Source organism: Dermacentor andersoni, chromosome 6, assembly GCF_023375885.2.
Source record: "Dermacentor andersoni chromosome 6, qqDerAnde1_hic_scaffold, whole genome shotgun sequence".
Taxonomy (NCBI): Eukaryota; Metazoa; Arthropoda; class Arachnida; order Ixodida; family Ixodidae; genus Dermacentor; species Dermacentor andersoni.
In genome coordinates, this window is record NC_092819.1 from 149,056,589 (window position 1) to 149,128,677 (window position 72,089).

Below are 72,089 nucleotides of genomic sequence, written 5' to 3' on the forward strand. Positions count from 1 at the left end.
ATAAACTAAAACAACTTTGCGCGCTCGTCGTCGCAACATAAAAGCAGCGGTACAAGCGCCTGCATGAAATCGCTCGACTTAAGCGATGTTATGGGTGACAAAAAAAGTAATTAAAACAAACGAAACTGAAATTATGGCTTCCAAGATTCAGCGGCGTGTGGCGACCATCTTCGAGGCTAGTGCGTTTCGCCGATTCCGCTAGGTGTGCTGAGAGTCAAAGTCGGCTAAAGTCGGCTGCAGGCGCCGGCTGGAGTGTCCACTCTTGTCGTTCACTATGTTACTCTATGGGTGAGGCGACGTGAAGCGTGCCGCCGAAAGCCCATCTCGTTCCTCTACCACAAACTGCTCCGCGAAGAGGGTCAACAGTATCTCCGCAGAACGCATTTTCCCGTTGCCCAATACATTAAATATGCCATCAGGCAACGCCAACGAATAAAAAGTGTTTGCTCGGTTAGACAAAGGCGGCGAGGTTTGGTTGTTATAAAGATAAGATGCCGCAAGAATGAAAACGCGAAAGCGAAACAGTGTGGCGGCACTTGTGCAGGAGGCATGCAGGCGTGATGAAGCTGCCTAACTGCACGAACTGAAGCGATAGTTTTGGCTTCATACCGGTGCTGTTTCCGGTGCCGTTTCCAATCACCAACGATAAAGCGAAGTTTTGCCGTGTTGCGTAGGTCCGAGGGACTGGATTAGATATGCGTGATGTTTTTACCATACGGGCTGTACTGCTGATTCTGAAAGACTGCGTAGCGTTGCAAATGGCATTCATTCCACAAAAGTTGTAGGCTTGCTTTTTATGAACGCCGTGAGCCTCCGGGTACACACGTAACGCCAACACAAGAGCGCCAATGTAATACAGGATTTAATATTTTAATGCCATAGCCTTGAGGGCCTCACGTCGCAGAAAATCAGGTGTGGGCGTCCGCGTGAGCGACAATTCCCGTATATATTTACGTGTATGTACGTGTCACGGCTTGCTATAGGATATGCGGCATATACGGGTTATATGGCACAGCATTCCATCACTAAAGTTGCTCATACCTTGTCTCACATGCTTGACAAAGTTATTCCTCGGAAGTATGAGAATGACAGCCCAAAACAAATGTCACGAAACAAAAGACTGACAGCGCACGCCTTCTGTGTAAAACCTTCTGAGACTGAAATGTGCGAAGCAGTAAAATAAACCTTGAAATGATTCAATATTTTTGAGGGGGTTGAGGCGGCTGTGCACTACCTATGGGATCGGTCCACTCAAAAGGCCGCGTTTCTATCGGAAAGTTCGCCTTCGAGCACAACGTTCGCCACCGGCATTTCCGGATAAATATTGCGATTGCATAATGTGGAGTTGCCGAGAAGCGTGCGAAGCAGCCAGGGACCTTTAGATGCTATCGTGTTCCACTCTTATGAGGAAGCTTTGGCTCGGGTGCTCCTTTCTCAATTCATGTAAAAGGAAAATTTGTTTTTATGCACTATACCAAGCTTGACGAGGTTTGTTGCACATTAAAGAAAAACTTAAAATGTAGTTACTGCTGGTTTCAAATTTTCGATTCAGGTCGTCAATTTTTTATACTAAGAATTGGGAAAAATCGTAAATTTTCTCAAAACAAAACTACCAAGTTTAGAACTACGTAACTCAGCAATGAAGAATGACATCACAATTCTGTGAATTTCATTTATAGTTCATCTAAAGCGAATGAAATTGATATGTTGCACATGGATCTCAAAAAATTTAGTGATGTGTATATACAGCTTTTGCAGAAACCTTGTACAGAACGTAACAAGTTCACGCAACATATAAATTTACATATCCAATTTGTCCGCTTTGAATGATCTAATGCACGTCGTTTACAGAGCCCCGATATAGCTTCTCGACGGAGAGCTAATAATTTGTAAACTTCGTGCTTCTATTTTATTGGGACTTTTGAATTTTTGAAAATTCTTTCAACAAAATTTAGGCCCTAAATCGAAATTCCACTTGAAACAGTGACAGGAACTTAACTTTTTCACTCAAATGCAACAAATGTCATTAAAATTGGTCCAGCGGTTATCTCAGAAAGGCGTTTTCGCGTTTTACATGTATTTGAATAGGCCGCGTCGGAGTTTGGCCCGAAATAAAGCTTCCTCTTAAGGCAAAGTTTAAGCGTGCTCCAAATTTTACTATGCGCTTTTTTTTTTATGTTCGCGCCCGTGCTCGTACAACTCATGAATCTCAGTGAGCAGTCGCAAATGTGCAAATTTGAGATTTTCACTACTACCGCATCCAAGGACTTCTTCGAACTTCCTTGATTTTTTCGGTATACTTCTCGTTTTAAATACTTGCTGCACTCCGTTTTCGATCGCTCCATCTAGTGACTTGTGACTGATAAAGTACAGATGTTTATTCCCTGTGTTCTTAAAAAAACTACAATATGGCTCAAAATCGTGGCCGGAGGCCGTATTATTCATGTCTTGGCTGAGTGTATTAAGCTATGAATTAACATCTATTTATGCATCTGGGTTCGTTCGCAGGCGGAATACTTACAAAATGCAGAAGCTGGATGCGCACTTTCCAAGTTTGTGAATTCTGCCTTCCGCTCGCTGTATGTTTGTGAAAACCACGTAGTATTATCAACATTAAGTTATAAAACGGCTCTAAAATATTAAAGGCTGCTTTTAGATACAGGAGCAAGTTTGCTCCATAGAACAAAAGCGTCTGACCACATGCCGGGGTGGAGGCAATAATGCAATAGCCCAGAGCATATTTAAATCCAACAATGGACACTATTTTTTTTTTATTCCAATCTGCCAAGCATTTTTTTTGTCCTCCGTCGTTTCTAAAGTTGTTAAACCGCAAACGAAAGTCTGAAAATTGAAGACCACCTTCAATGCGTACATAAGGGAAGTCGTGGAATATTTACCAGAAAACACAACAGGCTCCCTAACTAGATATTGTAGTTCTATAAAAGTCGCAGTTTCACCCGAAAGGCGAAGCATTGATTACTGTAGTATATTATTAGAAGTAAACGAAGTAATGGTAGTAGCTTTATTGGTCGCATAAACTTGTAAAGATTCACTGACTAAATTAACAAGCATGGTATCATGCACACACAAGCGAATATGAACGCATCTCACTCAATGACCGCGGACACTCGCTGTCAGAACGCTGGCGTGAGGAAGCGAGGCAGCAGTAGCGAGCGAATAGACCTTCGTGCTCTCTCTCGCTTCAGTGCGAGCTAAGCGACGAGAACACAGCGCCCCCACGAGGCTATCGGCCCTCTGTGCGCTCAGTCCCCATCGTAGACCGCCTTCAACGTACGGCCCGTGCGGCCGCGCCATACGAAGCCGGCCCCGGAGCCCTCCCTAGTCTGCAGTGACTGCGACGCAATCGAAACGCTACATCACCTGTTCTGTGAATGCCCAGCTTCCTATCTCGCAAAAGCGACTCTCACAACGTCTACCGCGAGCAAAACCTCCCTTGCTCGGCGGTCGAACGCATTCTGCGCACCTCGGGTTGCAAGTCCACTCAGAGGGTGTTCCTCAGTGCTCTGCTGGCCTACGCTGACGACGCCGGCCTTGCAGATCGCCTCTAACCTGATGTCCTTTACGCATCCACTGCGCTCTTGCTGCTGCTGCTGCTCTTTCTCACCTTTAGATAACACATTACAACCCACATTACGCGGTTGAGGTGTCGTCCGCTAAGAGACAGTTACTGCTCTGTTTATCATACAATCTACCACACTCTCTCCCCCCCACCAAAAAAAATGAAGCTAGAATCTCCCTTGGCACGGCCACAACGTTTTTGCTCTCGGATTTATGAGGAACATCACGGCGACGACGATTCCGAAAATGCGCATGGAGTGTCCATATAGTTGCTCTCGCATAACATACTTGCCTGTGACAGCGCTCACGATTACTCCCAGCAGAATTGTAGCGAGCATAGCAAAGAAGCTGGTCCAAAGATAGGACACACGGAACAGGATAAAGGAGTCGTTTGGCCTGCAAAGAAATAGGAAAAGTTAGTTTCTCCTACGCGTAGAATAAGCCTAAATATACAGAATATCCTAATCAGCGTCCCATTGTATTTGTAATTTCTTTTACATCGAATCAATTTTGTTCTATTTGCGCAAAAATTTAGGCCAGCGAGGACTCGAAGTAAAATCAATGGATCCACCTGGCAAGCATCTTACCCGCCAGCACGCTTTCCCTTTCCCCACCTTTCCCTTATGACTTATCTCTCTCTCTCTGTTCACGTAGGAGGCCACAACTCAAGATTGCTTTGCGGTGTGTTTTGCCAAAAATATACATTAATGCACAAAAATGGCCGCAGTATAATTTAGCAAAAATAGACAGAGGCAAGAATAATTTTATGCAGATCCAACGCACATCTTTAAATTTATGTCAATCGAAGCTTTCGCGAAGTGTTTAATGAAATGCCATAAATTCACCCAATTGTGACAAATCTTTTGATTTGCTCGCCCATCGTGGACATGTGTCGTGGTATGGAAACTGTAATTACCGTACAAAACGAAGACGAGGTGTCTGCGGGCCAGGACGCTATTTCTCTAGCTCAACTGTTTTCTCCTCATCTCTGCACACAACTTTGGAGAGCCACCATTGTATGTGGTGTGGATGCAAGTTGACGTCTCCGTGCCTCTGCCAGGGATGGCGACTTCAGCGGCGGCTGCGTCTAGGAAGCGGGCCGGCATCCAGAGCGACTCCAACGGCGATGACACCAGTGTCTGCTCACTCAGCAGTGAGGACTTCTCCGATGACGCCTTCCAGCTTGTGCGGAGCCGCAAGGCGAACGAAGACACACCACCAGAGCATCCCTATCTTCGAGCACTCCAACGGTAGGACCAACTCGGAATGCCGCAGTCAGTGCAATTCTATTTGTACCAGAAGTCGCTACCGACAACCTTAGGCGACTCAACAGACAGTCTGTCCCGGTGTAACTTGAAGCGGTGGCGCCAAATCAGATCACAGACGTTAGACTCAACCCACATGCAAATGTGTTGTCTATTGACGTGACACATCAGATAGCACTGAACACGTTAAGTAAACTTACAGAACTTTGTGGCACAAAGCTCCGCTCATATATCCCCCTGGGTTAGTGTCATCTACGACGTGGACGTCTCCATATCTAGCGCGAACTTTCCGATTCTAGTGAAACCTGCTGTTGATGGTGTCGCCATAATCCATGTGTCTCACCTCGGTGCATCCCGCTGTGTGAAAATATCTTCAAAGGCGAGACTCTCCCTTCAAACGTCAAGCTTGGCCACTTTAGGCACCATGTGCGACCATTTATCCCAAGTCCACTCCAATGCCGCAACTGTTTGAGGCTGGGACCCGTGAGCGCCGCGTGCGAGAACACGAGAGTTTGATCACGCTGTAGAGATCCCCACGCTGCGAACTCCTGTGCAGCCAAAGTTCTCAAATGCACCAATTGTCTTGGGTCCCATGATGCTTCCTCGTAGGACTGCCCCAAAATGAAGAAGGAAGAGCCGGTCTTGAAACAGATGGCAAGAGACCGTTCGTTTCATCGGCAAGCTATTGCGGCTGTTTAAAAGCAACGCTCCCCCCGACAGTGAAACTTCAAAGAACACCAATGCCTCTGTGAAGGGTACGCCCCATCTGGCAACACGTCCTCTTACTGCCCTTAGGCCTGGCGGAATGCAATCTTAATCTGACAACAAGGTCATGGCGACGAAAAATACAACTTGGTCCACACCACTAAAGCCACAGTAAAAACCCGAGCCACAGCGGAAGTCACAACCGAAGCCATAGCCTATGCCACAGCCGGAGCCCAAGCCACGCCAAGTAACACTGCGCACCGCTGTAGAGTACACAACGCGGGATCCTGACAAACTGCCCGGAGAAGACCGGCAAGTGGTTGTGATGCGCCGGTCTCTGATGAATATTCATCGAATGCTCTTGAATAACCTGCACACTCCGTCAGCGCGAAGTGCAATGCAAACGCAGGATGCTCTCAATTCAGCGCTTGCAAGCCTCGAGTAAGCATCATGGCTCACCCGCAGCATTCTATGCGCACTGAAGTCAGAAATGTCGGGGTTTTAACGATATACTGCCACATGCTGCAACGTACTGCTGATGACCACACGCTCCTTGGCCAGTAAGCATCGTGGCTCGCCCGCAGCATTCTATTCGCACTAAAGTCAAAACGACCGGAGTTGAACGATAGACTGCCACATACTGCAACGTACTGCTGATGACCACAGGCTCCTTGGCCAGTAAGCATCATGGCTCGCCCGCAGCATTCTATTCGCACTAAAGTCAAAACGACCGGAGTCGAACATATATATTGCCACATACTGCAACGCACTGCTGACGACACCTGGCTCCTTGGTCTCCCCAGGTGACTTCAACGCGTATCTCCAGCTATGAGGAAGCACCAAGACTAGCTTCAGAGAACAGAATTACGGCAGCCCAATGTATCAATGGGCACTTGCTTGAACTTGACTTATTTCAAGGCGCTTTGCTGCGTGCACACATAGTGTTCACTTTCTCCCGATTTCCTCTTTCTGTTGCCCCTTTTCCCTTCCCCCAGTGTTGGGCAGCAAACCGGACGCTCGTCTGGTTAACCTCCCTGCCTTTCCTCTGTTTGCTATCTCTCTCTCTATGTATATAATTATCAATGTACGGCGATCATACGAATCAGCTGATTATAGTGACGTACGATATGTACCACCCACGTTTTGACCAATCTCTCTTTCTATGTGCCATAGTATGGATATCATAATCATTATCAAAACGCAACAAAGAGCGAGTTGGTGGCACAACATGTACCGGCCGCTTCTTGGGCAATCTGTCGTAATTAGCATATGCCCTAGTATGGAAGTCATCACCATAATCAACACGCGCACACGCTGCTTGGTCAATGCCCCGCCCCGTCTTCATATATGCCATAGTATGGAAATCACCACCATAATCAACACATGCTGATCATCTCAAAGAGCTAGTTTGCATTTTCTGGATATGCATCGGCCATGTTCCCGGTCAATCCACCGTTGTGGATATGTACCGTAGCATGGAAATCTTCATCATAATCAACATGTGGTGACCATCTCAAGGAGCTAGTTGGTGTTGGTGAGAGAGTATCATTCATGCATACGTGCAGAACCGATTGTATCTTTACAGTCACATTTAATTCACATAACTTCACAATTGAAAGACCTTTATGAGCAAAGAGATTTCCAACCGCACTGGTACCGACTGTTGATGAAGTGTATCCTGTTGCTTCCCATTTAGGGAATTGTTTAATGGAATAATTGCATGCACGGTGAAGTGTTAGTTTTGTGATAGTACATGCAGCTGGGGCTGTTTTCGAGACTATGTGAATAACTTACGCACATCAGTCTTATTTTGTAACAAATACCATGTTACAAAGAAAAGGAAAGCCTCTGTGACCTTATGGTTTCAGCTTTCGACTGCTTCGCTAGCGGGCCTAGGTTCGAATCCCGCCGTCAGACGCGCTTGCTTTTTTTTTGTGAGATTGAATCCACTCGGTGAGAACCCAATAATGCGACCGACCGACTCACCGAATGACGAATGCCAAACCATGGGATGGTAGGCAAATAAAGCTTCGCTGTAAAAACTGACTCAAAATAAAGAGCACCACTGCTGATTGGCCCTGCGGGATTGTGCAGTTGGGAGTCGCTAACTACGTGCTGTTCCATTGCGCAACTTTCGTGCTTGGTCATTTGTACGAGGCTTTGGGCAACGCGCCGGCTCTGAGAGCGGCGGCATTCGCGCGTTTATTTCGGAGGCAGCTACAAGCAGTACTTTATCGGACCCAAACAACTTCGAGCGCATCGCGAAGACGTTCGTATGAAGATGACATTCACTGTTACGAGAGTCCACCGTTGTCGCTCTAAAGAAACCTCAAAGGCGTACGAATTGCTGAAGCCAGCTGAATTTTTCCGCCAATGAAATAAAGCTTCTTCGGCTCTCCCCGCTGTAGTTCCTGCGGACTGCTCATGGTCAAGAGTTCACGTGGATTGAGCTCTAAGTATTATATTATTTAATGAAAACGAATTAATCCAAAAATAAACTTACTCTGCGGGTGGAGTAGGGAAAGTAGCGTTTAATGAGGAAGAAATGCCACTGTCGTTGTGGAAGCAGTAGTCCAGGGACGTCTCCATTCTGGGAAGCTCCCTTCCACTCCGTAGTACGCTTGCGATGTGTGACAGTTCGTACGCAACCGTAGCAACTGTCGCCACTCCGGCGCCCTACGCACACGTACAATTTAACGTTTTCTTTCTGATATTAAATGAACGCAATTGTTTTCAAAGTTCATTTGGCTACAGTAAGTTCGACGTCGCTTTCGAGCGGATTTCAACGAGCTCAGAATATGCAGCGGGCAGCTCGGCTTTATGAGGAACGTGCAGTTGTAACTATCAATCGGGCACATTGAAATCTGTTATTTTATTCTACCGTGATCGAGGATACGTATTTAATATTTACTTTCGCACGAAACGTGAGACATAACCACGCGAATTTTTCAAGGTAGACATTAGTGGAGGTATTGAACAGATGAGAAAGCTCATAATCGTCAGAGGTGATACTGCTTCAGCCGCCACAACTCTGGAGACACAAGTTGGCGCCGCAAATTAAAAAAAAAACTAAACAGTTTAAATCGCCTATTCACGTAAAAACACTCTTTTCTGCCAGCTAGAACCCTGTTTCACAGGTGTGCGACTGTGTATGCTGCAAAACACTTGTTTATCGTAGCTGTTTAAAAATAGCTACGATAAACAAAGTCGTTCCTTTGTATAGTAAAAAAGTAAAATTAGAACGCCTGAACACAAGCTGTCAAAGTTTTTCGCCCGAAAAAAGGCGAAACGTCACTGCAGCACAACAACCGTGAAATGGTATTTTAGACACCCGAACTGCAGCAACAAGGGTACGTAAGCTAAAGATGTGCAAACGCCGGGGTTTCCTGCCTCTATTGCTTCAGGGGTTACAAATGGGCCGAATGTCGCTAGTATATATATTTTTCAGAATACAGCTTGAAACTCAAGAGATACCTGACCTTACATATGCGCTTGAAACATACTGAAGCCCCTACATTGTTATCTTTCTCTGGTGACCGCTTTTCACCGGCTATCAAATGTTCAAGGTTATCGCCCAGCTCAAGACCCGCCTTTCCGCATCTGAAGCTTCCGGAATGTTATCGCTGGTTCTATCCGTTGTCTGTTATCACCGAACCGCGTGTAATCTGACTGTATGCGCAACGCGCATTATGTAATACTTTCTGGAAGACACGGGAGCACCGGCGATTAAGCTGAAATTTCGACAAGTCATGCATAAAAGCCGACACACTTGACCCGCAGCTGAGATTACGACGATAGCCGACTGTGCTCGCCGCTGTCGTTGTACTTCGAGTGTCACTTGCGCTTGTGGGCACAGGTTCTCCCGATAAAGAGTTAGTTTCGTCACTCACAGTTTTGCTGCTCTGTTCTTCACCGTCACTACAGCGCGACAATATGTATGCTTGACGTATAGTTCTGCGGAAACCCGCAAGGTGGGGAGATGTAATTAATAAAGGGAAAATCAGACATCCACCCGTTCGTAGCAATTGCTACAGAGGAAACCCATACGGATTCCTCGAAATAAAAGCCTCGCAGTTTAAGAAAAATTCGACCTGGTCCGGGACTCGAACCCAGGACCACTGCCTTTCCGGCGCAGCCGCTCTACCATCTGAGCTAGCCAGGCGGCTAGCAGATGGCGGGTGGATGTCTGATCTTCCCTTTATTAATATGTATGCTTGTGTTTGTGAAATGCCAGGGGGTGACATTACAGACGTATAAAGTGCCGGTTAACTTCCAAGAGCCTCCAAATAACGTATGACTTTCTCTCTCTTTTGTTTAGGGGGGGGGGGTTATTGTATCTGATGCTACAAATAGAATGTCCAAGAATTTTTAATACGAGTTTATCAGATGGCAGTGGATGCCCTGCCCGAATTATGAATAGTTTCAAGATCGCGGAAGTTACACCGTTGAATCTGCATGCCAAAGCGCTACAAACGAACGAACATGATCCATACGTTTCTGGTCTCGTAACACCTGATCGCATCATACGTACGCTCTAAAGGTGGCGCTATAGTGTATTTCCTACGACTTATTCGTCAATGTCCTGCGTAGTAATAAAATGGGCACACTGAGCTCAGCTGTTTCACTATTTCTGTTCATTTTTGATTTCACTGCAAGTACTGCTCAAAATGTTATTCATCACCCTAAGCAAAATGAACGGAATGGATATTTGCGCAGATCATGCTTCTAGTGCACGTACCTTTGCATGAACGAACGGGAATAAGACTCCCAATAGGCATAGACCGACAAAAGGTGCAGTCATGCCATTGTACACCATAAGAAAGGACTGTAAAAAAAAACAAGGAAAATAATTTCGTGATTTGCAGAACGGTTATCACCCTCTCCTCCGAGAAAAGGAGAAAGTGTGTAAAAGTGTAACTAATGATGCATAGGAATGCCGTCAAAGCGCATCGAGAAATCTGGCAGCGCTAAATAAGGAAGCGGCGAAAAATGGGAACCCGTAGTCCGAAGGTTATCTCACGCAATCAGAATGTGTCAAACTAAGACGTGGCGCCGTGAAATGCCTCACTGCACGCCATGCTCACAGCTCTGGACACACCTGATGTTTCTAACTTTAGCTTTTTTTAATCGGTTAATCCTTGTTAACAGAGGAGTTGGCCCTAACACGAAAGTGAAACGTGTATTCTAAGGAGAAGTGGCAGCTTTCTCGCGCATTCGTAAAGTTCATAAGTATGCACATTCTTATCTTATTCCCAGTTTCGCTTCGATGGCAAAGTAGTGACAGCGGTAGCAAGCACGCGAGACATGCACTGTAGCGCAGCGCAAGCAGAACCCAAGAGGCTTTTAGTCGCCGTAAGCACAACCGATGTGAAGTGATTTTTTTTTTTTTTTTTTTTTAGAAAAGGAAACGGAAGATATGAGTGCAGTGCCGTAACTGTCTCTCACAGGAGGACACCTCGACAGCACTGCACGGGGAAGGGGAATGGGGAGAAAAAGGTGAAGGAGAGAAAGACAGGAGGAACGTGGCAAGGGCAAAAAAAAAAAGAAAATTCGAGTGCGGGGCTCAGAGCCGCGCTCTCAAGTGCGTCGCATTGCAGTATTCTAGCAGTGCCGAAAGAGCGTGCTTCACGATAGACGAGTGGGCTACAGGGAATAGCAGCGCGGTCGCCGTATCGCAAGTCAGTCCCAGTCGTCGATAGACTGTACACAAGTCCGTGCGCTCCACACCGAAGACAGGGCAGTGAAGTAGCGAGTGGTCGAGCGTCTCCAAATCGCCGCAGTTGCTGCACGCGGGGCGGCCAGTTCCCTGCAGCCTGTGCGTTCTAGCAGCCGTCTTGTAGCAGCCGACGCGCAGGCGAAGCAGGTGAGCGCGTATGTGGCGAAACTGCGGTGTTCTTAAAGCTCTGGCGGCATTGCGCGCACGTTCACAACGCACGTTCGGCGAGCGGCATCTCTGGGCGGGCGACAAAAAAGCGCGTGACCGGTGGGACCACCATTTTCCTTTCCTCTCCTCATCAACCGCTCCCAGCGATACCCCTCATTCCGCGAGAAATCCCTCCCTCCCCCCTCTGTGTCGTCGTACCGTCCACCGAAACAAAACGGCACGGTGCCGCCATTTCCTAAACATGCCAGGTAATTTGCGTGATGTTGACTGCGGGAGGCTCGTGAAGCTCACCGATTTTCCGTGGAGCTCGCCACAAAACACTTTCGCGTAAAAATTCTATCAGCGGAACCGCAGAACATGGTCGGTTGAACGGGTGTTTAACTCTTACGTTGCGTTGAAGTGTAGGCGCGAGCCTACTGTTGACTCATGCATACACTGTCAGGCCAGTAATAATTCTTGATCAGCACTCATGAAGGTTTGCTGAGCATCTCCTGCACCGGTTTTGTCGAGCAGACCTTTTTACTCTATGCTGTCATAAGTACACAATCACCGTGTATTGAATACGAGCTACGAACTTAATTTCAGCAGCAAAAACATAAAAACAGACGAGAACTTGCCGCATGTATACAGGAAGCCACACTTTCGCCCGACCTGGCGAAGCATAGATTGCAGTACCAAATTATTAGACAGCGATACAAAGCAAGGTTAGTCATTTTATCAGCTTCCTAAGCTTCTGTAATCATTTGCTCATTAACTAGATTAACAAGCACGTTGTCACGCGCGCACGCGCAAACAGGAACACATCTCAATCGATGACAGTGGACTGTCGCTGTCAGAACGCTGGCGTGTTGAAATTGCTGGCCCTAGCAGCGGTGATTGATTGCTGGCCCTAGCAGCGGTGAGCGTCTCCCCTTCCTGCCGCCTGTCGGTTGAGCGAACTAGGCGTGCGAGAACACAACTCACACGAAGCCATCAGCTATCTACGGTCGGCTAGCCGTCGAACCAAGCGCAGATTGCCCCCAAGACAGGACGCGCACAACCACCGTTGCCTGCCGCAGCTGGAGTAGCAGAGGGGATGGGCACTAACCTACCCCTTTTCCCCCTTCCGAGTGCGCACATCTCCCCGCTTCCATGCTTGCACGCATGAGAACACGGCGCACACCCGCCCCGGCTTCGTTCCTTGCGCGCGCAAGAAGACGACCGCTCATGAAGTGGCCATCTTGGCTCACCCTCGCAAGCTTTCGCTCGCACCTACACCACACAGCGCGTCGCCGCGATGATTCGCACTTGCACTTCATACGGAACATTACGACGACGCCTATGGCGAAGACGACTGCAGAAATTTTCCTAGAGTGTCCATGTAATTGCCCATAAAAGGAAAGGGCCAGCCGACGTGGAGCGCGGCATATATACAGAGCATATATAAGGACAGATAAGGTTTTATTGCGATAGCAACTATATGGACACTCCAACCACATTCCTGCCGTCGCCGACAGCGTGGGCGTCGACGTCGCCGTGAGGTTCTGTATAAAGTACATTGCCACTCGCCCTACGCTGTATGTGTGAGTGAAAGCGTGCGAGGGGAGCCGACAACCGCAGCTCAATCTCGCCCTTGCGAAAGGGACGAAGGCGAGGAGGAAGCGTGACTTCTCTCGCGGTGCGTTCTTCTCTCACCCTATGTTGCGAGGCGCTGGGGGGAGTGGAGGGAGAGGCTGCTGCTGCTGCTGCTGCTGCTGCTGCTGCTGCCGCCGCCGCCGCCGCCGCCGCCGCCGCTCCTGCTGCTGCTGCTGCTGCTGCGGCGGCGGCGGCGGCGTTTCTTCACGCCAGCGTTTTGACAGCCAGTGTCCGCATTCATCGAGTGTGAAGTGTTTGCTTTGTGCGGTGTCACCATGTTTATTAATTTAGTTAGCAAGCGAAAGTTTACATGTTGATACGACAGATTAAGGTACTATCCTTATTTCGTACGGCTGTCTGCTAATTTGCTATCGCAATCGATGTTTCGACTTTCGGGCGAAACAGCGTCTTTTCTAAAAACATCTTACCTTGTAAATCTGAACTGATGGTACATCACTGGAATTTCTCTGAAAGCAGGCAATGTTTAAAGAGAAGACATCGTTAGAAAAAAAAAAGATTAAATAAGACTTTGTTCTAAAGAAATTTGAAGCGATAAAGAAGCAAAGTTTGAAATCCTGTTAGACGTCTATTTTTTTTTTTTTTTTTTTTTTGCTGGTATCCAGAAAACATATAGTATAGACAGGATCTGACTCCCTCTTTTAATCAGTGAGCCACATGTTCCTCATCGTTAACTAATTATGACGAAAGACTTGAACAGGCGCTCAGCTTTTCTTAAAGGCTCATGGCGACATCCGTTGACGCTTCTTTTTCTCCGTGTTTTGTTTGAGCCACATGTACCTTAGTTTAATCACCACGTACGGGGTCAACACGCCTGTGAGCCCAATGAACGCTATCTATTCAGCCCTATATTTATTGAAGGCACCAGGACACGATGGCATCACGTACTCTGCGCTTGCAAACCTTGGTCAAGAGGCCAGAGATGCCCTTCTTGGCCTATACAACGCATCTTGGCGTGACGGCCAGGTCCCTACAACGTGGAAATCCAGTCGGCTTGTTCCACTCCTCAAGGCTGGCAAATCTCCGTTGGAATTGTCATCTTACCGTCCAATAGCACTGGCCAGCTGTGTCGGCAAGGTAATGGAGCGAATGATCCTTACACGGTTAGAATGGTACTTGGAATATTACAACGTCTATCCAGAGGTAATGGCTGGTTTTCGACGTGGCCGCTCGTCAATAGACAGCGTTATCGACCTGGTAACATACGTACAACACCAGAAACATCTGAAACGAATCACTGCGGCCCTATTCCTTGATGTTAAAGGTGCCTACGACAATGTAGATCATCATGCAATTCAGGACGCCTTAGAAGCTGTAGGGATTGGTGGACGCACCTTTCGCTGGATATGCAACTATTTGAATGGAAGATCTTTCTTTATTTTGACTGAAGACGGACCAACGCCACCTAGGTATACCAGTCGTGGCGTACCGCAAGGCGGAGTTCTCAGCCCTACCCTTTTCAACCTGGTGCTCGTTGGTCTCGCTGATTCGTTGCCGCAAACCGTTCAGCTCTCCGTATATGCAGACGACATTTGCATATGGGCTTCAGGCGTGACACGTGTACAAGTCCGCGCACGACTTCAGAAAGCCTCAACGGCTGTGGCAACATACCTAAGAAGACAAGGCCTGGAGCTTTCCGCTGAGAAATGTGCAGTCGTTGCTTTTACTCGCAAATCGATGGTCCCGTATTCTTTGCGGATAAATGACAAAATTATACGATATAGACGAACGCACCGATTTCTTGGCGTCATCATTGATAGAGACTTGTCTTGGAGCCCTCACATCTCGTACATGACGAAGCGTTTGGCCGCCATTGTGGACCTTCTTGCGTTTCTCGGCGGGAAGTCCTGGGGCGCAACAGTACCGTCAATGTTGCAACTATATAAAGCACTGTTTTTGGGCTTCCTGCGGTACAGCTTACCTGTACTAGGAAATACTTGCACTACGAATATTCGCAAACTCGAGAGCGTGCAAGCCCAAGCACTCAGGACTTGTCTCGGTCTTCCTAAAACTACGTCATCGATTGCGACAGTAGCCATAGCCAGAGACGCTCCTTTGACAGTCTACATTGATACAGATGTCCTGAGAGCGCACATCCGACACCTGACTCGGATTCCCTCACACCATCTTGCTTGCTTGCCAGAAAAAAGGCCACTTTCAACTTTTTCCAAAACTATTCTAAGACATCAGTCGTACTTGCCATCTGAATTTACGCCCGCTACACGATTGTCAGATCCATTGTGGTGTCTGCACCGGCCTCAAGTGCAACTGACAATTCCAGGAATCAGAAAGAAAGCTGGAGCGCCATTGCAAGCTTTAAAACAAGCAACTTTGGAGCACATTCACCACGTGCACAGATTCCGGCAACATGTATACACAGATGGTTCAGTAAAACTCAACAGCTCTGCTGCTGCAGTCATCATCCCGGCACAATCTGAGGAAATCAAATTAAGAACTTCACGTGTGACCACATCGACGGGTGCAGAACTCACGGCGCTCCGTGCTGCACTTGATTTCATTAAGCAGCAGCCACCGCAACAATGGACAGTCTTTAGTGACTCCAAGGCAGCCCTTCAGTGCATACGAAGCCCAATGCGCCATGGACCCAATGAACAACTGGCCTCAGAAATTCGACACATATATCATCAAAGCTATGACAAGGGACATAACATAATCTTTCAGTGGCTTCCAGGACATTGTAACATCAGCGGGAATGACCACGCCGACGAAGCCGCCCGATCTGCACATCAAAGTGGTCAACGAGTATTCATTCCGCTTTCGCGAACAGACGCTGCGGCTGAGCTGCGATTGATGTCCCATGAGTGTACTTTGCCCTTGTGGGACTCAAATGTTTTCACCATGTGTCGGTTGCGTTCGTTGTCTCCGGACATACGGATGCACCTCCCACCTGGATTACCACGACGTGAACAAACCATGCTCTACCGTCTGTGGCTAGGCGTTGCCTTTACCAACTCATATGCTTTCCTCATAGGAATGGTCAACAGCCCCACGTGCGACACATGTAACATCGACGAGACGCTCGCACACATTATATGTGTCTGCCCGCGATACAGTGCTGAGAGACAAGTGATGTGCAGAGTACTGGACCAGTTGGACAATCGCCCACTTTCAGAACTAAAAGCTTTAGGCCAATGCTCCCAAAGAACATCCGCGTTGAAGGCCTTACTCGCGCTATTAAGGTTCTTGCGGTCTACGGGGCTTCACGACAGACTCTAAGAATGCCGCCCCCTACCGCTCTGTAGTGTACGCGCTTTGTTCGTGCTTGTCTCCCTTTCTTTCTATCTCCCCCTTCCACTCTGTTTCTCTTTTTATCCCCCTTAACCCTTCCCCCTGCGTAGGGTAGCCAACCGGAACTACCTCTGGTTAACCTCCCTGCCTTTCTCTGCATTATTCTCTCTCTCTCTCTCTTAAAGGCAAATATTAAGTCCAGCTAAAATGATAGTTTAGTGCTGGAGAATCTCTAAGGCGTAAATATTATCCCGAACAGAGCCTTATAATCGGGAAATTGAGGTAAATACAGAACATGATTGGAGACTTCCCCGGCCCATTCAAATACTTGCCCGATGACGAAGGCACACCTCAGTGAAGTACTGTCGATAGTACTCAACCACTCACTGCAAAAAAAAAATTCCTGTATTGTATTATGAGACGAAATAGAATGCTACTTCTCCGCTTCTATTTCATTTTTAGAAGAAAAGGACTCATTGAAATAACCCTTGACAAGAACCCTCGAAATTACCCTCGAAAGGTATCGTTTTCGTTCGACTCCTCGCCGCCCACGCTTTCGCATTTCAGTAATTATCGCGTACTGCTGCGCTAGTTTTGCTGGCTCGCGAAACTCGCGCAAACTGCAAGTAGCAGAGAATTCAACTTCCCTGTGATGTCGCGGGATGCGCGAGCAGTCTAGAACACTGGACCAAAAAGCAGCATCAGCGGCGAATTCACCTATTCACTCTTGGCTCGGTACTGCCGTCCGACGGGCGCCGTTTTACTCAACGACGGCAGCAAAGGGTGGCGATGGCGTATGCTATGTCACCACTCCCCTAGTTGGGTGACGGGAGATTTGAATCACGACAAAGGTATTCGGACCCTTCAGATGCAAGTTTCTCGTAAACTAAGTCTTTTGTTGGCACGAAACAAGCGTTGCGAGATTTCTGTAATCGTATTTAAACAGTCCACGTCGACTTAGTATTTGCCTTTCGTGTCCCTTTAAGCACAATTCCACAGCTTAAGTATGCAAGAGTGACATCCTTTCCTCACCTCTGTCATAGAGCCCATGTGCGCACAGAGTATACTGTACACTGTCATTGAAATCCCCAATGCCAGCGCTGAAAATGCAAAAGAACGTTACACTCCCGTTCGGTTGCAGCATTGGCTCCTCTGGACAGGAGTCTCCATTTTTCTCGCTTGTGCACCTACTCTGGGCGCTCTTGCGGCAGCGAGAATAAGTGTCCATAGGTGTACACACCAATCTAGCAGCTGCAAGAAGACTACCCAGTCCTTCATAAGACTCCTCTTAAAACTAAAACGTGCGATTACCAAAGCCGGCTTTATAAAGGCACCGTTTCTTACGGACGCACTTATTGTATAAAGAGGCAAAATGTACCATTAAGTGATTCCATATATATATAGGGAATCACTTAATGGGCCCTTTTGCCGCTTTACACAATAATATACAATATATATATATATATATATACATATACATATATATATATCATATATCATACTATATCATACTATCTTGTAAAGTACTGTGTCACTGACTTGAAAATCAAATAGCGGGAACAGTAACCTTGTTCTTATTGTAGTAGGCAAGCGAGTTCTTAAGCGCAGTTTTCCTTGATTTTTCACCAGTTTCACCTCGTTGCTTCAAATGGCCGGATGAGATGAATTCCGTACATCAGGTAGGAAATTGCTTAGCTAACGACTTCGTGAGCAGTTCTGGTGTATCCATTGATGACATCTGAGAGCAGCGTAGTCCAAGGCTTCAGTGATTCATCATTGATGTTGCACTCAAGTCTGGTGACTATGATTTAATTTGTGCGCTCATTCATACCGTTCCATTGTGGATGATGAGATGATACCAAGTACCTAAATTTTCTTGCTGTGAACCCTCTTCTACTATCTGAATGGAACTTCTGTAGTTTCCCGGCAGCAAAAAAAGTTATTTTTAAGCACAAAATGTGGGTGTTGCTGTTTTCACTTTTGTGAGCAAACGCCCATGCATAGAGAGGGCATGGTCAATAACCACGTGGAGGAATATTTATGTGGACCGTATCCAAAAAATATCAACCAACACTATCCATTGCAAGGAGTTCAAAGGCTCTTCATGTGGAGAGAGTGAAACAAGTCATCTGTGTTTTTTTGGTATTCTTTCATTTCTGGCATGAGTAACAATGTCAAGTGTTGCTGGAAACGTTGGTTATTAGGCCAATAATGTCACGGAGACAGGAGCGATAATGTCTTCTTCATGCCGACATGCCCTAAATGTTGAAGAGCGTTCTTAGGAATGGTTGGGTGCAATCTATTTTTCCCTAATCATTTATTTTTGACGATGACTATGTCGTTTTCTAGCGAGTACTTTCATTTGGAGCTCTGGTTGTTTTGTTCCTCAAGTTCGGCGGGTAGCCCTAGAGAGTGCATCAGCTTCAACGTCGCTTATGCTCTTCTGGTGTTTGAGGTTCGCCTTGTGCATTGACAGCTTGAACAACCACCTCCAGACACGACTTTGAGAATTATTTCATTCTTCAGCCACTGGAACGCAGAATGACCCGCTGCGACAGTGAACGGCTTCCCATGAAGATAACAATGCCGTTTGTTGATTGCATCCACGATCGCAACATACTCTTATTCTGTGACTACATAAGTAACCTCATGGTTTAGTAGCTTACGGGAATAATAGACAACGGGACCTTCACTGTCTTTGTCACCTGACTACTTCAGCATGACGCCAATCCCTTCACCATATGCATGGCGTTAAACGGAGTAATCACTTTTATATATAAGGAAATTTTTTTAAAGGGAACCTTTCTGAATTTTTAAAAAATGCCTGCGACACATACCATAATTCTTATCCGAGAACTGGATTATTCGATGAGGCAGTCATTACTACCACAAGAAATCGAAACCCATATTTAACTAAGAAACGAAAGCTGAATCATTCAATTCTGATTATTTACTTTATGGCACATATTGCAAATTACGAATTGTAGCCATTGAGTTTACAAGACATATCCACTTGAAATGAATTTCCAGAATGACCCCCATTTCCAGATATTATATGACAAGTGTCTGACGAAACAGATGGCTTTTTCAGTTACCTTTGCGCTTCAATGCCTAAAGAAGCGTTTTGTTAAAAAACAAAATGGGTTAACAAAAGCGCATTCTCACGACAACATTGATGGCGAGTATCTACAAGCTGCTGTCATTCTGGAAATTCCTTCCAAGTGTATATGCTTTGCAATCTCACCGGCTGCGATTCGTAAATTGCCATATGTACCGTAATGTAAATAATCAGGAAGTCAAGTAGTGTATGTTTTTGAATAAGTGAAATCTGTGTTGCGATTTCTCGTGCGAGTAATGTCCGTAATAATTGTAAGTAATAATTCAGCTCAAGGGCTAGAGTTATCTTATTTGCAACAGGCAATTTATAAAAATTCCGTAAGGCTTACAAAATGATCCTCCCATGTAATGTACGGTCTTGAAGCGTCATATATGAGAAGCATTCGTTTTTCAGTTATGTGCTTCTTGAGTTTAAGAAAGGTTCGTTTCTTATGCTTCTGTGCACGTCCATGTAGTGTCCTTGCGGAGCACTTTTGTAAGAGAACGAGCGATTTCACTCGCATAAGGAGTGTACTGGCGGTAAGTGTTTATGGTACCGAGAAAGATATCGAGGTCTTTCTGTTGTTTGCGTGTTGGGAAAGCGAGTATGGCAACAACGTTGTTTTCCTCAGGTGTCACAGTTCGTTGTAAAATTTGTGTCTCCAATACTCGATGCCGGACTTTGCAAAGTGGCGCTGTTCGCGTTTCAGTTTGATATTCTCGGCATTTAAAACATTCAGCAGTCCGTCGAGGTGTGGCAGATGCTCGTAAAACATCGATGAGTATAATGCAACGTCGTCAAAGTATTTGACTTCATTAGTAGGCTGATGCTTAGCTATTATTTACTTCATAGCTCTTTCAAATGTAGCAGAAGCGTTCTTTAACCCGACTGTCAACACCAGTAGTTCATAATAGACGTTAGTAGGGATTAGTGCGGTTTTCTTAATGCCATCAGGACGCATTCGGACATGTCAGCATCCCAACCTTACATCCAACTGACCAAAAATCTTTGTATTTCCCAAGTGGTCATGAGCATCAACACTACATGGAATAAGTTGGTAATCAGGCACCGTTGCGGATTTCAGCTTGCGGATGGTCAATACATAAACGAGTACGTCCTTCACCTTTGTTTTTCGCTAGAATAACAAGGTGGCGTAAAGGGGACAACAAAGGGCCCACGACGCCTTGTTTATCAAGGGCGTCAAATTGTTTGCCGATTTCTAATTTTTCAAGTTGCGAACATCGGTATGCATGGCGCTCGATAGATTGCAATAGCATTGGTAAGTGCGATCATTTGTTGTTCAAAAGACATGCATTCAACATCCGCTCGGATTTCAAGAAGATATCTTCATATTTACGTACAACACATTCGAAGCAATGACGAGCCACTCTGTAAACCGGTGTTCACGCTCTTTCCAACAAAGTCGTCGACACTGGTTCCTCGCTCTCTGTGACGGTCAGCTTGTCAGGGTCATGAAAGTCGCCTTCCCTGTGTTAGCGCTGCCACGGAGGACGGCGGCTGTTGTCGCTTCGAACTGACCTTCTTTCTTTGCGCGTCACAGTCGGTGTCGAGACCCGTCGCCGTCTAGGCAGGTGAAGATGAAGAGGCTACCTCGTGGGAAGCAACCAAAGAGTCGTGACGCACAGTCGTTTTGGGACTGTTGTGCCACACAGCTTTGCGTAAGCATTCATCGTGCTTACTTGGGCTTTCCCGCACGCTGCTGGTACATGCAAGATGGGTGAAGGACCCAGCACTAATGATTCGAAAGTGCCTTGCTCTACGTGAAACGAGGAATGGTCACCAACCTCTAAGTCTTCTCCTATGACACGAAAGGATGCGACCTGCGTGATGGCAGCACGCGCCCCGCTTCGTTCTCCATGGCAATAGGCTGGCGAGGGTATTCATGGCCCAACCGGCCCATTGTTAGAAGAGAAACGTCAACATTCGACCCGTCGGTCTGGTGCGCTCTTAGCGCTCCTTGTGCGCTGACTTCTGCTATATCTGCACATACGTTATAAAGCTTTTCATCTCCTCTTTGTATGCCCCAAGAAACCGTCGCTCGCTCTCGTCCCCGAAGTCCCAACTATGGATGGCAGCTATGGAATTGAACCAATATCAACACGACGCAACAACGCGAACGTCTTCTGCCGGATCTTTGCACTGCGGCATGCTGAGCGGAGGTTTCGGCGTAGCCATGACAGGTTAATGAGGTTGGTATTGTCTGATTGCGTAATGTCCGAAGCAAGAGATGTGCCATGGCTGAGACGCCGTACATTTATTAGAAAGCACGCGTACGTGTTTTTCAACACTTCCTCCAGCAATTGCGTTCTTCAGCCGGCATACTTATACATGTATATATATATATATATATATATATATATATATATATATATATATATATATGCGGAGAGAGGGAGGGAGATAGAGAGAGAGAGAGAAGAAAGAGAGAAACGGGACAGAGAGAGAGAAGACCGCATATATATATATATATAGATATATATATATATACATATATATTGCAGCAACCGTAGCATAAGTGACTGGTGTAGTCGCGACATCCTGCTGGTGAACAGCCGGCAGCGCTTCCGCGACCTCTTCATGGATCCCGTTACGGAGATGAGACGGCAAAGTGCTGGCAGACTCCTGAGTGACGGACACCAGAGATAGCTGTCGTGCGACTTCTTCGCGGAAGAAATCCTTGATTTGCGTTATCAGGGATGCTTGTTCTGGGCCGGTGGTAAGGCTGCAGAGTGATGCCGCATTTGGTGTGGGATGTCGCCTTGTCAGAGCTCGCTGCTTACGCAATTCATCATAGCTCTGGCACAAGCTGATGACGTCGGCAACAGTGCGCGGGTCCTTGGCCAGAAGCATTTGGAACACGTCATCGTCGATTCCCTTCATGACGTGCTTGATTTTTTCCGCTTCCGTCATGGCAGCGTTCACGCGCCTGCACAAATCGAGAACGTCTTCTATATAGCTGGTGTGGTGAATGTCTCACCCGTGTCCTGTGCGCGTGTACGCAAACGCTGCTCGGCTCGGAGTTTCCTGACGGCGGGTCGGTCAAATACTTCTGTAATCGACGTCTTGAGCGCCGACCACGTTCGGATATCCCTTTCATGCTTTCTGAAATAGAGACTGGCCACGCCCGCGAGGTAGAATGATCCGTAAGCCAGCTTGTCCGAGTCATTCCATTTGTTGTGAACGCTCACCCATTCGTAGCACGACAGCCACTCTTCAACGTCGTTGTCGTCGGTTCCGCTGAAGATGGGAGGCTCCCGCTGGCGAACGGTGCCAGCGCAAGGGACGGGTGGCGATGGAAGAGTCTGCTGGTCGGCGTCCAGCATGGCAGAGGGCAGCGTCCGAGAACGGAGTTCCAGGATGGTAGAGTGGAACGTTACCCAGCACCTCCACCACTTATAAAGGAGGTTTATTGGGGTTCGTAGCGACCGCCGGTTCTACGATGCACCGAGCACAGTCCCCGAGCTCGAGCCTCTGCTGCGCGCTTGATGCTGCCGATGCTGCTGACTGCGCGCACGTTCGTCATCTTCCTTACAATATATATATATATATATATATATATATATATACATCAGCAGCAGCCTTGCTACGCCCACTGCGCCAACTACCCCTGTCATGTGCTAATTGTGGCCATGTTGTCCCTGCAAACTTCTTAATTTCATCCGTCCGCCTAACTTAATGCCGCCCTCTGCTACGCTTCTCTTCTTTTGGAATCCAGTCCGTAACCCTCAATGACCGTCGGTTATCTACCCTCTTCATTACATGCCCTGCCCATGCCCATTTCTTTCTCTTGATTTCAACTAAGATGTCATTACCTCGCGTTTGTTCCCTCACCCAATCTGCTCTCTTCTTATCCCTTAACGTTACACCCATCATTCATCTTTCCATAGCTCGTTGCGTCGTCCTCAATTTAAGTAGAACCCTTTTCGGAAGCCTCCAGGTTTCTGCCCCGTACGTCAGTACTGGTAAGACACAGCTGTTATATACTTTTCCCTTGAGGAATAATGGCAGCCTGCTGTTCATGATCTGAGAATGCCTGCCAAACGCACCCCAGCCCATTCTTATTCTGCTGATTATTTCAGTCGCATGATCCCGATCCGCAGTCAATACCTGTCCTAAGTAGATGTATTCCCTTACCACTTCCAGTGCCTCACTACCTATCGTAAACTGCTGTTCTCTTCCGAGACTGTTAAACATTACCTTAGTTTTCTGTAGATTAATTTTTAGACCCACCCTTCGGCTTTGCCTCTCCAGGTCAGTGAGCATGCATTCCAGTTGGTCCCCTGAGTTACTAAGCAAGGCAATATCATCAGCGAATCGCAAGTTACTAAGGTATTCTCCATTAACCCTTATCCCCAATTCTTCCCAATCCAGGTCTCTGAATACCTCCCGTAAACACGCTGTGAATAGCATTGGAGAGATCGTATCTCCCTGCCTGACGCCTTTCTTAATTGGAATTTTGTTGCTTTCTTTATGGAGGACTACGGTGGCTGTGGAGCCGCTATAGATAGCTTCCAGTATTTTTACATACGGCTCGTCTACACCCTCATTACGCAATGCCTCCATGACTGTTGAGGTTTCGACTGAATCAAACGCTTTCTCGTAATCAATGAAAGCTATGTATAAGGGTTGGTTATAGTCCGCACATTTCTCTATCACCTGATTGATAGTGTGAATATGGTGTATTGTTGAGTAGCCTTTACGGAATCCTGCCTGGTCCTTTGGTTGACACAAGTCTAAGGTGTTCCTGATTATATTTGCGATTACCTTAGTAAATACTTTGTAGGCAACGGACAGTAAGCTGATCGGTCTATAATTTTTCAAGTCTTTGGCGTCCCCTTTCTTATGGATTAAGATTATGTTGGCGTTCTTCCAAGATTGCGGTACGCTCGAGGTCATGAGGCATTGCGTATATAGGGTGGCCAGTTTTTCTAGAACAATCTGCCCACCATCCTTCAACAAATCTGCCGTTACCTGATCCTTCCCAGCTGTCTTACCCTTTTGCATAGCTGCCAAGGTTTTCTTTACTTCTTCCGGCGTTACTTGTGGAATGTCAAATTCCTCTAGACTATTCCCTCTTCCATTATCGTCGTGGGTGCCACTGGTACTGTATAAATCTCTATAAAACTCCTCAGCCACTTGAACTATCTTATCCATATTAGTAATGATATAGTAACGATATAGCAATATAATAATGCATACATCTGATTCTTGCCTATTCATAGTTTCTTCTTCACTGCTTTTAGGCTTCCTCCGTTCCTGGGAGCATGCTCAATTCTTTCCATATTATACTTCCTTATTTCAGCTATCTTACTTGTGTTGATTAACTTGTAAAGTTCTCCCAGTTTTATTCTAGCTGTACGGTTAAAAGATTTCATACATTGGCGTTTCCTAATCAGATCTTTCGTCTCCTGCGATAGCTTACCGGTGTCCTGTCTAACGAACTTACCAACGACTTCTATTGCGCACTCCTTAATGATGCCCATAAGATTGTCGTTCATTGCTTCAACACTAAGGTCCTTTTCCTGAGTTAAAGCCGAATACCTGTTCTGTAGCTTGATCCGGAATTCCGATATTTGCCCTCTTACCGTTAACTCATTGATCGGCTTCTTATGTACCAGTTTCTTCCGTTCCCTCCTCAAGCCTAGGCTAGTTCGAGATCTTACCATCGTATTGTCACCGCAGCGCACCTCTCCGAGCATGTCCACATCTTGTATGATGCCAGGGTTAGCGCGGAGTATAAGGTCTATTTCATTTTTAGTCTCGCCATTCGGGCTCCTCCACGTCCATTTTCAGTTATCCCGCTTGTGGAAGAAGGTATTCATTATCCGCAAATTATTCCGTTCTGCAAACTCTACTAATAACTCTCTCCTGCTATTCCTAGAAACTATGCCATATTTCCCCACTGACTTGTCTCCAGCCTGCTTCTTTCCTACCTTGGCATTGAAGTCGCCCATCAGTATAGTGTATTTTGTTTTCACTCTACTCATCGCCGATTCCACGTCTTCATTGAAGCTTCCACATGGTAGTCAGAATGTAGGCGCGTAGGCCTGTACGACCTTCAATTTGTACCTCTTATTAAGTCTCACAACAAGACTTGCCACCCTCTTGTTAGTGCACGCTGGTAGCAAAACCTGTCAGATGATGCACACATTTTGTCAGTGCCAATGCAGTAGCCATACCGCAATGGCCTTAATGTGGCCTGTGAGAACATTCAGTTTGTTACTCTGTCACTAAACATATTCTTTCGCGTCATGAACTCTACCCTGCCATCACATAATTTTCCACGCTGCCAGCGCATAATTTGTTTCACCAAATTCAGTTACGTCAATTTGTACTGTACGTTGGGTAAGCGTGTTTTTTTTACCACTAGCATGCTATGCGTGGCTGAAAATGTAGGCATTGAGACGAGAAAGTTCTGCTGCTATTCCTTTCTCAAACTTTGAATTCAAGTGAGCGATGTTTCAATGGTAACAAAAATCTTGACTACTAGAACCTTGCATCTTACCTGTGCTGCGCGTAATCCATCGCACATGTTTTTCAGCGTTCTTGTACCGATGGACAATCACATCTACGTAAAGAATAGCAGCTTGGGAGTTCACTGTAGACGACACTGTGCTGAAAAAAACAGCAGTCGCCGAATGTGCAAATCTTTTTGTTCATAAGAGCTTCTCTTTTTTTCCACTGGCCAGTGTCCTTCTCTAATAACATATACAAGATCACGAATTGCTGAAACCTGCTCTTATGAGCTGTTCTAGCATAAGATTTTTTTTTTTTTTTGATACGGGCTTTGACATTACCAGCTGAACTGCATATTCCAATACCAAAGCAAATCTAAACGATCTTCTGTAAGTTTTTGAAGAAAAAGCTCATCAAAAAGTTTGTTAAAGTACTCGCCAAACGAATTAGATGAAGCTGTAACGCAGAAGACAAGAGCGGCGAGCGCATTCCCTGTACTGAAAGCTAAATTAATTGAACAAATGAACATAAGACGCATCCTTGTTTCAGAACCTAGGAAAGACGACAGGGGATAGTCTCTTCTCGATCCATCAACGATTGGACCTTCAAACTTTCGTTACCTGTCATTTCGTTTTTAGCAGTTCTTTAACGTGCGAATATGTCTGCTTCAGAAAAACGTCCGCTTTTCACTACACCAATCTCTTGTACCTCGCTCTGTAGTTACCTCAGCACCTCTATTTGAGCACTGCCTTGACCGACAAACACGCGATGCTTTGATTTATTTTCCTACATAAGTGACCTGCTTTTCACTGCCATGGCCGCGCCTTCCTAACATGCGCCTTAATATCTCGCACGTACTTTCATATGTTCCAGGTTATTGGAGGGACTGCTTAATTTTCGTCGTTTGTCTGGGTACTTAAGGGTTAGTGTGCCGTCGGCCTCCCACGCCAATTCTTTCTATTTTGTTGGGAGCGAGTCATATACAGACAAATTTCTCTTATTTTATTTCATGGCCTCCATATCGCGTTTAGTGTAATTGTCGAATTTCTACCGTGCGGTTTTGCGATTTAAAAAGGCACCCACAGTGACAGCCCACTGATGTCTTTGTCTACGGCGTGTCTATATAAGACTAATTGACTCTCGCACAAAGTCAAGGCATTGACACGGAGCCAAATATTGAATTAATTTGTATTTGTGCTATATCTTATCTTTACTTTGGCGTACCGACACTTCTCTAAATTTACGCAATATTTTTCTCCCCTGCTTTCACTGCGAGCTTGTCGCGTGCCACAATTTCTGTCTTAATCATGCATCACCTAAGAGAAACTACTCCGCATTGCCTCATGTTTCAAAAAAGCGCTCTGCTGAAAAAAATTCCTGCCTTAATTTCTTTTTATTCTGATAATACTAGCGTAATACTCATCAAGACCTACATTAAGACATATATCACATTGTCTTAGTTCGTTATTACTAAAACATTTGTGCTACCTTGTTGCAGCGCTCACGACTCCAGCGAGAAAGAGGCCCGAAAGCCCGGGCACATTGATGAGGTACGTTTTAACGTAGTATGGCAAGACCTGGAAAGGGAAGTTTTCTTTACCATATTTATACCATACCGATCGGAAGTCACGGCAACAGAGAAAACTTAAAGGTGAAGCAGATAAATGTAATAAATAGAAGTGTTTTTCACCTTTAGCCAAGCTCACATAGCGAACTCGAAATCATACATATTGTTTCTACCATCGCTGTGCTGTGTTGCCTTCAAAAGCTTAAGGTCGAAAACACCTATATAAGGTCGCCTAATGCAGATTATACATTCTGAAGAAACATATAATATTAGTTTCATTAACAAGCAACGATTCATACAAATATACACAGGTCATCTATGTATATATTTCAAGTGGCATTTCTGATAAATTTTCCGCTAATTCCTCTCAGCAGTCATCTATGCTTGGAACAGAGAATTTGTTACTCGCACGAGAAAAGAAAGAAAGGAGGAGCTTGCTAGCTGCCAATATCACCTCGTCAACGACCGAAATGGCTCCCATTAAGCTGGGGTCAGAGCCGTGAAACCAGATGGTCATCACCACTCCGAGAGAAAAGGCGGAAAAATAGAGTACAACGATGAGGACCGCACCAGTACAGGTTGTTCTGTGAAGAGTAGTAAGTAACAAAAGATGGTTATATCATTAATTGGCAGCGTTAGTCAGCAGCGTAAACGCATATTATGCAATTTCTTCTTATAAGAAGTATTTCAAAAGGAGAAGTTGCACTAAGCGCTTCGATTTGCTGGAACGTTGAAGATTAGTTAAATGGTCAGTATCTCTGTAGTGCTCCAAAGTAGTACTAGAACATATTTCCTAACTTGTAAAAACTCTACCACACGTTTCTCGCTTACAAAGCAAAAGACACTTAGCAAGTACGAAGCTTAGAAATTATTAAAAAAATTTATTCGTACTAAATTCGGTCTCGCAGTTCCCGAAGTCATAGACAGTATCAGTTCGTCATTACACACAGAGGGAAATTTACTCACGTTCAGTACCAATGATGCTACGAATAATGACGTTGCTCGTAGAAATATATGTAAGAGTACTTCGCGCATTTATTTCGGCTACGTTTCCGTGTGGCATCCGCAGAGATCGCAGGAGCGGTACGTGCCACTGTACCATCACGTCATGGTTGTATGTGATGACAATTGCATGCATCCGCAAGCTCCACGTTCTATGCAGCCACAGCCTTTCACAATAAGAATCAACCCGACACTCCCTATCCGGTCACCCAGATGCTGGTAATGGCATTGGCTTCGTGAAATTCGGCTGTGTCACCACAGCGGCAGCCCCCCTCAGTGGCAGTGCTACCTCATGTCTGACAAAAGGGTTAGTTGTCAGAAATAGATACTATGTCGTCGAAAAGATGGTTCCAGTGTATATAAGGACGCGCTGAGCGATATGATACGTAAAATGACTGATGATCGGTAAAATGACTGAGCATTGCTGGATTCGATGCCAACACTGTAATGGTGGTCGACGCGATCAGAGCAATACAGATGGGTGCAACCTAATCGTCCAAAATCTAGTTCGTCATGAGGCATGTAATTATGGTATAATTTGTGAACAAGACTAATGTAGCAGATTTCACGACATTTAGCCTTCGCAACTTTCGCTACACAAATGTGCACAAGAAGAAACATTCCTTGTGATCTCTGTTTCAAATTTCCAAACTTCAGCAACGACGCTTAGTTCGGTGGCAATTAGACATGTCTCGTATGTCTCGACCAGCTGCCATGCGTTTTCTTTTAGCAGAGTCTTGGTGTAATGCGTAACGTTTGACAGTCATTATGTATTCACTTATAGCAAGTCCGCGTTGAAATAAAATTAAATATCAGATGGACAAAACTTGTTGCAAGCATTGTTAGTGCACACCATATACTGCAAGCCGCTAAAGAGAAATCCCAAATGACACGACAACTTGTATTTTGAAAATGAGATCATTTCAGACCTTTCAAAGCATAACAAGTCAAATGTCCAGGCGTACCTTAGAGCTTCTTCCAGTGTTCGAGACGCCAGGATCCTCTGCGCCACCATTTGGTCCAGGCATAGACGGTATATTGCCATCGCCGTGGAACCGAGTAAGGAAGACCAGATTGTTTCTTCGCGTATTAAGTCAAAACTGTAACTGTTGGAAAAAAACAAACATTGTCGACTACACGAAGATGGAGCATTCTTTGAGCAATGAAGTTTAATTTTCTTTTTATTTTGCTGACTTACTTATTTTAGAACGCGTGAATTTATCCTGTCGAGATGTAAAATAGTGAATTCATCGTGCTTACGAAAATGCCACTGCTCCAAAATTTATGAAGACGAACGGTCACAATCAATGACAAAACATGGATAAAAGAAAACATATAGTGAAGCTAAACGTACAATTTATGCTATTATAAGTACTATCCATAAATATTAAAATGTAGGGCCATCAAAAGAGCGAGAAGATATATAGAAACAAGGATGCGGAGTGCGCACTTGAGGGCTGTTGATTATAGAAGACTTAGGTCTAATTTTAGAAATTGTAACTGTTTTTCATGTCATGCCATGATGAACGTTTACAGCTGTCTCACCTTCAATCTCGCTGTATCGTGTTCGTTCGTACTCTTTTCTTGCAGCGTCATGCCAAGACTTGCAGCGTTGTTAATACCAGGCGACTAATACTTAGAATCTAGGACGATATTCGTGGATAAGAACTGATATAAACTGTACTCCTGCATAATCGTCAAGGATATTTCTGTCGATATATCGGGAAGCGAAAAGCGCAACCTCCCCGCCCGGTCGCGGAGGATGCGCGACTTATTTACCGACTCTTTAACGTTTTTCGCTCGCTCCTTGAAATGTTTTTTTAGCTCTGTAACCGTTGTTGCAAAACGCTTCACCAAACATCGCTGAGTCCGAATGCGGAGAAGCTTTCATTATACGAAGTGATGGCGCTGCAAACAGAGACGCATTGTTCGTTCTGTCTTCTTTTTTTTTTTCTCCAGGGATGACGGGACCAGAGCTCATACCACCATCTGTACAGTTAAAGGCAGTTGCGCCAATCTTGTAATCAAGATACGCCACAAGAGTCCTACAGTAACCGAAGTAGAAGCGAGAGGCAAGCATACGCTTAGTTGAAGCCGCAAACTCCTGTGCGGTTTTAGTCTGGTCAAGGAAAATTTTCTTCAACTCGACGTAAATGACCTCAAGCACAGATATCTGCGCTTGTCTTGTCTGTCTCTGTTTTTCTGCTTACTCATGAAGATGCAAACGCATTTGGTGTGAAAGCAAGCACAACAAATAGAACGGCACCAATACTGCGGCATTTTGATATAAAGAGCCCAGCCGATTACACCTACAGTCTCACAATTCGTCATTTGACAGTCGGCCCCACATATGTGTCTATGGCCACACGATAGTGGTCGAAGCGTACAACAATACTTTTTTTAAACTTTCCTTTGCATATCCGTGTTTTATTTTTTAAGGGTCATCACTTGGCTCCCAATTGGTAGAGCTTGTGCGAAGCAGCAAGAACGAATCCCAGAATGCTCCTTTTTTAATGTACGGGAGATATGATTTAGATACAAAGTATAGTCTTCTTTTGATGGTGATGCTCTCGTGCATTGTGCACATAGCAAGCTTCGTCGGCTTTTTCTACAAGTCCTGTGCAACACCTGGCACACCTATACTCGTAGAGCAGATGTCTATATAGGACAGCCGGCTACCTTCAAACGCGAAATTTGCGCAGTGAAACTGTGACTAATGGAACGATGACATGAGTTCATTAGAGCATCACAAATTTACGTGTGCTGAATGCCTAACTTTACGCATGCGGATGAAAAGGGCGTTCCACGTACATCCACCGCTTTGGCCGCCAGTGGCGCTGTTCAACACTCTAAGGGATAATCTTGGCTATAGTAAACTTGGCGATAGTAAACCAAAGTAAGCATAAGTAGGCCACACGGGAGTTTGACTCGCCAATTATTTCGCAGTTTGATTAGCTAAGCAAACTGTTCGATTAGATGCTTTTTAGTCCAACTTTCATGCTGCCTACTTGCCGATAGGAAAACAATATAAGCACAAGTCAAACCCTAGGAGCACACCTGCCAACTCTCCCTAATTTTTCGTATTTTCGTATTTTCGTAATTTTTCGAATTTAGACCCGTTTTACGATTTTACAGCTGCTGGTCTAGTTTAACAATATAACTACTTTTGTTTGTGAACATATCGGCAAGGTGGTCTCTCAACCTTCCGCTTCAAGTCTTGTGATTGCGATAGGATTCAAGGCGGTTACGTTTTTCAAGCAGGCGAAATGGTCAAGAGCTAAGTTAATGAAAAAGTTACTTGGATCTAGAAACAGTTTTTGCTTGTCATGATTTGGTGTTGCAAGTTCGTTGCTGTTCGGTGTGCTGAGTCTAAATTTCAAACCTTGTTACTGAAGTGCGTATGTATCCCTGGAAACACCAGTACTCGGGCAATCGTTCGAATAGTTGTATGCTTGCCGTTTGGATAAGCTTACAGCAAGTTAGTCGAGTCAGGCGTTGCACGCACGTGTCGAGAATGCTCCAAACCGGTCGTGTCGTGTCGCAATTAATGACAGCATACGTTGTGCAAATTACCCGTACCGCGGTAGCAGGGTACCGTAGACACCTGCTTATATGATTATGTATGTGCCAGGTGTCAAAAAGTAAAACTACTGATACACAGTTTGCAATGGTCATAGTGCCACATGTCGAAAGAAGGTTGTTTCATTTTCCAACCAGATCAAGTCCCTCGTTGGCACAACAGAACACCACCTGTGGATTAGGTTGCTTGTGTGTTGCTGTTATTGATGTTCTTGCTTTCTTTCTTTTCTTTTTTGCTCTGTAGCAGCTGTTGCAATGGTGTGCCCGCACATGGCCTATTTAAATGAAAGCATCTGTGTGCAAAATAAAGCATAAAAATATGCGGATCCCACGAACTGTGGGAATCGATGTAAGCGAAGCTCTTTATGCCGTTTGCTTTGATCGACGATAATTAGCGCTGATGTTAGCGGTGAATGTGTAATTTCTTCAGCGTTCAGTACAATACGAGAGTGGCGAGTTGATATTAAAAGTTAACTTGCGTGCACCATCGCTGTTTGCCTGCGCGGTACACAGAACACACAAGCAAATGTGCTTGCTTGAGGCGTTGTTGGGCGCCATTCTTCATAATCTCTGAGAGGGTTGAGCATTATCATCGCCTCGCATAGCACATGGCATAGTGGCAGAAGTATCAAACTTCAACTGAATTATGGGGCTGCGCTTACCCAAACCACGATAGGATTTGGAGGCACACCATAGTGGCGCACCTCGGAAAAATTTGACAGCCGGGTGTTCCTAAAGCGCACCTAAGCCCAAGTGCCCTTAGCGATCTTGTATTTCACTCCCTTCTAAATGCGGCTGCCACGGTCGGGATCAAACCCGCGACCTCTAGCGATGCCACAGCCGTGAAGCTACCGCGGCGGACGCGGAAGTGCGCCGCGTTGACGTGCGATCGCTTCCGTAGTGTCCCCTGCACCCTACAGTGTTTTAATGCGGCTTTGCATCTGGACGCCCTGCGTCCATTGTCCGCTTAACAAATCTGCGTGGTGTTATTTTTTCAGAAATAGCAGCGGCTCAAGGAACGTTCACACCGAAGGCCAAAGCGGGCGAGCGGGCAAACGGAAAGCGGGGAATACCTCCTCGCCAGGCGAAAACGAGGCGGAGAGCCCGATCACTCGCGGACCGATTTTAACGCGATAGCGTTAAGGAGCTCGTGTCGCAGAAAAGCCGGTGTCGTCGGCGTCAGCGGCATTGGCCGTGAGCGATAAATCCCAGAAGGCACTTCATAAATAAAAAAACATCTTGCAAGATGGGGTGGTGGGAATGGAAACAGGGTCTCAGGTGTGTGAGACGGAGACACTACCACTCAGCCACGAGTTCGATCGTTCAAAGCCGGACAAAATCGCCTCTAGTGAATGCGGTGTTGCCTTAGAAACGCGCCGTAGAAAGTTATACTGTGGTAATTTGGTAATTATGACCATGTAAATTACAGAAGTCGCATTTTCACGAGTAGCGAAGTACATTTCCGCTACATTTCTTCTGCGCGCTGTGCACACACAGAGCCATCTTGCGGCAAACACAGAAGACCCCCTCCTCGCAATGCACGGCGCTGCCCCGACACGCGGCGCGCCACTCGCCCCATGATCGCGTCCGCCTTCATGGCGCGTCGCGGCGCGGCTGTCCATGCGACGTTTGGTTCGCGTAGATCATTTGAGTAGGCGGTGCGAACGGGGTGCGATAACGCTATCGCGTTCCACTCTTGAAGGCGAAGCTTAACCGTCCTCTAATCTTTTTTTCCGCCCGCCGGAGCTCTCCGCTTTGCCGCAGCCAGTCAGAACAAGAGACTACGGTGTCCCGGCGACGACGGTGGCGTGCGGGCGGTGAGGGCGCACGACCGATGCCACGAGATGACTACACGTCCGCTGGAAAAGCTCTAGGTGCTCCGCCTCCGCGGTACGCGGCCAGCTCGGGCAGGCCGCCCGTCCTGAATAGTCCCGCGCGCTCGCCGCTTCGCCGCGTTGAAAATCCGCTTGGCCGCTTAGGCGCTCCGCTTTCGGTGTGAACATGGCTTTACCACAGGTGGACAATTTTCATTTTGGCGGGGGGAGGGGACTATCTTTCCGAACCCCACCCATATAGTCCCCTCATATATATATATATATATATATATATATATATATATATATATATATATATATATATATATATATATATATATGTATATATGAATAACAGTTGCACTTGAACAAACGTCCTGTCACCTCGAAGAATTGTTTTAGCGAGCATGAAGAAGACCTCATAATAGGAGACACTCCAGACAAATTTTCGTTGCCGTCTTCACTGTCATGTTCGGCATACAATCCAAAAGTCATATGAATGAGCGACCTACTATGGTTGCGAGAAAAAAAGCACGTAACAATGAACCGAAAAGGATGGCGGCTTGAAGGTCATTATCCTCCCGCGCGCTTAATATGATGGTTAGTTGGAGTTCACGCGATGAAACGCGCGCTTGGGAAGGAGAGCACACGTCTTCTCCTCTAGGTCTGCTATAGCCGCGAATTACCGTGCGACGCTTACGCGGTGCGCGTGCCGTATGTAATTGTTTATCATCACTGGTGGGCGCAATGATAGAGGGCGAGCAGGGATGGCTGCTAACTTCATGCCCGCTGTCTTCCTTCCGGGGCTTTCATTCCGCGCCCCTAAAGCTTCATATCGCGTAGTCTATCTTAAGGGACAGTGGTAATTGGACATTTCAGACAGAGGCCGTCCTATGGTGGACATAAAAATATGCATATGATGATGAATCTCATTTTCTGAGCCGCAGTGAACCGCGCGGCTGTAGCAACCGTTCGCTCTCGCTGCCGGCGTTCTTCACGATGCCAGCGTTGTGACAGCCAGTGCTCTTGGTCATCGATCAGATATTTACAGGTTTACATGACACGTGCATAACAGTATTTGCTTCTTATTTTAATTATTAAGTGAATGTTTACTGCAATATATATTGCCAATATAACTAACGTATAGACTATTTTACGGAAGCGTTTAGGTGCCGTCATCTTGGGCTGTTAACACAGCTGTTTTCTGTCTTTAACGAGGAAGTGAAAGTTACAACAGATGATTCTCAAGCATGAACATAGTTTTATAAATGCGTTCAGCGTTCCACGACCAGGTTACATCACTTGTAATAAAACGTAGAAATTGCTTGTGTAATAGCCCAAGATGGCGGCGACCATGAATAAAATATAAAATCTACGGACTCGTGTAAGGGCTGCCATTTCTGTCGCAATTTTGACGGGCCTTACATGGGACCGGGCCCCTTCATCTCATTTTTCCAACTACGAGTATGAAATCTACCGTAGACATCCGTGTTCGGCTGCTTTCACCATCTAGTATCGACGTGCGAAAGTGCGTTGCGGACGAAAATTTGCTGTTGATCGCAATCGAAATCAGCGCTCCGAACGCGATTGCTTCTCGGTTGGATTTTTTTAAGTATTGGCTGTCGAGTTGGGGGTGGGGCCCTTACACCGTGAAGTTTGCACATTTTCAGATGCCTGAAGTGAAGAGGAACACGCAGATGCCCGACTTTTATGGGAGGGTGGACTTTTGTTACTTCTATTGCCGTTTTTCTATTGACCACGCCGTGACTGTGCGTTGAGCCTAACCGCGTTAGGGTTAGCACAGCGATGCATCGCTCGCCCGCCTCTTCTCGTCGGAGGCTTTTTGCACGCAATTTTCCATGGAGTGCGAGGTGGAAGGTGAGTTTTCAGCCCCCGAGTACTATACTGAAGACTCCGGGTGGCAGCTCGTTGGGACCAGGCATTCTTCAGTGAGAATGAGAAACGCGGCCGCGAACGATATTGGCGCCAATGCGAGCTACGTTCAGCCTAACGCCGGTTCGAGTGCTCGGGGCCACGACGACCGTGCGGGCATAAAAGCTAGATCATTCCAGGGGGCAGGATGCCTTCGATGCCCAAGGAAGAGGCAAAGATCGTCGCGAAGCCCTGGGGAGGCCTGTGCATCAGCAAGGTAAGACCTACCGCCATCGCCGACGCCCTATGACACACTGCCGGGCTCGATTCAGCGTCGCGGGACACCGACACGATGTGTCCCAGCTTTCAACAAAATATAATGGTGATAAGCACACCCAACAGGGACAACACTGCATGCTACGTCGGCATCGAGGGCATCTCCGTCGCCGGTCAACGCTCTGAGGTGAGCGCTTACGAGACCCCTCCCCCCCCTCCTACACGTGAAGAAGCGTCATCCGAGGCCTCTCCTTCAGCGACAGGCTCGCGGCGATCTACAAAAAACTTGTCAACCGAGAAACCCCCGCAGGACCTCCAATAAAGTTTTTTCACTCACTTATACGGCTGCGGCCCTTACACGAATTTATACGGTAAGATTCTTCCTTCGTGTAATTGTCTTATACTTCGCACCTTTCCGGTAGAACTGCAGCGTTTCCTTTAAAGCGCAGCTCTAAGGCCCCCATTCCTGTGGCGAGTGTCGGCATTGTCCCTCTTAACAGAGCGAACGGCGAAGGATGAAAAAGCGAACGCGGAGAGCAGCGGCGGATGAAAGACGGCGATACCAAAGAGAGCGGGAGGAGGAAAGCGGAGGAGGACGGTGCAGCGCAACCACGAGGCGGAGTGTAGAGGAGGAGGGTATCGTGAAAGCCTGAAAAGAAAAGCGTAGTGCCGGGCTCGACGGACTCCGCGGCGACGATGGCGACGAGATGGCGCCAGAGTAGTGCGCGTCGTCTGTTCACCGCGATGACGCCACCGATACCATATATGGAAACAAAGCTCTGCATGGCCGGAGGTCTGTCTGTGGCAGCTGCTGTGAATCGCGCCTAGGCGTCACCCACGCGCTGCCTCTCGCGATAACCCGATTGGCGAGGCAGTCGCGAGACACTTAGCTCCGTTTGCAACATGCGGCACGAGACAGATTGTCCGCGCCAGCGTATATATCGCGAAATGAAAACATGTATAGAGCTGCGCTCCTATTTCGCATTAGGGAGTATCGTAATCGTACACTTTTTTTTTCCCTCTTTTCACCTTTAGTCCAAGTATAAGCGCTACTTCCCATGACTGCTGTATTGATTCTTATTTCGAGTGAATCCGGCTTATCCTCATTCCGGTTACTGAATGACATATGTATTTATGACCTCCCCATCAAGTGTCGACATTTCCATTCCTAATAAATGTAAATTATCAGAACAATTTTTATTTTCATGAGTCGTTAGCACTGCCTACTGGAAAGAGAAGCAATACTGAGCCACATATTCACGCGCATTTCACACGCCATTGAGAAGATACTCTGCCGAAAGGGTCAATGAAGTCGGTAGGTTTTCTTTTTTTCGGAATCAGAAAAGCGCGCGAAGCAAATTGAAACGAGGTGAATATACAGCAACATATTCATTTTCTAGTTGTAGGCTATTCATACCAACACGCCGCGGTGGCTTGGCGGCTATGGCGTTGCGCTGCTGAGCACGAGATCGCGGGATCGGATCCTGGTCGCAGCGGCCTCACTATGGGAGAGGCCTCACAAAAGGCCTCTCCCATACTTCTCCAACTACCCCGGTCATGTACTAATTGTGGCCATGTTGTCCCTGCAAACGTCTTAATGTCATCCGCCCACCTAACTTTCTGCCGCCCCCTACTACGCTTCCCTTCCCTTGGAATCCAGTCCGTAACCCTTAATGACCATCGGTTATCTTCCCTCCTCATTACATGTCCGGCCCATGCCCATTTCTTTTTCTTGATTTCAACTAACATGTCATTTACCCGCGTTTGTTCCCTCACCCAATCTGCTCTTTTCTTATCCCTTAACGTTACACCTATCATTCGTCTTTCCATAGCTCGTTGCGTCGTCCTCAATTTCAGCAGAACCCTTTTCGTAAGCCTCCAGGTTTCTGCCCCGTAGGTGAGTACTGGTAAGACACAGCTGTTCCACACTTTCCTCTTGAGGGATAGTGGCAACCTGCTGTTCATGATTTGACAATGCCTGCCAAACGCACCCCAGCCCATTCTTATTCTTCTGGTTATTTCAGTCTCATGATCCGGATCCGTGGTCACTACCTGCCCTAAGTAGATGTATTCCCTTACCTCTTCCAGAGCCTCGCTACCTATCGTAAACTGCTGTTCTCTTCCGAGACTGTTAAACATTACTTTAGTTTTCTGTAGATTAATTTTCAGACCCACCCTTCTGCTTTGCCTCTCCAGGTCAGTGAGCATGCATTGCAATTGGTCGCCTGAGTTACTAAGCAAGGCAATATCATCAGCGAAACGCAAGTTGCTGAAGTATTCTCCATCAACTTTTATCCCCAATTCTTCCCACTCCAGGTCTCTGAATACCTCCTGTAAACATGCCGTGAATAGCATTGGAGAGATCGTATCTCCCTGTCTGACGCCTTTCTTTATTGGGATTTTGTTGCTTTCTTTGTGGAGGATTACGGTGGCTGTAGAACCGCTATAGATGTCTTCCAGTATCTTTACATATGGTTCATCTACACCCTGATTCCGTAGTGCCTTCATGACTGCTGAGGTTTCGATTGAATCAAATGCTTTTTCGTAATCAATGGAGGCTATATATAAGGGTTGGTTATATTCCGCACATTTCTCTATCACCTGATTGATAGTGTGAATATGGTCTATTGTTGAGTAGCCTTTGCGGAATCCTGCCTGGTCCTTTGGTTGACAGATGTCTAAGGTATTCCTGATTCTATTTGCGATTACCTTAGTAAATACTTTGTAGGCAACGGACAGTAAGCTGATCGGTCTATAATTTCTCAAGTCTTTGGCGTCCCCTTTCTTATGGATTAGGATTATGTTAGCGTTCTTCCAAGATTCCGGTACGTTCGAGGTCATGAGGCATTGTGTATATAGGGCGGCCAATCTTTCTAGGACAGTGTTCCCACCATCCTTCAACAAATCTGCTGTTACCTGATCGTCCCCAGCTGCCTTCCCCCTTTGCATAGCTCCCAAGGCATTCTTTACCTCTTCCGGCGTTACTTGTGGGATTTCAAGTTCCTCTAGACTATTCTCTCTCACCTTATCGTCGTGGGTGTTACTGGTACTGTATAAATCTCTATAAAACTATTCAGCCACTTGAACTATCTCATCCATATTAGTAACGATATTGCCGGCTTTGTCTCTTAACGCACACATCTGATTCTTGCCTATTCCTAGTTTCTTCTTCACTGCTTTTAGGCTTCCTCCGTTCATGAGATCCTGTTCAATTCTATCCATATTATAGTTCCTTATGTCCGCTGTCTTACGCTTGTTGATTAACTTAGAAAGTTCTGCCAGTTCTATTCTAGCTGTAGGGTTAGAGGCTTTCATACATTGGCGTTTCTTGATCAGATCTTTCGTCTACTGCCATAGCTTACTGGTATCCTGTTTAACGGCGTTACCACCAACTTCTATTGCGCACTCCTTAATGATGCCCATAAGATTGTCGTTCATTGCTTCAACACTATGGTCCTCTTCCTGGGTTAAAGCCGAATACCTGCTCTGTAGCTTGATCCGGCATTCCTCTAGTTTCCCTCTTACCGCTAACTCATTGATTGGCTTCTTATGTACCAGTTTCTTCCGTTCCCTCCTCCAGTCAAGGCTAATTCGAGTTCTTACCATCCTATGGTCACTGTAGCGCACCTTGCCGAGCACGTCTACATCTTGTATGATGCCAGGGTTCGCGCAAAGTATGAAGTCGATTTCATTTCTAGACTCACCATTCGGGCTCCTCCACGTCCACTTTCGGCTAACCCGCTTGCTAAAAAAGGTATTCATTATCCGCATATTATTCTGTTCTGCAAACTCTACTAATAACTCTGCTCTGCTATTCCTAGAGCCTATGCCATATTCCCCCACTGCCTTGTCTCCAGCCTGCTTCTTGCCTACCCTGGCATTGCAGTCGCCCATCAGTATAGTGTATTTTGTTTTGACTTTACCCATCGCCGATTCCACGTCTTCATAAAAGCTTTCGGCTTCCTGGTCATCATGACTGGATGTAGGGGCGTAGACTTGTACTACCTTCAATTTGTACCTCTTATTAAGTTTCACAACAAGACCTGCCACCCTCTCGTTAATGCTATTGAATTCCTGTATGTTACCAGCTATTTCCTTCTTTATCAGGAATCCGACTCCTAGTTCTCGTCTCTCCGCTAAGCCCCGGTAGCACAGTACGTGCCCGCTTTTTAGCACTGTATATGCTTCTATTGTCCTCCTAACCTCACTGAGTCCTATTATATCCCATTTACTCCTCTAATTCCTCCAATAACACTGCTAGACTCGCCTCACTAGATAACGTTCTAACGTTAAACGTTGCCAGGTTCAGATTCCAATGGCGGCCTGTCAGGAGCCAGGTATTCTAAGCACCCTCTGCTGCGTCACAGATCTGACCGCCGCCGTGGTCAGTTGCTTCGCGGCTGCTGGAGACTGAGGGCCGGGGTTTGATTGTTGTATTCATATAGGAGGTTGTGGTCAAGTACTGCACCAGGGTGGCCAATCCTGCTCTGGTGAGAAAGTGCGTTACCGGTTCTGGTCACCGGGATCAGGCCGCACTCCAGGCCTGTTTGTGCAATTTTCTCAACGCACGGTTTTTTTTTTTTTTTGGGTATTTTCCGGTGGAGAATTGTGCGGCACCGGGATTTGAATCACGGTCCTCTTGCATGGGAGGCGGATACTCTACCGTCCCCGCAGGAGTTAAATTAAAAATTAAATTATGGGGTTTTACGTGACAAAACCAATTTCTGATTATGAGGCACGCCGTAGTGGAGGACTCCGTTAATTTCGACCACCTGGGGTTCTTTAACGTGCACCTAAATCTAAGTACACGGGTGTTTTTGCATTTCGCCCCCATCGAAATGCGGCCGCCGTGGCCGGGATACGATCCCGCGACCTCGTGCTCAGCAGTCTAACACCATAGCCACTGAGTAACCACGGCGGGTCCCGCAGGAGTTGTACGCCTCATTTAACCTACAGTGGTGCCCTATTTGATCAGTCAAGGTGGACCAATCTGATCTCGGTTATACCGCACGGATGGCACTCGGCTAGAGAACCTGGTATTTATGACCTGCACATGTGTGGCCATACATAATTGAGGATATATATATGTATTTATTTAGGAGGGTTCCCGTACAGTGATAAAATAAAGGAAAAGATATTAAAAAGAAAGAAAAAAAAGAAAAAGAAAGGGGAAAAAGAAGGAACATAACAGGTGATTTGAACTCGTGACCCTTGGATGTTGCCCGGAAAGATAGCTCAGTCGGTTGGTTCGTCAGGCCCCAATTTACTTTCTAGCGCCATAGCTCCTGCTCCGAGCCTCACACTTACGTGGAAAGAGACTGATGTTGTCCGCGATAGTTGATTCCGAGTGGTTGGAAGGCATACTTTCTTGGGAAAATGGCCGCCCGAGGAGAAGAGCGAACTCGAGCGGCTTTAGAGACTAGGAAAACTGCCTTAAAATATTTAGACTTGAGTGAAAGCTTCGTTAACAAACTATAACACGGCATTCAGCACTCGAATACGACGAGAGAAATTATTGAGACGTGGAAAATTCCCTTGAAATAAATATGGTTTGCGAGACAAATGCTTGTAAGCATTGAACCTCTTAAAAGATGAGGAGGAATATGCGCTCACCGAGAGGGCATCGTCCGCACGAGACCACCACCAGGCACCTTACTGAGACGTGGAGGGCTCTGCGGCAGGAACAAAGCCTCCCTTCTCCGCCGGCCAAGAGAGGAAAACGCGCTTTCGGATCGCTCAAGGTTGCGCGGACATAGTATAACTCTAGCGTCTAGGAAAAGCTTAAACAGGTGCGAGGGCGGCACGCATAGCATGGGAAGCTAGCCGCCAGAATAACTATCTCAAGGACTGCTGCTGACGAGGACGAAATACCTTCGTGTAACTATAATAACCCTAATAGGACTACTTTCGAAAGAAAAAAAAGGAAACGGCCCAGAGGGCTATACTGCGCGAGCTATGACTGATAATTTTCTATATATATATATATATATATATATATATATATATATATATATATATTCATCTCATCTATGGGATCGCATAAGCGCGCTGTTGCTTTGTCTCTGCGTGTAGTAGTTAAGAGAGCCAGTTTAAGGGCGGAGAAGAAGGAAGGAAAGGAAAGTCTCTGGTTTTAAAGCGCACCCGTGGTAGAGAAACGGAAGGCGATATAAGCGTGCGTGGCCATGATACGCACACGACAAATTGCCTTAAAATATTTAGACTTGAGGGAAAGCTTCGTTAACAAACGATAGCACAGCAATCAGCACTCGAATATAATTATAACCCTAATAATAATTGTAAATATTCATCTCATCTATGGGATCTAATGCGCGCGCTGTTGCTTTGTCTCTGCGTGTAGTAGTTAAGAGAGCGAGTTTAAGGGCGGAGAAGAAGGAAGGAAAGTCTCTGAAGCAAAATTGCAGCGCCATGGTTTTAAAGCGCAACCGTGGTAGAGAAACGGAAGGCGATATAAGCGTGCGTGGCGACGATTAAATGGTGGTAACGATTAAACAACAGCCTGATGACGACGACGTGACGACAACGGTATGCCGACGATTGTGTGACGACGACGGCGCATTGTGATAGCATGACGTGAGTCGAAGTCAAAATGACGCTTATAGAAGGACTGAGGACAACTGGGTGACGACGAGTGTATGGCGACAATGACGTGACGGTGACTGTTTCCGAAGCCTGTAGGGTAGTGACGACATGACGACGATGGAGTGACGACGACATGACGAAAGTCATGTGACGAAGCTGGAGTGATGACGATGTTACTACCACGATGATATGACAACGGATGCATGATAGCGACTGCATGACGGCGATGGCATTGCAACGGCGGAATAATCACGATTAAATGACGAAGAAACATTGACATCGATGGAACGACGAAGGCGGTATCACGACGACGGAATTACGACCATGGGATGACGTTACTGAAGTGGTGACGACGGTAAAGCGACAGCATGACGACGACGCCATGACGACAGTGATGCGATGATGACTGTGTGACGGCGACGCCTTGACGGGATTCGAATAACGAAATTATAATAACGATGATGGAAAGACCGCGATGATATCAGGACGATGGTTTAACGAGGAATGCATGACGACAACACAATGACCACTGTGTCATGACAACGGCATGAGGACAATGGGATGGCGTCAAGTATTTGACAATAGCGCGATGGCCAATGTATCACGAAGCCTGTATGGTGATGATGGCGTGGCAGCGATGGCATGAAGAGAGTCCGAAGACGAAGGTTGAGTGAGTGTGACGGAACGATCACGACAACATCACGAAGGTAGTGTGACAACAAATGCATGACGACGACGGCATGACGTAAGTCGGATGACAAAGCTGGAATGACGATAATGCGATGACCATGACAGCATCAGACTCACGAGCACATAACAAGCAACCCGAGCTATCAGACAATTTCGGTCACCGGGTCGGCATAAAAGGCGTGACGACGACGGCTTGACGAGTGTAGTTGCTCAAGCTGGTAGACAGCTTCGGTCACTGCGTAATCATCATAGATAGATAGATAGATAGATAGATAGATAGATAGATAGATAGATAGATAGATAGATAGATAGATAGATAGATAGATAGATAGATAGATAGATAGATAGATAGATAGATAGATAGATAGATAGATAGATAGATAGATAGATGGGAGGAGGGCGGCTTTGGTGCTCCGGCAGTAACTGTGTATTTCGCGACCCGGTGCAAAGGCAACTGACGATCGCGGCTCAATTTCGCGAGCGAAAGGGCGGAAAGTGGGGAGGCAGCGCAAGAAGGGGAACGGGCGACTTCTACTCCACCAGCAACCGCGTACTTAGCGCAGTCACGCCCGCCCTAATTTGAAATCGTTCTGCACATGGCTCATTCTTTTGTGCGTACGGTATTCTCGCCGCTCAGTTTGCGGTGAAGCAATAGACAGCACGAAGGTCGCTTGCCTCGTTGCTGCTGCCGCGCTTGCTCACGCCAGCGTTTTAACAGCGAGTGTCCGTGGTCATCGAGAATGGTGAGTTCATATGTTCCTGTGCGCGCTGCCACTATGCTTGTTCATTCAGTTAGTAAGCGAATGTTTCCAAGTTTACGCGGCTGATAACACCACTATCCTTGCTTCGTATAGCTCTCTGCTAATTTCATATCGCTATCGATGCTTCGCCTTTCGGGCGAAACTACGACTTTTTTCCGTCTTCGTGCAATACATTGTGGGTCGGTGCAGTCGGCGCGACCAATGTGTGGATGGAGCAAGAGCCTTCTCGACGTCGAACACGTCGGAGCGCATTTGCCGCGTCCGCTTACGTTGGCTGCGCCAGTGCGTCGAACTATAGACGCTGTTGTTCTCGCCAACGTGACGTAGCGCGTCTGCGCGCACTCACGCTACGTCGCCCTATATATGCGCCTTAACACTGCAAGGGCTAGTTCTCGCACACATACACAAATATTCAAAACGGAGGAAGAGAGAACGGCCGCTGCGGTAGTTGAAGTGGAAGAACATCGCACTCATAATGCGAAAGATGTGGTTTTGGTTTCCACATGTGGCATGTTGTTTTGGTATACTTTCATATCCCTTACCTCATAATTTCTACACATTAATGAAAAGAAACTTCCCCTATGTTTTTCTTGGCTTCATGTGAATAGCTGAAGTCAGTGCGTGTGACGTCGCGCCTGCCGATATGAGGACCTCTAGCGGCGAGTTGCTCCCTTGGTCAAGTGTCACTACGTTTATATACAGCGTAGATGCGCCTTTAGAATGATAAACTGTTTGGTATGCCTGCTTGTGTTTGAGGGCAACTTTGTTTTGTCGTGTGTGCTCTTTGTACGCATTTTTCCTTCTTTTGAAAGTACTGCAGTCATTCATATAATTCACTTACTCTCCTATATACTTTCCAAGGTCCAAATGGCTCAGTGGCTCGATTGCCGAGTTTGGTGACAAAGAATCCACCGTGATTTTTGTAACGACAGTAGCCGGGGCAATCAGAATGAGAAAGAACTGGAAACAATCCGTCCAGACGACGCCACGAAGTCCTCCCTAGAGAGAGGGAGAGAGAGAGAGAAAGTAAAAGTAAAGCAAAAGAGGTTAACCTGCCGGTTGCACGCTGTGTTGTTCTACACTGGGGGAGGGCGAAGTGAAAAAAAAAAAGTCTCAGTTTCGCCCGAAAGGCAAAGCATCGTGATCGATTGCAATTGCAAATTAGTACAGAGCAATACGCAGTTAGGATAGTAGTTTTAGCGGCCGTATAAACTGGGAAAAAATCGCTTACTGACTTAACGAGCATGGTGCCAGCGCGCACAAGCAAACATGAACGCATCACACTCGATGAGCGCGGAGACTCGCTGCAAAGCGCCGAACGCTGGTGTGAGCAAGCACGGCCGCAGCAGCCAGCAAAGTGACATTCGTGCAGTCTATCGCTCCAACGCAAGAGCGGCGAGAATACAGCGCGCACAAAGGTACGAGCCGTCTGCAGGTCCTTTCTGAGATAAGAGAACGCGCGACCACGCGCGGCAGTCCAAAGTAACACTTGTTGGCGGAGTCGAAGCCGCCCTCCCTCTTCCTCCCGCGCTACCTATCCGCGTTTCTCCCTATATGGCACGCGAGATGAAGCCACGGTGGTCAGTTTCCCTTGCTCTCGGTCGCGAAATGCGCTGTTGCTGGCGCAGCGCAACGCCGCACCCGTCCCTCCCATCGGGCACGCCACGGGCTTTCGCGCGCCACGACGCGTTTCCTCTCCGCTTTCCTCCCTTTCGCGCGCCAGGTTCAGCCGCGATCGTCGGCTCCTCTCTCGCGCTGTCAGTCAGACATGCAGCATACGACGCGCGCCGAGGGGTGTTATCGCCCTTGGACTTTCTACGGAGCATCACGGCGACGGCAAAAATGCGCCTGCAGTGTCCACATAACTGCGATCGCCATAAAAGACATTCCTGCGGTCGGCGTCGCTTGATGTTCCGTACAAAGTCCAAGGACGATAAGACTGTCGCAGCGAGCCGTATGCTGCATGTGCGAGTGACAGCGCGCGAGAGGAGCCGTCGGTCACGGCTCAACGTGGCGCGCGAAAGGGAGGAAAGAGGAGAGGAAACACGACGTCTTCTGTCGCGCGAAAGGCCCTGAGGGGAGGAGAGAGAGGGGGCGGTGTTCCACTCCGGCGGCAACTGCGTGTTTCGCGAGTGCGCGCAAATGGAACCGACGATCGCGGCTCAATTTCGTGTGCGCACGGAAGGAAAACAGTGAGGCAGCACGCCAGGGAGGAGGCGGTGTTCTGCTCTGGCGGCAACTGTGTGCTTTGCACCCACCGTGATTGCTTTGTGGTTAAGGTGTTGGGCTGCTGAGCAGAAGGTCGCGGGATCGAATCCCGGCCGCGGCGGCCGCATTTCGATGGAAACGGAATGCCAAAAAAACCATGTACTCAGATTTCGGTGCACGTTAAGGAACCCCAGGTGGCTGAAATTTCCGGAGTCCCCCACTACGTAAAACCCCAGTTCGCGTTGTTGTACAGAATTTCTTATATTTGTACAGCGTTTTTCCTCAAGTACACACCTACGTCATGGCTGGCTGGCAGCGGCGTCGTTGTACTGTCGATAGACCCGCCAAGCAAACTCATCGAAGGCGAAGGCAGCGTCACTTTTCTGTTCACTACAAACGAAGGCTTATCTACACATTGTAAGTCAGGAAGAACTTATGATAATAAAAAAAGTATACTGCATTTTATTACTAATAAAAAGACTTGTAACCACGTACACTAGTAGAAGGTCAAGTGGTGGGACCTCTTATGCAGCTTCATGTTTTGGCCGCGTGGGGCACCAAGGGCAATATTTTGCGACTTTTAGTGATGAATTAAAAATGTAAATTCATGTCTAATGAGAAAAACATGGCTCCCTTTAGCCGCTGCGATAGGGACTACTTCCATGAGCCGGGTTATCTTGATTCATGTTCTGAGCGGTTGTCTTTCTCTTTAAGGAACCCCAATTGATCCAAGTTTTCGGAGTCCTCCCTACGACGTGCCTCATAATCAGATCGTGGTTTTCGCTCGTAAAACCTTATAATTTTTTTTAACGGCGTACTTTGCGTGGTCGCACGTGCATTACCTTGAAAGCGATGAGTAGACGGTCCATACCTTCGTGTGTGCTGTGTGCGCGCCGCTTAGTTCACGTTGAAGCTAGAGTCAGCACGAAGATCACTTCGCTCGCTGCTGCTGTCGCGTATCCTCACGCCAGCGTTTTAACAGCGAGTGTCCGCGCTCATTGAGCGTGATCGGTTCATATTTACCTGTGCGCGCTGACATCACGTTTGTTAAGTTGGTAAGTAAGCGAATGTTTCCAAGTTTATGCGGCCAATAAAACTACTATCCTTATTTCGTATAGCTATCTACTGATCTGCTAGCGCTATCGGTACTTCGCCTTTCGTGCGAAACTGCGGCTTTTTTTTTTTTTTTCAATATACCGTATTCTCTTTACATTGTATTGCTTTTCTTAAAGACGACTGTAATGAAAAGGACAATCACATTATAAGGACGGAAAAAATGTTCGGAATAATATGGTGGGTCCTATGTGGCACGAGCAACCTGACAGCTCTCAAGTATAGAATGCAGGATTACATGGAAAGGTATCAGAGAAATGGCTTACCAGGGCTGTGTGCAGCGTCCCCGACATCCCTATGAGCACGATGCACCCAACAAGGGGCATGTCGAACACTGTAATGAGAACCATCGTGTAATTGTACCACCACCACCAAACAAATTTTTGTCCAGGAGTTTAATGGAATAAAGTCAATCCAAAATATTACCTAACATAATGAGTAATAATTTGTCTCTCATGCTTACCTGTAACAAGCGCCAGCGATGCAGCCAACACAGCCAAAGCACCGACGCTTGACTGTAAGAAGAAAGGCACAATAAGATATTATTGGGGGAAAGAGGAGGGGTAGAAGAGGAGGAAAGTTAGGGAGATTATATTTAAGGAACAGCTGGCTACCCAATGCTGATGTAGGAGGCGAGACAGAATCAGAAATGACAAACATATCATACCAAATGAAACAAGAATGGAACTATAATCTGCGCATAAGGGCGATGTCATCATCATCATCATGAGTTTATAATACACTGCGGGGCGAAAGATTCGCTCATTGGTCCCTAAACATCCCTCGCTCTTTTATGTCAAGTGACGGAAAATATATAGCCATGTCGAGGCTTAAGAGGAAGCTTTAGCTCGGGTGCCCCCATCTAAATACTTGTAAAAGGAGAATTCGTTTTTCTCGGTAACCACTGCACTAAATTTGACAAGGTTTGTTACATTTAATAGGAAACCTTAAAATCTAGTAACTGTTGGTTTTGAATTTTTTATTTAGCTTGTCAATTTTTTATTAAAGATTGGTGAAAATCGAAAATTTTCAGAAATCGAAACTATCAAGTTTAAAACTCTGTAACTCGGCAATGAAAAATGCTATCACAATTCCGTGAATTGCAGCTAATAGCACATCTAAAGCGCACAAAACTGATATGTCTTACTTGAATCTCAAAAAATTGAGTGATATGGAAATACAGCTTTTGCAGAACCCTTGTACACGACGTAACAATTTTACGTAAGATATAAAACGACATATTCAATTTGTCCGCATTTAATTATCTAATGGTTTCCGTTTACAGAACCGCGATGTCTGTTCTTCACTCAGAGCTAGTAATTTGTAAACTTCCTGCTTCTATTATTTTCAAACATGCGAATTTGTGATAATCTTTTTAACAAAATTCAGGTCCTAAATCGAAATTCCGCTTTCTACAGTCATTAGAAATTAACTTTCTCTCTGAAATACAACAAATTCCATTAAAATCGCTCCAGCGATTATCTCAGAAAAACGTTCTTGCATTTTACATGTATTTGAATAGGCCGCGTCGGAGTTGGGCCCGAGCTAAAGCTTCCTCTTAAGTCCTCCCTCACTACGGCAAGCAGGACACAACGAGCAACGGCTTCCATATGCAGGTTACGCGTTTATTAGAAGCAGACTTCCCTCGTGCTGCCGTGGCCACCATGTCGTACGCGTGAAAAGGGAAAATGCACTGGCAGACATCATTTCACTTCTCAGTTGGTTGCAGAATACATTGATGGTAAGAAGAGGAGTATCGTGGGTATACCTTACATTCACTCACTGTCACATAGACTTAATTTAGGCTTTGAATACAGATTCAACATTCTGTTCACTGCTGAAAATAAGTTAGAAAAGATATGCCCTACCATACGGAGCAACAAGGACCAGTTTACCTGCAAGTAAAGACTTGAAAGATGTTAAGTAGAGCATACCTAGAAGTTCGCAAAATGCCGCATTGGCGTAGTTTGTAAAGTTCATTTTACCTGTGGTCACTTTTATGTAAACAAGGCAGACAGTGCGTTGCATAGATCAGAGATTATTCAAGCATAAACATTCGTTGACCAGTAGAACGCCGTCTAACTTTTTGTTGCACTGTGGTGATCGCAAGCGTATGTCAAAATGTGCAGACTGTATATAGTTCTGTTCAAACATAAGAAAGAAGTGTGCCTCGTGGTTGGGGTATAGAAATTATTAATCCCGGTACATAGCGGTACATTCCCTGCAAAGAGTTTCGTCCTGTTCGCTATCCTACGTAGTTGCTTAAGGAATTACGCGATCTACTCCATAAAAGCTAAGGTGCCATAGGAAGTTCAAGAAAACAGAATCATCGGAGTGGTACAAAAAATGTAATGTCTTGCGAAGCCAGGTGAAATGCACAATGCGTAGAGACAGTGATTTCTACATTAAGTTTGTCGAAAAGCGCGTAAAATGCGACCCAAAACATTTCTGGTCCTATGTAAACGATTACAGTTCCGAGCGGGCTGAGATTATTATCATAAATCGTCCATCTTGTGGCATTCTTAGAAACTGTGACAATATCGCTAATGCATTCGCTGAACATTTTTCCTCGGTTTTCCTAAATACTACGCATGCTCCTAGCGCTGGCTACTGGCACGATACCTTCAGTGACCATTTCAACATTTCAAGTTTTACAGAACACGATATCGCGGCGGTCGTAAGTAAGTTGAAACCAACGCATTCTCTTGCTTACTACCGTATACCTAGTTTTGTTATCAAAGGATGTTCTATTTTTGTTCCTCTCCTTACGCACATCTTTAATCTTGCTTTGGGTACAAGCGCCTTTCCTTCTCGTTGGAAGAATGTAATAATTGTGCCAGTTCATAAAAGTGGCAGCATGAGCGACATCAAAAATTATCGCCCCGTGTCCCTCTTGTCTTCGTTTGCAAAAGCGTTTGAAATAGCTCTGTTTATGTAGTAGCGTGCGGCAACCGAGAAGCCGTACTCCAGAAAACGACAGTGGCCGGTGCAGAACAAGGAATCAGCGTTTATTCTTTTTGACACGCTTTTTATAGGCAGCGGTTACTTATCCGCTGCTGATATCAGTGCCCGTGATGACGAAGTGGCACGGCATGCACGTCATCACAGTTTACACATCTGTTGTTTTCGTTTAAGCATAAGGTTAGTTCATGCGAACATGGCTTCGTTCATGGTAGGTCTGTGGAAACGAACCTTGTTTCTTTTCTTGATGCTGCAGGTCCCGCTGTCGCTAACCGAAGACAGACACCGTATATTTCGACTTGTCAAAAGCATTTGATGTTCTTTCTCATCATCTTTTTTATCCATAAACTCTTGAGTTACGGCGTTAGTACTAGCCTATGCACGCTGATTAGGGACTACCTGTAAACTCCGTTAAATTCTGTTCGTATTGGCGCTAAGTACTCTTTGCCTTGTGAATCAACTTCCGGTGTTCCACAAGGGTCGATCTTAGGCCCATTATTTTTTCAACATCTTTGTTAATAGCCTTGAAGAATGTTTGTGTCATTCGCGTCTCCTTTGATACGCTGACGATATTAAGCTTTACCGTAAAATAGAACCAGGGTACGACTGTGAATTATTACAGGAAGATGTGATTTCCGTTGCCGAGTCGTGGGCTTCCAACTTTCTGCGCATTAATCGAACTAAGACACTTGTTGTTTCCTTTAATCGCAATATGTACCCTTTACTATACGAATACTCACTTGATAATATTCCTTTGAAAAGAGCAAGTTGCACGCGCGACTTAGGAATATTGGTTGAGTCCCAGCTAACTTTCGAAGAACATGTTTGAAGCATGGTTAATGCATCCTACAGGAAGTTAGGTCTCATATCAAGGATGACAAAGTTTACGAATGTGAACAGCGCTATTATCTTGTATTCTTCTTTTGTCCGCTCGAAGCCAGAGCTTAGTTCTGTTGTATGGAAATGCATTAATTTGACCAATGTTGCAAAAATTGAATGTGTTCAGCGACGTTTCATTCGTATCCTGTATGATTGATTTCTTGGACGCCGTGTATTTTATGCCTATGAGCGTGTACTGCGCATGTTTAACATTAGACCCCTACAAATAAGGCGCAAACACCCTGATTACTTATTCATGTATAAAATAATTCACAGCCACTTCTCTGGTCCGCGGTTACTGTAAGCTGTAACGTCCTGCATGCCTCACCCTAACTTGCGTAATCTTAGCATTTTCTACGTAAATTCATCTTGCACCTCTAACGCTACAACACGTTTTGAAGCAGAACAAAATACCTTGCATCATGATCTTGATATATTCAGCTCTACTATTTGCTCATTGCCTGATTTTTGTACTTGGTTAATTCAATTTTTGTTGCACTTTGTGCGACTGTTAGAGATATTCTTTTTTGTTTCTCGGTTTTATGTTCTTTGTGTAACACAAGTGCACCAATATTAAGGCGTAACGCTGTTCTTGGGCACTTTCAGAAAATAACTAAATAAAGTGAAATGAAATAGTAGCGTTGTAAGTCATCCCTACATTATCTTGCACAAGGAAGAAGTGTCGTGACTAAACATTAATGTTTCGCGAGTACCCGTACGTGTTCGTGATTGACGGGTTAGGGCATGCAGCCTATCCTTGAGCATGCACAGATACGTTTTTCGTTGTTCCTCTTTTCCGTCACTGTGCTATTCTTCAATTGATGATTACGGCGAGAAGCTAGGTTACCTGTAATTTAGACATTTCCTGCGTTTCCAGTGCTTAAGGGGAAGCAGTAAAGCCCGAAGAAGAAAGGACGACAGGACCGAGAAGACGCTGGACTCCAGCTACCTCCCTGTCCTGTTTGTTGTCCTTTCTTCTCTCTGCTTTCCTGATTTCCCCTTAAAGGGGACCTGAACCACTCTTTATCGAAGTCGAGAACTGCATTCTAAGTTAAAGTGGAATATTTCGGGAATACTTTGCCGCAAAGAGCGATTCCATGGGCTTTGCAGAAGCTGAGTTACTGGCAATCAAAGGTCGCGTATAAACCCAGCCGCAGTTCTTCCACTTGTTCTTCAATGCCTTGCACTGCGGAGGCTGCGGCGGAATGGGCTGTGCTCACAGCGGTCCGCCTACTGAACGTCACAGTGGCGCGCCGTCAATATTTGATTTAGGATGTTTCACGGAGGCGCCACTACTTCCAATTTTGGCGCCTACGGCGCGCCAAGCGCGCTTGTCGGCAGTGCGCTCTTCGGCGGACTCGTCGCTGCCACCCGAGGCGGCCGCGGTATCTACGCTACGTAATAGACCACAGCTACGTGAAACTGTAGTGCGTATGCACGGCTTTGACTTTGTGCACGACAAGCCTGGAGTGCTCCAGTCCGGCCGTGCTACGTGGTGCGGACCGGCCTTGTGCTGCACAAGCTCGACCGAAGGAAAGTAGCCACATTAAAGTTGCGCGTTTCGAAGCGCTATCAATAGCTCGATATAAGAAACGAAGCATGCCGATGCGTCTAACTAGGAGCGGCCAGTATTGAGCGCGAGCTAGAAAGTGGGCGTGTGGTCTGACCTTAAGTTTCGAGTGGTCCAATCTACAGCTGAGTGTTCAAAACTACGACACCCGACGGCTGCGACATCAATAAACAGGGTGGGCAAAGTTTGAATGATATGCGGGCGGCCGCTGCCGAGCGTGAGCAGAGGAAAGTGGGTTTCCTCCGGAAGCACTAAATTATTATCGAAATTCGAAATCAGATTTTCGTTGACTTTAGCCTGTCTATTAAACTGCGCCAATAAATATACGCAGTAACTGATCCAAACACTCTTCTCGATCGATTACACCTATTGGTCAATAGCAGCCGCGTATGGGAATCTGCTATGTTACGAAATAAAGCGTCCAGAAAGTAGTGAGGAGCAGGCTTGGGATGAAAAGAGAGAGTTTGCGAAAAAGTTGACTTTGCGCGCCGCTTGGGAGCTTCACGCAACGCGCAAGACTGCGAAATTTGACTGAGATGTTCACAGCAGTGTATGCTATCCATGAACTGTGTTTTTTTCACCAAGAACGAAGGGTGGATCAAATACATGAAATTTACGTTGATATCCGGCGGGGCGACGTTCGTGTGGCCATTTTTTTGTTCTGCATGTGTCCGCGTTTGCATGCCTGCCTTTCAGTACCTTAACAGAGGGAGGTGCCTGATCCCCTTCTCGCGGCACAGTAACTAATTAAAATAGAAATATAGCGTGCTTTGTGGATGCTGGAAATTTTTTTCACCCGCCGTGGTTGCTCAGTGGCTATGGTGTTAAGCTGCTGAGCATGAAGTCACGAGATCAAATCCCGGCCATTGCCGGCCGCTTCCGGATTTCAGCCTGTGCCCTCAAGTGATTCCGGCCGGCATATTCTTGGCCAGCGTTTCTAGTTGTTCCGAATTTGACATTCAGAGTCTGCATGCCGAGAGTGGTTTACTGGCGCCAATTGCAGCTCAGAGCTCTGCTTCCTTAACGGATGACTTCGCGAAAATACGTCTCCTGCTTGAATCGCACAGTGACATCTTTGATTTCGGCGACAGGCCAAACATGTGTTATTCACCACCGTATAAATACTGGAGACACGAATCCTATTCGGCGGCGTCCCTATTGTGTCTCGCATGCTGAACGATGAGTCATCCAATCAGAAGTGGACCACATGCTCTGCAAAGGGGTCATAAAGCCATCAGCCAGCCCTTGGGCTTCGTCTGTCGTCCTTGTGAAAAAGAAAGGTGGTACCAGGCCTTTTTGCGTAGATTATCACCACTTAAGTAAGATCACGCGAAAAGACGTCTACCCATTACCACGCATCGATGACGCCTTGAACTGCTTGCACGGAGCTAAATACTTCTCGTTCATCGTTCTTCACTCCGGCTACTGGCAGATTTCAGATGATGAAATGGACCGCGAGAAGACGACGTTCACCATGTCCGATGACTTATATGAGTTCAAAGCCATCCTCTTTGGCCTATGCAATGCTCCTGCGACATTTGAACGCATGATGGAATCTCTTCTGCGAGGCTACAAATGGACCACCTGTCTTTGTTACCTTGACGACGTTATTGTCTTTTCTCCCACATTCGGCAGCCATCTTACCCGACTCGCTGCCATTCTTGAGGTTTTCCGAAAAGCCGGCCTCCAACTGAACTCCACGAAGTGTCGATTCGGGCGCCGTCAGATTACCGTGTTGGAACATCTCGTTGACGCATCCGGTGTCCAACCAGATCGGGAAAGATTTTGCGCTGTAAGCGGTTTCCCTGTGCCGCGTTCTACTTCTGACGTGCGCTGCTTTCTCGGCCTGTGTTCTTACTTTTGCCGTTTCGTCGAAAACTTCGCCGACGTTGCTCGGCCTATGAGAGATGTTCTAAAGAACACGCAATTCTCATGGGGCCCGAAGCAGGCTCACGCGTTCGCCGCTCTCATCGGGTTTCTGACCACCCTTCCCATACTTGACCACTTTGATCCACCTGCACCGACCGAAGTCCACACTGACGCAAGCGGCCATGGCATCAGCGATGTTCTCGACCAACAACAGAATGGTACCGAGTGCGTGATAGCGCACGCCAGCCACCTGCTGTCACCTTCCGAGAGAAATTACTCCATCACCGAGCGGGAGTGCTTGGCTTTAGTTTGAGCTGTCGCCAAGTTCCGGCCATATTAGTATGGTCACACGTTTTCGGTCGTTACAGACCACCACGCACTCTGCTGGCTGTCTTCCCTCCGGGACCCGACAGGATGGCTTGGTCGCTGGGCTTTGCGGCTCCATGAATTTTCATTTGTTGTCATTTACAAGACTGGACGCCTCCACAATAACGCTGACTGCCTCTCTCGTCACCCCGTGGATCCCCCTGATCCTGCGGCGCATGATCCGGTGACCTGCGTGATGGCTTTTACTGGCATGACCGACATGCGCGCTGAATAACAACGCGACGAATTCTTACAGTACATCATTGCCGGAGTGTAATCTGGCAACACTGACTGGACGGGCCGCATGTTCGTGCTGCACGAAGGCATCCTCTACCGCCGCAATATCAACCCTGACGGCCCTGAGTTGCTCCCTGTCCTTCCTCGTCATCTGCGATCCGTCGCTCTCGAACAAATTCACGATGCACCGACGGCGGGACACCTTGGAGTTTTGCGTACATGCGACCGCGTACGACGCCGGTTCTTCTGGCCGGGTCTCTGCCGCTCTGTGCGTCGTTATGTCGCAACTTGCGAATTGTGTCAGCGCAGGAAGAAACCTCCCCTGCCGCCTGTCGGAAGACTCCATCCAATTGAAGTTCCCTCTGAACCGTTCTTCCACGTAGGCCTTGACCTGCTTGGCTCTTTTCCGACGACGACTAGAGGGAATAAGTGGATCGCCGTCGCTACTGACTACGCGACACGCTACACGATAACAAAGGCGTTGCCGACTAGTTGCGCAACAGACGTCGCCGATTTTCTCCTCCCCGACGTCATTTTCCACCACGGTGCACCTCGACAGTTACTTAGACACCGCGGCCACTCGTTCTTGTCTCGACTTGTCGACGACCTCCTCTGCCTTTGTGCCACTGAGCACAAGCTGTCCACCGCCTACCAACTCACAAACGAACGGTCTTACGGAACGTCTCAACCGAGCAATCACAGAGATGCTGTCGATGTACGTCTCCAATGACCACCGCGACTGGGACACCACGCTGGCCTACGTGACGTTCGCTTATAACTCTTCCCGACATGACACTGCAGGATATTCATCGTCTTATCTTTTGTATGGTCGCGACCCCACATTGCCGTTTGACACCAGCCTCCCTTCTGTGCCGCGTTTTGGAACTGACGCACGTGAAGTCATCGATCGGGCTAACATGGCACGTCAAGTAGCCCGATCTCCTTTAGTTAGCCTCCAAGCATATACAAAAGTAGCGTTATGACCGGTGGCATTGCGATGTTCGGTTCTCCCCAGGTGCTTGGGTGCTCCTTTGGTCACCATGTCGTCGGGTTGGCCTCTCCCAGAACCTTCTCTCTCACTGCACAGGGCGTCATGAAGTCTTACGTCAAGTTAACGACGTAAATTACGATATTTCGCCGCTACAGTTTGATGCAACCTCAAGTCCGACGCCTGTTTACGTCGTGCACGTTTCGCGGCTGAAGCCATACTTGGCTCGCAATTCTTCGTCTACCATGCGCCGAGACGGCGCTTCACCGCCCAAGGGTCCTGTTACGGAAGGATGAAAGAAGAGAAAGGAAGAAGATCGCGAGACGCTGGCTGCTGCGTGTTGGTGGTCAGCCATCTTAAGTACTTTGACTCATCTTGTATATATATTGTATATACAATCTCCTATACTCTCAACATCCCCGTAACAATATTCTTGGGAGATTTGAACTTCCCCAACATATGCTGCACTACTGATCATCCGCACTGTTATCCATTTTCTTCACAAAGTAACGACTTCCTTGATCTGTGCTCATTGCCTGCTCTAACACAATTAGTATTGGAACCAACTATGATCTCCGACAGCGCTGCTAACCTCCTTGACTTAATCTTATGCTCTCATCCTGACAAAGTTACCAATGTTTCATGCTTACTGGGCTCAACCGATCACTTGGGTCTTTCGTTCAACATATTATCTCCTGTGTTAAAACCAGTAGAAAAAAATTATTTACCACTATGATAGGGCAAATTTTGACGCTATTAATACTGAGATAGCTAATTTTCTTTATCCTTTCCTAAGCCAATTTGATGATCGGACGGTTGATGAGAACTGGATCGTCTTCAAAACGAAATACATGAGCTCACCGACAAGTTTATTCTGTTAAGTGTAATATTCTGCAATGTTAAGAGGCCCTGGTTCAACTCCAAATTACAAAGGCTTTCCGACCGAAAAAATGGCTGTATAGAATAGCGAATAAAAGTGCACTGGCATCGAAATGGAATGCTTATATGGAGGCGAACAATACTTGCAAAGAGGCTATAAAACTTGTCAAAAAGGCATTCCAAGTACACACTTTGCCCATAATGCTTGCGAATGTGCCTAAAAAGGTTTGGCGTGTTATTACCCTTCCAAGGATAATTCGGTCACGCTGATTGATTCCAGTGGTTCCCTGGTACCCGATGATATATGTCCCCGTGTCCTTAGTTTTGTGATCTTTAACAACTTTGTCGTATGTACTGACTCTGTGCTTCCAACTCTTGAGTGTTGCAGTTATCCACCTACGAACTTTATTATCATTGAACCTCTTGGGGGCTCAAAAATGTAATTGAAGACCTGAAGTTGTCACCAAGTCCTGGTGGTGATTTGGTTAACGCGAAATTTCTGGTTAATGCTATTGTTTATTCATCTGTTCTACTTTCAAGAAATTTGCAGCAATCTTTAGATACCCATCAGCTACCTACAGATTAGAAGGCCGAGAAGGTGATCCCACTTCACAAGTCCGGTAGCGAAAATTCGCCGCTCAACTATATATACCGCCCCATTTCCCTCACGAGCATTCCTTGCAAGGTTCTTGAACATATTTTTCACAAAAGCACGACATTGTTTCCGAAAGAACTTCTCTTGCGAAACTCAACTTCCTTCTTTTACTCACAGCCTTCATCTTATTTTCGACAAAGGTTCATTCGCAGATTGTTTTCTTTGTGTTCGCCAAGGCCTTACACGAAGTGTGTCATAAATTGCTTCTATTTAAAGTTAGTAGACTTGGTGTTGATCCTAAACTGTTTGCATGGCTTAAACATTTCCTCCTTAATCGGTCACAGTATGTTCTGTCAAATAATCATATGTCCCCATTTAATCCCGTAGACTCTGGTGTGCCCCAAGGATCGGTTATAGACCCTCTTCTTTTCTTAATTTTCATTGACAATTTAACCAATGATGTATTTTGTAATATTTATCTTTCACAGGTGACTGTGCTATCCTCCATGAAATCTCAGACAAATCTAATAACAAATTCTTAAAAGACGATATAAACGCCATATCTAACTAGCGTGGTGTATGGATAATGCAACTTAACGTAATTAAATGTAAATGTATGCGTGTGCAGCAGTATTCCTCTGCCGAACTATTATCTTAATGATACTCTCCTAGAAGTCGTAACCTTCTATAAATAGCTAGGCGTCCAGATAACCTCGTCACTTTCCTGGCCGTTGCACATCGATTAGGTAATTAACGATACTAACCGCATGCTAGATTATCTTCACCGAAATTTTTCTTCTGCCCCTATATCAATAAAATTAATCTTATACAAAACGCTTATTAGGAGTAAAACGGAGTACGCCTGATCCTTCTGGGACCCGCACCTCGAAACCCTTATTCAATAACGTGAACTAATCCAAAACAATGCCGTGCGTTTCATTTATAGCAATTAGAGCCGCTTATCAAGCGTAACTGCCATGAAAAACTCTTTGCTACTTGCTCCTCTCTCAGGCCGACGTAAGTGCTTTCGCCTTGCTTTACTTCATAAACTATATTTCCAAAATTCCTACCTGCGCGATAATCTTATATCATCCCCTACCTACATTTCCCCTCGCATTTATCATAGCCGTAAGGTTGGAATAATTCAGTGCCACACCAGACCCCGTTACCAATAATTTATTCCTAGGACCTCTCAGGAATGGAACCACCTTCCGGGCGCAGTTGTCGCAATCAAGGACAACTCAAAAGTTTCGTTCGGCCATATCAGACACCATCACTCCCGAATACAATTACTTAATCAATTTCGCTGTGATAACTAACTACCTTTTGCTAACTTTGTTATTTACTTATGTATATGTTTCTTACCCACTCCCCTCTGTAATACATCGGTCTTGAGGATAGACTAAAATAAAATAAAAATAACAATACCTAGCCCCTGGAAGTTGCGCAAGTTAACCTAGCAATGCTAACGCAGTAAGCGAGCATGCAGATTATACGCACATTATGGAATTTGTGCGAAGCGAAGCTTTAGTGAAGCTACGTGCATTAAATCCTATACACCTGATGGCAATGCGTGCAACTGTCTTTACTTTCACACTAGGCAGCGTGCGGCTTCATGCAATGTTTATGTTTCTCTACCCCAAAGATCACAACTTTAGCTTCGTGCAATTAAACGTGAAATGTTTTTACCTCCTGTTGTCGGCGACCTTCAAATGACCTTGAGCCAAAAGCCAGAGCCCTTATCCGGGCACTCAAATTAGAACGTACGGACAAGTTGCAGCCAGTCAAATCTTACCCGCCGTGGTTGCTTAGTGGCTGTGGTGTTGGGCTGCTAAGCACGAGGCCGCGGGATCGAAACCTGACCACGGCGGCCGCATTCCGATGGTGGCGAAATGCGAAAACACCCGTGTACTTAGATTTACGCGCACGTTAAAGAACCCCAGGTGGTCGAAATTTCGGGGGCCCCCCACTACGGCGTGCCTCATAATCAGAAAGTGGTTTTGGCACGTAAAACCGAATAATTAATAATGAAGTCAAATCTTAAGAAAGCGCGGCCTCTGGCCCCGAACCCTTTGTACAGGACCGCATTAAATACACTAGCTATTACCCAAACACGTTACAAAATGTATTGCTTCTAAGTTCTTCCTAATGTTTGTTCAAAATATCATTGAAGCTGTAACTTCTAGTACGCTGAATATTTATTTGTAATTTCCAATATGCGGCCGTTCAAAAGGCAGATACAGGGCCCCCCCCCCCCATACACTACACAGAAAGAAAACATGATCCTTGTCTTGGGAGCTACAAATGACAAGAGGAAGGCCGCAAATATAAATCAGTCATGGAAGTGTGACGTTAACCCAAACGCATCGACTATCATCAGAAAATATGAAAACCTGAGACAAACCGGCAGCTTCCATAAACAGTGGCGCATAACTCCATCTTTGAGTCCTAGCCTACGCACGGATGTCCTAGCATTTATGGCCTCAAACCCGGACGCTAGCGTGGTAGACGTGGCCGTCCAGGTACCAATATCCAAGTCATCAGTTAGGAGGATTCTAAGTGGCGCGGCCTTTCACACGTACCACGTTAACCTGCACCAATGTTTGGAAGGTAGGGACCAGCAGGAACGTCTACATTTCTCGAATTGCGTCCTCAGAAAAGCCGATGAGTCACCAGACGTTTTGATGACCATGATGTGCAAAGATTAAGCCCATTTTTGCAGAAACGGCCTGATGAATTTGCATAATTAACACTATAGGAGTGACTGCAATCCAGACTGGGTAAAGCGTACTCAGCACCAGTACCACTGGTTGTTCAAAGTGTGGTTTGGAATTTACGCGGGTGCTATAATCGGTCCCATCTTCGATCACACGTTGAGACTGGACAGCGTTACGTGGACGAAATCCTTGAAGGAGTGGTGGATGAGTTTCCCAGCGAAGTCCCGCGACGAGGCCTCTCTGTCCCGACGTGAGAACGGCCCGCTGCACAGTAATCATGTCTTCCACTTCTGTGGTATCAGCAAGACGGGGCTCCCGCAGACAGCAGCAGCCGAGCACGAAACTGGGTGGATGCGACTTTTCATGCGCAATATATTGGAAGGCACGGGCCTGTAAATTAGCCGACTAAGTCACCTGACCTCTCTCCGCTCTTTCTTTCTTCTTTCTTTGGAATTATGTGAAAGATCGTGCTTACGTGATCGAAGAGAACGTTAAATGAGCTCGAGGCAAGGGTAACGAACGTATGACATAGAATTAGAGCGCCAGTCATCAAGAAAGCCACAGAAGATGTGATGAAGCAGACTCAGTATACTGCGTAGCTGTAGGAGACCTATTCGAACGCGTCCTCTAGGCAGCAGCTAGTATTCAATGGCGCTTACGAATTCATAGATAATAAGGGCACACTGAAATCTGATGGTTTTTTTTTTTGCAAAAGCATTCCTATCCTTACCCAACGGAAAAGCGTCCCTCCTTTCGTCCCGTAAGAGGATCGCTTTCAACATAGCACCCGCCGCAGCGAGCAAATTCATCAGCGGGCTGCCTCTCGCTTCAACGCCAACGAAACGGCGAGAGCACAGCTCCCACAGAGCTCTCAGCACATGTCGCGTTTTGTCGCTTTCGCAGATGCCTATATCTAGACACGGGCGGTGGCGCCGCGCCAGACGCAGCCGCTGTCGGAGCGCGGTTGATCCCTGTTCATACTGGTAAAATGTACCTAATAAGTGTTGCATATATTTCATTCATTTGCTACATCTCCCTAGTCATTTCAACCCACGTCCACATACGCTGCGGCTATCTATAACGCCAGTGAACATTGCTTCTACTCGCCTCTTCCGCGTCGTCTAACACTTAACAGTTCGCGGTGTTGAAACCGCGCTTCTCCGTCTCAACGTTCTTTCGCGGTCTTTCTCGGAATTATACGAAACACCACGTCAGTACTAAGAAATTCTTACGCATCAGTTGGGAAAGACTGCCAATTCTGCTCGTTTTGAAGCGGAACGTTTACTTACTTGAACGCATCGGTCTTGCCGTTTGTCTATACGCGTATCGCTTCCCGATCTGTTTATTTCGTTTTTTACTTTTTGCCACGAACCTGTTTTTGCAGCACGTATAGACTCTTTTGAAAAATAATGCCGTCACTTAAATTTGGCTTTGGTCTGGAGCAAGTTTCTGGCGCGAAGTATAGCTGCGCGCGCACTCTTTCGATGCGGCGCGAGCGGAGCCTGCAGGATTTTGAAACATTCTGTGCCTATTGCATTGCCTTTCATGTGTCGTGCGTGGTCAGAGCTGCGCTTAGGCTGCTTTATCAAAGGGCTTTTGTTATCAATGTGATTAGTCGGTCTTCAGATACGGCTAATACGTGTGACCTAGAAATGAGAGGAAAGGGTAGCTGCGAAGCCGCGAAACCTGCTGTTGGGGCTCCTTCCGTACGATGACCAAGATAATGCGCCGTCTCTTCGGGTTTGCGACAGGCAAAACAGATGATTTCGTTTAGCCTATCTGAAGGTGCTGCTTTATGATTTGAATGCGAGCGCAGTTACTTTTCATTTTTCGTGGGGCTTTTATTACCATTCGGAAAAAATTGTACGCAATTAGTACGCCGCTGGAAACACTGCAGTTAGACGTCATTTGGGAGTACCTGCAAATGCCACATTGACACTCTCATATTCTCAATTTAAACAATTAATTAGAATTACCAAATGAAATCGCAGTAACGAAAAAATTACTAGCCGCTGCTCCACTTTACTGGAAGCAATATGCGCTAGGTTTTCTCCGATTAACGCAACTGCGCTCTTTCTTTAAGCCTTGGTGCATGGTAATTGGGAGACACTATAATTCACTCAGTAACCGAAACAAGGCCAAGCCAGATTCACTCCAAATCAATCAACAGCAGTCACACACAGCAGCGCTTATACTCGGACTCACAGAAAAAAAGAGAGGTGCTGCAGTTTCTCCGAAAGGCGACGTAGTATTAGTGATAGCGAAGAATAAAACAATGTCACGAAGGAAGATTACACTGCCGAGAGAAGCCAGATTCTTCGTGCTGAGACACGACTCAGGCTGTGAAAGTGAACTGTCTGTATTGTACATATTCATATAAGGCCGTCACTTCAGTGAACAGTTCTTTGAGGTCACAGGGAGTTTCTTCATGTGCAGCTGTTATTAAGGTATATATATGTATGTATATATATATATATATATATATATATATATATATATATATATATATATATATATATATATATATATATATATATATATATATATATATATATATATATATATATTTTGCACTTTGTCTGCATTGTACGTATGCATACAAGGCCGTCACTTGAGTGAACAATTCTTTGAGGTCACAGGAAGTTTCTTCATGTGCAGCTATTATTAAGGTGTATATATATATATATATATATATATATATATATATATATATATATATATAATCAATCAAAGCCCCTTAAAGAAAGATGGTTGAACGCGAAGCTTTCCCCCAATGCGAACTGCACCACGCTACCTACCTTCAGCACCACGAACGGTTACGTGTACCCTCCGATGCCCAAAGGTCTACCCAAGCTTAACGCCGTGGAGTAGCGACTTGTTGCGCCTCGACTGCCGTTCATGTGCATCCGGCGCCTGACTCACACTCCCGCTCAGTACGGCATCAAGGAACAGATCGTGAACATTCCTATCAGGATCAGCACGGCGACGACGTCTGACTTCCGTCTCATTGTTATGCGCACGCTCGAATCGGATTGTCGATGGATACGCATGACTTCTGTATGCCGTAGCCGCTACACGGGATCGGCCATACGGGCACGATCGCGATCGCGCCTACGTTCACGTACGGCAGATTCCTCTGCCGTGCGCTGCACCCGCGGCTTACCCATGGTGATGGCTGGGAATGCAATGTAGATATATACAGTTCGTCTGGGTAGCATGACGTGTTTCCATAGGCTGAAAGCATGACATTGATCCCATTGTTCTTATCGGTACAACTGCTAATGTAAACTGTAGTGTTCTGTGCAGATGTGTAGGTTGACCTTGCTGCAGTGCGTTTTCGACGGTGACGGGCGAATCATTAAGATATACAGGATTTCATATAACTGTGGAACCCACCGACGTACGCTGCGCCTCACTGCCAAATGGAGCCAAAATGTGATGAAAAGCGCTCTCTCGCTATGTTACAAGAATTCCACGAGAGCCCTAGAATTTTTACATAACTTTCTCTTCAGTTCCCTAGCGCTACGGGGCAAATGCAGACGATAATCAGGTAATATTTATGTAAAATATCCTCAACGTATGCCCTCATATCGGCATTTTCCTTTCTCCCTTCGAAAATTCCTAGTCCTCTTGTCGGTACAACTCCGAATGTAAACTGTAGTGTTCTACGCAGCTGTGTAAGCTGGCTTTCCCGCAGTGCGTTCTCGGCAATCACGGATGAATGAGCGAGATATACGGCGTCTTCGTGACTGCCAATGGAGCAAGAAGTTACGAAAAAGCGCTCTTTTGCTATTTTACAAGAACGCTATGGGTGCCCTGGGATTTTTACATAAGTTTCTCTACAGTTCCCATGGCTACCGGATAAATGCAGACGATGGTGAAGTAATATTTATGTAAAATATGTGCAACGTACGCGTTTATATAGACACTTCCTTTTATCCTATTGAAAATTCCTAGTCCTCTTGTCGGCACAACTGCGAATGTAAACTGTAGTGTTCTACGCAGATGTGTAAGCTGGCTTTCCTGCAGTGCGTTCTCGGCAACCACGGATGAATGAGTGAGATATACAGATTTTCAGATAAGTGTGGCATTCACGCACAGAGATACCCCAGGACTGCTAATGGAGCCAGAAATTACGAAAAGCGCTCTTTTGCTATCTTACAAAAGCTCCATGGGTGCCCTGGGATTTTTACATAAGTTTCTCTTCAGTTCCCTAGGGCTACGAGGCAAATGCAGACGATAATCAGGTAATATTTATGTAAAATATCCGCAACGTATGCCTTTATATCGGCATTTTCCTTTCTCCCTTTGAAAATTCTTAGTGCTCTTGTCGGTACAACTGCGAATGTAAACTGTAGTGTTCTACGCAGCTGTGTAAGCTGGCTTTCCTGCAATGCGTTCTCGGCAATCACGGATGAATGAGCGAGATATACGGCGTCTTCGTGACTGCCAATGGAGCAAGAAGTTACGAAAAAGCGCTCTTTTGCTATTTTACAAGAACGCTATGGGTGCCCTGGGATTTTTACATAAGTTTCTCTACAGTTGCCTAGGGGTACCGGATAAATGCAGACGATGGTCAAGTAATACTTATGTAAAATATCCGCAACGTACGCCTTTATATAAACACTTCCTTTTCTCCTATTGAAAATTCCTAGTCCTCTTGTCGGTACAACTGCGAATGCAAACTGTAGTGTTCTACGCAGATGTGTAAGCTGGCTTTCCTGCAGTGCGTTCTCGGCAACCACGAGTGAGATATACAGGTTTTCAGATAAGTGTGGCATTCACGCACAGAGATACCCCAGGACTGCTAATGGAGCCAGAAATTACGAAAAGCGCTCTTTTGCTATCTTACAAAAGCTCCATGGGTGCCCTGGGATTTTTACATAAGTTTCTCTTCAGTTCCCTAGGGCTACCGGACAAATGCAGACGATGGTCAAGTAATATCTATGTAAAATATCCGCAACGTACGCCTTTATATAGACACTTCCTTTTCTCCTATTGAAAATTTCTAGTACTCTTAACGGTACAACTGCGAATGTAAACTGTAGTGTTCTACGCAGATGTGTAGGATAAGTAAGACATAGAAAGCTTCGCTTTAATATAGGGTTTGGAAAGCTGGTCGGGTCGCCGCCTCCCCTCGCCTCCCCCCCCCCCCTCACCCGGAAAAATTAAACCTTCCCGCCTATGGCCACGAGTGATGGCACCACGCTGCGTGGCGCTTCCTTCAGGCGCTTTTCTTCTTCTAGCTGGGCAGTGCACTTTGTCTCGCTTGCGTGTTTCGCTGCCTGTCGTGCCGCCTTCAGCAGGTATTCTTCTAGCTGGCCATCGTCCTTACGGGCCAGTGCACAGCATGGTGTGAGGCGGTGTGGTGTGGTGGGGTGCATAGTTGCGAACATGCACTACACCCATTTTAAGATTGTGGCTAATATCATTTGCAACCAATCTGCTTTGCCGGTTGCCATTTCGTGCTTACACCTACTCTCGATTACGGGAGAGTTCTCCTTTTTCATAATCCTGCGCTACACCGCTGACATCTACTTTAGTATACGAACACCGAATCGGGCGCGTGTACAGTGTGAGACGTCTGGGCAGTGATGTCAAGACATTGATACCCAGCACCTCCGCCAGATGTGGCGTTGTAGTGACGGTCAAGAACGATGCAGTGCCAAAACTGTGAGTTATGAATTTCACTCTTTATTGGACAAACTTCTGCATAGCCAAAAGGAGCTACGCTCAAGCACGACGATAGCGGCCAGCAAAGTTGGCGATCATCGATATCCTGATTTTCGGATCACACGCGTCAGCTATTTATGCATGACTCGTTGAACCTTCGAGGATAATCGTTGATGCTCGCAGGAAGCTAGCGCTCTGTTCCTTTATCAGGCCGGCTTGGCTTGTTTCTTCCGTTCTATGTTGCGCTGTACCAGTTTAGAATGCAATACCAACTCGCCCAATCGTCAACCCTTGCGAACTTCATAATAGACAGATTTATTTTAGCGTTTGCAACCGAACGTCAAAGCATTACGTACGTAAATAAACAGTGTACTCATCACTGCGCATGCTCGCAACATTATTGGATTTCTGCAGTTTACGTGCGCTATGATAGCGTACGTTATTTGGCAAGTTTAACGTCCGTAATCTTTAGGGCCACTAAGAAATAGCGTTGTCCAACATGGCGGCACCCATGGCTCCCGCTTCAGCGTGAATTCTCGTGATGGCGACGCCCTCACTCGCGTGGATCGCCAGTAACTATTGTAATGAGCTTTCGCTTTCTCTAAACTCACCTGAAAGGTTAGTTATGAGCGCATAGCGCGTCCATTTTCTGAGATCGTTCGGCGATTCTGGCGCCCGTACGCCTAACCAGACGCGCCCACATTGCAACAGCAGGATGGTTGCGAATAGATCGTCTTCGCTTTGATACGCTTGTCGCGAGGCGCCAGACGGCGCCCTGTTTTATAACGTTTTCTTTACGTTTGTGTTTCCGTAAGGTAAACTGAAAGACTTGAAAGGACACGCACCGTAACGTCCCGCAAACGTGCTTACCTTTAACGCACTTAAGGCGACAAGCGCTATCCTAATGTCTCAATGTCTCAGTAGTACACCCCTATTCTTGTCGCGCACGCAATCAGATTACGCAAGGCTCGGCAACAACATAAACAACAAATAGAAGGAGCGACAACATTCGTGAAACTTCCGATACAGAAAGGCGCGTCTTTCGCTGGGCGATAACGTTGAAGATTTGGGGCGCTATAACCTAAAACTATTCCAAACTTTTCTATTCCAATTCTGCAATCAGCCCTCCACGATAGGTCAAAACTTTTTTGGACTACCCCCACTTAACCTGTCTGTCCCGCGACGTCACGAAAACTGTGATAGCTCCCCATCTGATATGACGTGTACACTGATTATGCATGATTTGGTCGACCAAAAGAGAAATACTTATTTCTGATTCGACCCCTTTTCGCCATTAGCCCGCAGCTATTGGTCAAAAGTTTTCGGGCTGCACCCACCTCACCTGCCTGTCACGCGACGTCATAAAATCGCGAAAATTCACGCGTCAAAGTGACGCGTACGCGTTGAAGATGCATTAATATGCCGAACAAAACTGAATTTTCTTCTGAATAGCCGCACGCTGCCCCGTTCCGAAAGGAATAAAAGATGGCTGCCACCGATCGCTGAGGCACCGGCGAGTCGCACCTGCCGGGGAGCGTGGGTTTATTTGCGTATAATAGTACTTTTTGCTTGGCCGTGTAACATTTCGAGCACTTTCGGCACGTTTACGACCTCGTTCTGCCAAATCTTCTTTGCTGAAGATCCGTTTCAGCGTCATTCTTAAGCTTCCGTTACACGCGGCCGCGATTTTCGATGAGCCACCGCAAGCTAAGTAAGGCAAAGCGGACCAACCACAGACGCCGGCACCCCCCTCTTGATCCGGTTCTCGATTTTCAGTGCACTGGCTGGGCCCTATCGAATCCCTCTCCACTTGAGCATGCTCCTCGTCTCTTGTCAGCCAATTAGATAAGACAAGCAACTCAGTGTAGGCAATGTTATTCGTTTTTAAAACAAACAAAAGTGACCTCCTATAAACGAGGAGAGCGTTTGATTGGTCTGTTCAGACAACCCTGCTGGTGACCGCCCGGTGCTTGCGTCGGCGGTTACGCAAATTTGACGTCAGGAGATTGGAATAAAAACATATTGGAATAGTTTTACGTTATAGGGCCCTTCTACTCCGGTGAAAAGACTGTCACCAGGAAACGTAAAGTACGCGTGGCAGTATGATTCTCGTGGAAGAAAGAATGGCGATGACGTGTAGGTGTATGCACAGAGAGAATCTAGCTGCCCACCTAACTACATTTAGGGATTCTGTACTTCCTGCATCACAGTGGCACGTATGCCCATTCTGGAGGATCCGCTAATATCGACTGTCTAAATCTGAAAATTAGGTAAATCAAGCAGCCCGTTAAATATATTGCGCTATTCCACTAAGGAGTCAACGTGTCCTATGCCTATGAGATCTGTTTGGCGTAACCAAAAATAAATTTCTGCATAAAACATAAACATCTGCAAATGCCGGGTATATGTATTTCTCAAGCTCACCGACCTCTCAATAGAATTGCGCCTTATATTCGATGGCATCTTTGATTTTATTGATTTTCTTTGATTGAACCATTGGGTAGGAAGAACTGCGTTTGCGCCCGTTTTTGGCCGATCCTCAAGAATAGGAATGTTGTGCGGGGAAGCAAGAAATACAGAATTAGTACATGCAGCTGGTCACATGTCGTAACTCTTTGTACATGTACCTGTCATCGCCGACCTTCCCTGGACAAGTCTCACACGTCGCCTTCGTTCTCGTAACAACGCTCCGTAGATGTCTCATACACTGTACATCCGCTTGTCCCGGTGTTTTGCATTTCGGCACAGCCTAATTGTCAAGGGTGTAGTGCATCAATATAAACACTGCATGGAATTAAAGCTGTGACCTTTTATAGCTTCATTACAAACATTCCATGGGATCAAACGTTGCATACGATGAAACTATTCACAACGTACGTATCACTGTTGGTTGTTTCGATGTAAAGTACTTATTTAACCGCTTCACTAAACCTTCGCTTAACAACGTTCAACACGTGTGTTGGATTTGCATCATATTAAAGCGAATCTTTCTTTACCCACTTTTCCAGTTATGGCGTCGCTGCAGCTGCTGTCTGCTGCTGGGTCGGTCGGTATCTAGTCGGATACCACGTGTATATAATTCCAAGTATATATATGCGCGTGGAATACAAGTACCCGCTATCGGCCCTGAATGCTGACCGACAAAGTAAGGCAAGTAAACGAACCTCTGATCTGCGTATTAAAGAAAGAACACTGAAATCCACCGGACTGTTCTAAGTATGCGTAAGCATATCCCCAAATTTAAGTTGGCCCACCACCAAATTTCAGCTTGGCCTACCCCCAAGTTTAAGTTGGCCCACGCCCAAATGTCAGTTGGCCCACCCGCAACCACAAATTTCAAGATGGTCCGCCCCGAAATTTCAAGCTGGTCCATCCCTAAATTTAAGTTGGCCTACGTCCAAATTTCATGTTGGCCCAGCCCCAAGTAAGCTGGCCCACCCGGATTATAAGCTTCGCTGTGCATATTCTATGAAGCGCTATGTATCCTTATGGGTAATGTTTCTTTTATTAATTTTTTATATTATTCCTTATTGCTTATAAAGCTACCAATAATGTATATTTACACTATTACAATGATTAAATATCTGAACTTCGCAAATTACAAGGCATAGCACTTTTCGCGTGACGGGGCTGGCGTACTCGCGAAAGAATGCTTACGCATTAAAAGTTATCCTCTATAAAGCCTTAACACATATTATCGGCTCACAGGCATCTCTAAAGCAACTCACCTGTCAATGAAATAATGCATCATATTTAGGATTACAAATACTTGATATTTCTTTTGCTTAGCCATTTGGTATGTGCCGCCAGATGTGTGTGCCTACTCTTGGCCAGTCTCCCAGAATGGGTATGCGCCATTGTGACACAAGAGGCGTCGATCAATAATGAAATTCCTCTATTCCCTGCCATAATTATTTACTTTAACGGAATTTTCACTGGTGTCCTAGCTCCTACAATGAAGCCAGCTTTATTTCATTTTCCTCTCATTTCAGCAACATAGTGGCCATATCGCACTTCATGCCCTTCGGTCACCTGACCACGCCAACTCAGCTTGGAGTCTAGAACGATGGTATCAGTAGCAGGAAGGCTAAAACCGTCCGAAACTCGAAGAGCAACGTCAATGCGGTAGTACGCTAGCCGTGTCGAGTATTTAGGCCTACTTTCAGCTTAAGCTTGATGGATTAACCGCCTCCTCGCGCTTCGTCTTATCGTACATGTAACCGTACGCCGTCCATAGTACATTTTGTGGAGTTGAACAACTTGATTGATCTCTACCCAGCTTCTGGGCAAACAGAGTCAATGTATTCCAATGTGGAATGCTATAAGCATGGGAAATCGAGAAAAATGTGGGGCCAACAGTTACTAGTACAAAAAAAAGAAATTTTCCAGCAGTCGCTCTGTTGCTGGAGTATCATAGTTCAGAGTATTTTACCAAATGTGCTACGTTTTGTCGAAGATGTTCTAGTTACAGAATATTAGTTCCGACGTTAAAACAAAGGCAACTCAGATAACGAAGTCTTTTTCTGCGCGAAACAGCATCTTTATTTTCTTGTGATTTTATTGGTTATCACTGCTTTGCTCATTATTATTTTGTTACATTACTGTATTTCATATTATTTTCCTCTAAAAGAGACGCTAACGGTAAAGTTGAGGTACCATCTGCTTTCAGGTCTCCACAACAATCGCTTTCAGAAGAAGAGTAGTGAAATTTGCGTTTATTGCGCATGAAAGGCACGACAAAACCGTGAAAGTTGCGAACACAAAAGAGAGGCACACACAAAAAAAAATGACGAAGCATTGACCAGACGAAAAGTCGTCTATAAGCGAACATCCCTTCTGCTGAGTACCCCTTCCCCCCCCCCCCCCCCGACACCGCCTCTAGCTTTCCACCACCACGTGAAATGACATTGCATTCTGGTATTTCAACACTGCCGTCTCTTAATCCAGTTATGGGGAATACTATCACAATGTGCGGCAACACATTCGCGACAGAATGCCGTGAGCGCTGTTGCCAGAAATAATTAAAATTTTCGCGTCCTTCGCGTATACAAATATAAAACGTTGGTTTCTGCCCTTGACTTACCGTGAGAAAAATGTAGATCACGCATGCCGTCAAAGAAATAGTGGCATTGAATCGCAGACGAATGTACTGCACAGAACAAAAACAGGGAAAAAATTATACTCCAATAGTTCCCGTTATTCTGTGAAGTCAAAAACCCTGCACGCCAGTTCTAATAATGTAAGATCGGAGGGTGTTTCGATATGAGTAAGGAATCCAAAATTTAGAGCCTCATCATAAAATATAAGTTGACAGCGGGTGACGTGGAACAATTCGCATTGATGCGCACGCGCTTCGACGAGAAAACAACGAAGCTGTTTCCCGGCCTACAGAGAAGGATTCTGCCCCCGCAGATTTGGAAGCCGTATATTGACTTCCCCTGAGCGCCAGGAGTAACCAGGAGAATATTTATACGCCATGTTTATTTCCTTCTTAAAGACCTTGAGTTGATAAACTTTTGCTAAAGCACCTATGCTACAAGCGTAATAGATGCTCTGGCGATACAATTACCACCCAAGCACGCCAGGATAATCTCCCTCACCCTAGAGTGGCTTAGTCTGAAGTTGACCTGAAGTTTAGTCTGAATGTGTGACGCGTCTTCCGGATGCAGCCTCTGTATTGAACTGTGTCCAAGCCGTCACGACCAGTAACGTAAGAAATTAATGTGCACAGATATCCGCTATAGCAGCTAGAAATCCCACTAACAATGAGAACACGCTCCAGGACGCCAGCCTCAGAGCCTGGCGGCCGCGCTACTCCATGTACAAGATAAAAAAATGAAGCTTTTTGCATGAGACCGGTCAAGAACACAAGGTTACACGCACGGAAACCGAACGCACCGTAACTAGACCATTGCTTCTCGTTAAGGCGAAGAGCGGTTAAAAATTGTGCAGGAAAATGTGGCATATTTCCTGTCTTTATATATA

General features: G+C 46.2%; 1 protein-coding gene and 1 long non-coding RNA gene across 2 annotated transcripts; both read right to left on the bottom strand.

The window, feature by feature from the left end:
- Positions 1-3,746: 3,746 nt before the first annotated feature.
- LOC129382579 (uncharacterized) lies at positions 3,747-27,461 on the bottom strand. The gene is made up of 7 exons (XM_055066730.1): positions 27,377-27,461; positions 25,938-26,047; positions 17,347-17,414; positions 13,476-13,514; positions 10,288-10,374; positions 8,053-8,225; positions 3,747-3,975 (listed from the first exon to the last, which is right to left on the bottom strand). The coding sequence occupies exons 3-7, from the start codon at positions 17,392-17,394 to the stop codon at positions 3,747-3,749; spliced, it is 576 nt and encodes a 191-aa protein (XP_054922705.1). The 5' UTR covers positions 17,395-17,414; positions 25,938-26,047; positions 27,377-27,461.
- Positions 27,462-27,928: 467 nt separating this feature from the next.
- On the bottom strand, positions 27,929-45,036 carry LOC129382678 (uncharacterized). The gene is made up of 3 exons (XR_008610714.1): positions 44,891-45,036; positions 29,423-29,563; positions 27,929-28,039 (listed from the first exon to the last, which is right to left on the bottom strand). It is a non-coding gene; the product is annotated as an uncharacterized lncRNA (long non-coding RNA).
- Between the last annotated feature and the right edge of the window lie 27,053 nt (positions 45,037-72,089).

Coding starts and splice junctions, on each gene's coding strand:
- LOC129382579 (XM_055066730.1), bottom strand. CDS start 17,394: ATGACAGTGTACAGTATACTCTGTGCGCACATGGGCTCTATGACAGAG. Junction 8,226..10,287: donor TCCCGTTCGTTCATGCAAAG/GTACGTGCACTA, acceptor ACGTGTGCGTAG/GGCGCCGGAGTGGCGACAGT. Junction 3,976..8,052: donor TTCCCTACTCCACCCGCAGA/GTAAGTTTATTT, acceptor ATTTCTTTGCAG/GCCAAACGACTCCTTTATCC.